Genomic DNA, 72,089 nt, shown 5'->3' with positions numbered 1-72,089 from the left:
GGTCTCAGGGAGAAATGAAATCAAAAGGTATAAAGAGTCAACATCAGGATAAAACAGGTCCAGGTTGACCTTGGTAAGAATTCTGAAAATGAGATTGAAACCAGCCTGACTTAGAAGTTTCAGGCATGCAAGTCAAGACAGAAAAACAAAACAAACAAACAAAATGATAAGCTAAGATTAAATTTTTGCAATAAATTAATCAAATAATTGGTGTCCTTAATATATATGACCTTACAAATCAGTAACACATACACAAAACAATGACAAATAACTTGATTTTAAAATGGGCAAGATTAAGTCATTTGTAAAAGATTAAATACAAATTGCCAATAAATGTGGCACAATATAAATTTCAGCAGTTTAAATATACTGTAGATTAAAATATAAATAAAAGCCTATGACTCTTTAATGAAGCAAAAACCATGTTTTTAGAAATGTAGTGACAAATGAAGCTATTCATGTAGTTTAAAGGACATCATTCCATCCTGTAGTTTTAGCATATGTTCTCTGAAAGCAATTTGGCAATGCATGTCACTAGATTTACATGTGCAATGAGAATTCTAATAGAATGTTGTGACCAAATATCTGTACCCTTCTGCAATTTGGTCTCTGAACCCACTCTAGTCACTAGGCCATAATGGAATTTAAAATCTGGCTCTGTCTGCCTGATGAACTGCATTGCTTGTATTGTCCATTTCACCATAAAATTTGTTTTACTAGTTTATTCTGCTAATTCCAAGGGAAACTGAAACATTGGCTCATGCCTTATGAGCCCCCCTTTCCTGTTTACCATGTCTCATGACTCCACTTCATTTACCTAAACAGCTAGAACACTTCTACTTATGAATTCTGAAGTTAGTAACAGAAATGATCACTGAATAATTTAAAGTGTCTTGTTTTACAGACATTTGATATTCTAGACAAGTTACCTGAGTCATGAGATACAACCAACAATTGGAGTCAACAGAATATTGATGCATGATGAAGAACGGGGATCTGTAATTGCATGACAGGCAGATTGTGAAAAATAACAAGTTCAACAAATAACAACCATACTGTTTACCAATGGAAATTTTCTGGTTAGAGATAAATAGATCCTAAAAAAGTACAGTGGTTAAAGTTTTGGGGAAGGTAAGGTGAAATCTGTAATTCTGTAGGAGTTAAAATTGGGAGCATTTAGGTTTTATTTGGTTGTGGGTAGTGAGGCAGAGAAATCAAAAGCATCTCTCTGATTTTGAGCTTAGTTTTGGAAAACTAGTTGGACCATAAAGACATTGAAATGTTAAGAAAATAACAGACCTGGTTTTGGATCCTGGTCTCATATCCTGTTAACAACATTCACTAAGATATATATATTACTTAAGCCTATTTGAAACTTAATTTTCTTGATTGCAGAATTAATATAATATTACCAACCTAATATGGTTGTGTATTAAATAACAGGGTAGCCACAGAGCACCTAGCACGAATCCTAGTAGATAGCATCAGGTACTATACACATCCATTTTTATCAATTTTCTATCTTTATTAATAAAGACAGTATAATTTAGTGAATAATAGTTTGGACTTGTGTTTAGAAAAAATGAATTCAAATCCTTACTCTAACAAGCACTATTTGATAATGGTGAGTTACTTAAACTTTCTAAACTTTGTTATCCTAATCTGTAACATGGGTACAGAAATACATTTCAATGTTGTTCTGGGGATTAAATGAGATAATATATTTAAATTGTATTGCCAAGTGCAAGGTATATTGTGCTTACACTCAATAAAAATAACTAATTTTTGAGTGCTCTGAGAAGACAGTTTAAAAGATTTCTCATAACCGACCTAAGTCTCTCGTCGATGCCTGCATTATGTGTTGTTCTTACACACTGACTAGACATATTTAGTTACTAAGGGCAGTAAATCTTAAGTATCAATGACTAGGACCATGTATATTCCACTCATGATGCATAATGTAATGGAAGTGTTATTTGACAGAAATAATAATTTATTATTATTATTAGGCTTAAACAACAGAACTTAGAGCAATTAGTGTTGGACCATGCTCCTGCCCATGAAGTATGCTGTGCCAATAGGAAGTATGCACACAGTCCATGTGACCACTGGCTTGCATACCATTTGTGCTATAAAAAAATATTCTGTTTGCTTCAAGTTCTGAGTAACACTTTTAGGTTTTTGGAAAGCTTGATTAGCTAAAACAAATCTGGCTGAAAAGGAATATGGCAAGGTTGCACAAATTCTGTCAGGATATATTTTTTAAAAGAGTGTGGAAAAAAACCTGCCAAATCTGGTCCATCTGTTCACATATGAGTTCTTCAATATTAATAGTCTGGGCAATGAGGAGATTCATTTTATTAATCTTCATGGCTACTGAGTCAGGTAGCAAAAATTATTTTTACTCTTATCACATCAGTGCTGCTATTTAAAATGACCTCAATTCGTGCTCAGAATATGATATAACTAATATTGGTAGCCTGGCAAATAATTGGTATCCTAATGTTACCACTCAGAGTTAAGGAAGCAAATCAATAAAAGAGAAATTCAGAAATAGTTTGCATGAGCCCTGGCTGTTGTGACTCAGTGGATTGAGTGGCAGCCTGCAAATCAAGAGGTTGCCTGTTCGATTCTCAGTCAGGGCACATGCCTGGGTTGCGGGCCAGGTCCTCAACCACACATTGATGTTTCTCTTCCTCTCTTTCTCCCACCCTCCCCCTCTCTAAAAATAAATAAATGAAATCTTTAAAAAAGTTAATAAAAATATGGGTGCTTGGAATCTATTACTCCAATAGCTGTAGTTTCACAGACTTAACAGAAAAAAAAAAAGAAATAGTTTACGTGAGATTAGACAGGCTCAGAAAACATATCTGACTACCTCAATCCTGGTATTGTTTCTCCGGGACTGGATTTATGTTGATTGGTTTTGTGATACTGGAAGTTACATGGTGGGAAAAGTGAGGCCACTGACAGCAGGTAGTCATGGGTTCTAACTATCTTTACTATTTTCATCTGTCTGATGTGGATAAAAGACCTATCTTTTAAAAATATTTTATTTCTTTATTTTTACAAGGAGGGGAAGGAAAGGAGAAAGAAAGAGAAAGAAATATAGATGTGTGAGAGAAACATTGATAAGTTGCCTCTCACACGTCCCCAACCAGAGACCTGGCCCACAATCCAGGCATGTGTCCTGACCAAGAATCAAACTGGCAATCTTCTGGTTTGTAGAACAATGCTCAACCCACTGAGCTGCACCAGTCAAGGCAAAATATTTACATCTTTTATGTAAAAAAAATCTATTGTACTACAAAAGACTATTGAACATAGACATATACATGTGCCTGACACACAAAATATACTCAATTTATATTTGTTGAATTGTCACATAAAATAATATATACTAAATATGCCTTCATAGCACAGTGTTCAAATATTAAATCAGTAGCATATGAATGTAGGTTCTCCACCCCCCCTTTTAGGTAGAAAATGATAGAAAATTGATATATAGGTATATAGATAAATAGGGGGAAAATGACTGAAAAAGCCAACCCTCTTTCAACAAAGTATCTCCTCCAGTTACTGTCATTAAAAATTTCAACAGAGTCGAACTGTTTCTTTTGAGTTTTGAAATAATTTGGCAATTATATATGCTTCAAGGGAAAGATAACTAGCATTTGTTGGAAGCCTACTTGAATGACACATATTGAATTTGACCTTACCTGACTTTTTTTTTCACTTAAATTTAAAAACTTTCATGTGAGTTAGTTATTAATACACTACTTTATAGATTTTTTAAAATCTGAGAGTAAGAATTGTTATTTTGCCCAGGGTGAAACAGACATGGCATTAATACTTGGAGAACCTTTAGTAGAAATTAAAACTGACTCCTAATCTATGTGTGCCTTCTTATTCTATCATGCTATCCCAATAATGAAAACAAAATCATTTTGAAATGGTGGGCTTTGATCTATTGTCAATGAACATTTCAGTAGGATTAACTCAAAAGAGAAGATAAAAAAATAAAAGACTTCTAGAAGAATGGATTGTGAAAAAGGAAGAGAATATATTGCACACACACTTCATAGATTTTCTTTTGAGCTAAATATTTGGTTGGCCAGAAAGTTCATTTACTTTTTCCCATAAGATGGCTCTAGTAGTGTTTAGTTGCATTTCATTTCATTCAAAACAACCTTGTTAGATTGTATTGTGACAGCTGTTGTATCAGTGTGTTTTTAAGGAAAAACATTAAAATTGGTGAATTTTTGTGTAGTCATTTTAATAATGAAGATGAAAGAAAACACAGCTTTTTTTGGCATATCATGTTTTATTATTTCAAGAAAGATAAAAATTCAACTGAAATGCAACAGAAAAGAAAAGGAAAGATTTGTGCAGTGTATGGAGAAGGTGCTGTAACTGATTGAATATGTCAAAAGTGGTTTGTGAAATTTTCTGATGGAGATTTCTTGCTGGATGATGCTCCATGGTTGGGTAGACCAGTTGACATTGATAGCAATCAAATCAAGACATTAATTGAGAACAATCAATGTTATACCATGTAGGAGATAGCCAACACACTCAAAATATCCAAATCAATAAAGTTACTGGTGAAAACGAAAAAGATGTCTTTTTTTTAATGAGAAAAACTAAATGACCTTTTTGCCCAACTCAGTATTTTTTTTTTTTTTCATTACTGTTTCTTTACTAGTCTTCTCAACCGGAGCTTTTTAAAGTTACAATGAGCACTGCTTAGGTTTATACCCTAAGTACGTGTCAATTTGGCTAAGTCACAGTACCTAGATGTTGTTGAAAAGATAGATAGTGTAACTTAATGGAAACAAGATGCAACCCAAGCCTTTCTTTCATTTCTTGAGTAAAGCAAATTACCTTCTATAATGTATCAAGGCTTCAACCTATCAGTTGAAGGCCATAAGAGAAAAAGACAGGTCCCCCAGGGAAGAGTGAATTCTGCCTTCATACTGCATTTAGACTCACACTCAACATCAGCTCTTCTATGGTCTCTAATCTCTCATCCTGCCTTGCAGATTTTGGGCTTGTGAGCTTCCACAATTGTGTGAACCAGTTCCTTAAAAATCTCTTTATCTCTCTCATTTTTAACAAGTTATTAAACCATTATTTTTCTCAGTTCACTCATCTATTAAATGAGATAAGCATATGGAAATCATTGGTGTTGGGGGAGAGTGGAGATGGGTGGGGGAGGTGAAAGACAGTATGGGGGGGATAAATGATAATGGAAACAATAAAATAAATATATAAATGTATAAATGAAAAGGAAGAAAGAAAAAATAAGTTTGTATACCTTTAACATATGTAGAACACAGAAAGGCACAGAGCTAAATGTAATATATACATTTGTTATTATTTCAAAGCCCTTTGGGTCATGCTTCCTGTTCCAAAGTATGTACTCAGCAATTTCCTCCAGGACAATCTTACCACAGCAGAACAAGAGTCTTTTTACACCTTAGGAACCTTTTTACACCAAAGGTTCTTGATGATAAATAAGGACACATAAATTGCATTCATTTTTGTAAAATATTTATTTTTAGAGATAAAGGATGGAGGAAAAAAAAGAGGGAAACACTGATGTGCGAAACATCAGCCTATTGCCTCTTGATTGCACCCAACGGGGGACCAAATCTGCAACTGAGGCATAATGCCCTGACCCGGAATCAAACCAGTGATCTTGCACTTCACTGGAGGATGCCTGACCAACTGAGACACACAGGTCTGGGCGGCATTCTTTTTTTTTTTTTAAATGTATCTCAATCCTCTTAAGTATTGTTTTATTTCTCCCTCTCCTTGAGATCTTCTAACATAAAATTATGGATTCTCAACCCAAACAGGCTACCAGATTCTTCAAAACTTGTAAGTTTTGGGTGTGTGTGTATTTGATTGTTTGCTTGTCTACTTTTCCTTAGTTGTGCACAGGGCCCTTAGGGAAATAAGTATATTAAAATTAGAAGCACACACTGGATTTATTTTTAGATAAAAATGTGTGATACAATTTAAATCACTTTGAATGACTAATGGGTTACTAGAACCCTTAGTGAAAAGTATATGTTTCCTTAGTTTGTTTTCTAATGAACACATGATTAATTTTCTAAGATTTTCCCTGAGTTAATTCTCTAATTAATATTTCCAAAATTTATTTAGAACCAAGAAGTGAAAAGAAGGCTTGGGTTGCATATTTCTCCCAGTGAGTTATGCTGTCTAATTTAACAAAATGGAAATGATTGATTTTTATCATGTTTAACAGTTCTTGATTACTGTCTTTCAAATCATTCATCTCTCAGTATGATCCTTTGCCTGGTGCCTTGTTGAATCTTGCTTCACAAAACTTGGATATAAACTAAAAACAGTTTTAGGCCATAGTTCCACTTCAAATGACACCAAAGTTATGCAGGTATGCTACTTTTTAAAATATATACATCTAGACTTTTATATGTTAATTTGTTAAGAAAAATATATTTCAGATATATAAATGATGGTTTGATATACATACACATAGTAAAATAATTACTAGAGCCAAACTTATTAAGCTATCATCAGCTTATATAATTCCCATCATTTTTGTGATAAGACCACCTGAAATCTACTGTTGCAGAATATTTTCAGTATTTAGCACAATATTATTAACATAGCCATCTTAGTATATATTAGATGTCTCGACTAATTCTTCCTAAATAACTGCTACTTTGTTTTCATTGACTAACATCTTCCCATTTCCCCTATTCTCCTACCTATGGATAATCACCATGTGTATTTTGGTGTTATGAGTTCAAATTTTTCAGATTTCACATATCAGTGAAATCATGTTGTATTTGTCTTTGTGCACCTGTCTTATTTTACTTAACATAATATCTTCCAGGTTCATCCATGTTCTTGCAAATGACAGTATTCCCTTATATTTAAAGCTTATAAAATCCCATTGTGTATATATATATTTACCACACTTTCGTTTTTCATTCTTCCATTAATAGACACTTAGTTGTTGGCTAAATGAAAATGATGCTGCAATAAATCTGGGAGTACATATTTATTTTTAAGATGTTTATTTAATTTCCTTTGAGTATATAATCATAAGCAGGAATGCTGGATCATATGGTAATTCTATTTTTAATTTATTGAGGAATTTCCATACTTTATGTACCAATTTACATTCCTACCAACAATGCATAAGAGATCATTCTTCTTTCAATATCTTCACCACCCTTGAGATCGTTTGTCTTTTAGATAATAGCCATTCTAACAGGTATAATATCTCATTTTGGTTTTCATTTGCATTTCCATGATGATTGGTTATATTGAGCATCTTTTCATATAGCTGTTGCCATTTGTATGTCTTCTTTTGAAAAATGTATTTTCAGGTTCTTTGCATATTTTATAATTTGGTTATTTTCTTGCTGTTGAGAATTGTTTGTGTTTCTTATATACTTTGGAAATTAACATTCTATCTGATATATAATATTCAAATATATTCTCACCTTCTGTAAGTTGCCATTTTACTTTATCGATTGTTTTCTTTGCTGTATAGAAGCTTTTTAGTTCGTGTCATGTCCATGACATTGCCATGTCCGGTACATTGCCGGAACCAATGTAATGGATTTCACCCTATATTTTCATATAGTAGTTTTATAATTTCAGGTGTTACATTTAAGTGTGTAAACCATTTTGAGTTTATTTTTGTATATGGAGTGAAGTACAGGTCCAATTTTATTTTTCACATGTATATAACTATTTTTCTCAACAACATTTATTAAAGTGACTGTCATTTTCCCACCATGTGTTTTGACAATCTTGGGGAAGAGCAATTGACCATAAATATGTGGATTAATTCTGGGTTTTCTATTTTACTTCACTGGCCAATATGTCTGTTTTTATATCAATGCCATGATATGTTGTCTACTATAGCTTTGTAGTTTATTTTGAAATCAGGTATTGTGATGCCTCCAACTTTGTACTTTTAGTGAAGATTATTTTAGTTTTTGGGGGTCTTTTGTGGTTCCATATGTATTTTAGGACAGTTTTTTAAAAATTTCTGTGAAAAATGACATTTTGTAATTTAAATTTGTTGTAGTGACATTTGTTGATAAGACTATATAGGTTCCAAGTGTATATTTCTATGATATATGATCTGTATATACTATTACAAACAATAAACAAATACAGTAAAGTTGTAAGATACAAAAAGCAATGTAAAAAATTCCATTATATTCCTATATACCAACAATGAAATTTCAGAAACAGGAAATGGAAAAAAATCCATTCCTTTTGCAATTGAAACCAAAAGAATAATATACCTAAGGAAGAACTTAACAAAGGATGTGAAGGACCTATATACTGAAAACTATAAAGTATTATTAAAATTTATTGAAAAGCCATGGTGTTTTGATAAAGATTGCATTGAATCTGTACATGTCTTTGGATAGCATGCGCATTTTAACAATATTAATTTTTTCAGTCCATGAACATGGGCTACTTTTCCATTTATTTGTATCTTCTTTCATTTCTTTCATCAATGTCTTATAATTTTTAGTGCACAGGTCTTTTACCTACTTGGTTAAATGTATTCCTTGGTATTTCATTCTTAATGTAGACATTAATCACTTCTTTCTTAGAACTATTTTGCTGCATCCCATTTTCATTATTTGTCTCAAGATATATTTTCCTTTTCCTTTCTGATTTTTTTTGACACACTGATTGCTAAAGATTGTGCTGTTTAATTTCCACATGTTTATGAATTTCTAATTTTCCTCTGATTATTGATTTCTAGTTTTATTACCACTGTGGCTGAAAAAGATTTTGTTTAGTTGTTTAGCTGTGTTCTTAAAGCTCACTGGCCTCTTTAAGATGATTAATTTTAATTTTTTCAGGCAGGTCAAAGATCTCAATTTCCTTGGGGTTGTTTTTGGTGCTTTTTTCTGTTTCTTTTGTAGTGTCATGTTTCCATAATCATTTGTAATTCTGTTGCTTTGCATTGGTGTCTGCGCATTTGAAGTAGTGGGAACCTCTTTACATTTTCATTGACTGCCTTTGGCAGGAAAAACCCTTCATGAGTCACCTTGACAAGAGGTCCTTAGAGGGGCATCTTATTGGGTCTGTGGACAGAATGATCTGGTGCCTGGGTCAGCAGGTGGTCAGGCCTGGTGTGTAGGTCTATGGCAGTGGACCTGGAGCCTGGATCCACTGGGGCAGATACAGCACTTGGGTCTAAAAAGTAGACTTGTAACTTGCGTCCCCAGTGGCAGGCCTGAGATATGAGTCCAGATGTTTGGGCCTTCATGCAGGATCCATGGGTACCAGCCTGGCACCAGCGAGAGCTGGGGCAGACCCTATGACTGAATCTGAAGGATCAGGCAGGCCTGGAGACTGCATCCACAGAGACTAATCTTGTGCTGAGGAAAGTATTGAGCTTGAGTCTTTGGGGGCTGGCTTGGTACTGGATGCCTTGGCCCATGGGGATGAGCTGGATCCTAAGTCTATAGGTACAAGCCTGGCGCTGGGGCTCACTGGAATGAGCTTGGAATTGTGGACCACAGTAAATTGTGATACTTTCTTCATTCTCCTTCTTTCACAGGGTATCTTTCTCAGCGTAGAACTGCCTAGACTTGGGGGAGGAGTGACATTCATAGTGTGATATTTTTATTCAGATCCTCTTCAATGCATGCTTTCTTATTTCTGTACTCTCATTAGTTGTAATCTCTCACCTGGAATTCCTAATTCATGCAAAAGTATTTTTGATTATGATAGTTGTTCAAATTGATTTTTCTGTGAGAAGAGAAGCCCTGGGAACTCCCATTCTACCACCTTGCTGACACTGTATTGTTGATAACAGACCTTAATGGAACTAATATATCATGAAATATATAGAAAAAATTTACTTAACAACATGCTTGGTTTTTAAATATGGAAAACTCTTGATGTTCATTCTAATTCAGAAGTATTTTGAAATCATTTCTGCTTACATGAGATAGGAATGTGAAAGTATAGGTCTTTAAAGATTAAGAAAAAAATGTGGACTCCTTTGCTTTTATTAGCAGCTATATTCTCCAGGTGTCTAGGTTACCTTCCAGACATCTCTTCTATATGCATACACACACACACACACACACACACACACACACATATACACACAACCTCAAGTTAATATATTTTCAAGTAAAATCATCACCTTCCCAAATTCACAAGGAGATTTATTAGTTTACTAAATGCAAATCTCTCAAGCTATAAACTTCTATTCCTCTTTCTTTTCTCAAACCTGACAGCTTTCAAATTATGTTAATTCTAATTTCAAAAATATTTCCTCAAACTAACCATTCTTGTACATCTTTATTGCCACTGTCTTAACAGATGACAGTAATTAGTTTCAAAACATGTCTAGTAGAGTGGCAAAGAGCAACTTGCCATCTAATATTGTGCAGATATCAGTAATCTAGCCTATATTCTTTTTCATTAAGAAAATTGTTCCTATCTACTTCCAGTTATTGAGATTTTGGACAAGATAAAAGAGGAATAATTATTAACTCCATTTACCTTATTCAAATTCTGAATTAACTGAGAGATGAACAAACTCAGAATGTAGAAATCAACTTACAGCTTTACTAATAAGCAATGTTTGGTAAGAGGAACTAAGATGTGCAGCAACAATGGACTTTGTAATACTGAACCTAAGAAGTGGACAGAGTACTATATTAGAAATTTATTAGTCATGCTCCCCATTGTAGCTAGCCTAGTAAAATTTAAATAGAGAACAGTCAGCCAGTGTTTGCCTCTTCAGGATGCTGTCTCAGAAAAGAAAAAGGGAAGAGAAAATGGTTGGAGTGAGAGGTCCTGTTTCTTTCTCTCTCAAGGTATTTAAGTCACCTTAGTCCACTTCCCTGGGCAGGGGTTAGAGCCAGCACAAGGAAGTCAGGGTTAATTAGAGGAAGAGAGAGATGCTGTCCCACTAACATTGTAACTAGAGTTGACTCAAAAGACCAACTTTATTTCCCATTTCTAACCCAAGCTGTTTAAGTTAGTCAAACTGTGAGGTTAAGGGCACAATTTTCCATAATTATACACTTACCCAAGACATTTAACTCCAACTGCAAACAGTAAAAAGTTAGAAGAGTCCACACAAGGCTGCTTTTACTTCTGACACTACCTTCAAGTATGAGGGTTTTCAAACCCCACCCTCAAGTTTTATAATTCAATAGAAAATGTCACAGAATGTACCAAAATCTATCGTACTCATTGTTATAACTATTATACTAAGAGGACACAGCAAATCAGCCAAATAAGGAAACTCACAGGGCAGAGTCTGGGAATGTTCCACATGCAAGGTTTCTGTTGTCACAGGGTGTGTTACCCTGCCAGCATCCACGTGTGACAATGAACACAGTATTGCCAACTCTGGAAGCTTACCTGACCTTCAGTGACCAGAGATTTTATTGAAGCTTTGTTATGTAGGCATGATTGATTGATTGTCCATGTTGAACTCAAAAATATGCCTGGTTATTAAATTTAGCATCTAGATTGAGTGATATTGCAAGATTCAAAGCCCCTACCTTAAATTATATCATTTAGCTTTTTAATATAGCCAGCCCTTACCCTGGGACTATAGAGGGACTACAGAGTATGGCTAATCCCACCCCGAGTCATTTCTTTAGAGTAAACTATGAGACATGATCCAAAAGAGCTAGCATTAAAAACAAAGATACTCCATAGATTAACAGCTGAAGGAGACAGCCACAAACAGTAGATTACTGGAAGCCTTGAACAGACTGCCAAAGGTCAGACAGAGACAGCATCTGACATCATCAGAGGCAGATCCAGAAAGTAAAAACAACAGTCTCCTACCATATAAGTTCCTACCACAAAATCAGGAAATCAAGACAGATCAATTTAAGAATCAGAAACAAAAGAGAAGAGTCTCCCAAATAATGGGAAGACAAAGAAATACACCCCATTTGAAGGGAAAGGAGCAATCTCCAGAAAGAGAACTAAATGAAATAGAGGCAAGTAAACTATCAGATATTGAGTTCCAAACAACAGTTCTAAGGAAGCTCAATGAGCTCAGTGAGCTCAGAGAGAATTAACAAAAACTACATGGAAACTACAAGGCACTTACTGCAAACAATATCAGCATGAAAAAGGACATAGAAATTATCAATAAGTGACAAGAGAAAAGGAAGAATACAATTTCTGAATTGAAGAACACAGTAGAAGGAATCAAAAGCAGGCTAGATGAAGCTGAGGACCAAATCAGCGAGCTGGAGGACAAAGTAGAAAAAAGCTCCCAGAAAGAGCAAGTATATGAAAAAAGACTCACAAAGAATGAAGAGGCATTTGGGGAAATGCAGGACAACCTGAAACATAATAATATCTGTATAATAGGGATACCAGAAGGAGAAGAGGATGAAGAAGAGATAGAGAACCTGTTTGAACAAGTCATGATGGAAAACTTCCCTCATTGGAGGAGAGAAAAAGTCACACAAGTCCAGGAAGCACAGAGGGTCCCACTCAAGAGGAACCCAATGAGGCCCACTCCAAGACACATCATCATGAAAATGGCAAATATCAAAGACAGAATACTAAAGCAAGCAAGGGAGAAAGAGGTAGTAACATATAAAGGAGCCCCGATTCAGCTAGCAGCTAACTTCTCAACAGAAACCCTGCAAGCCAGAAAGGACTGGCAAGAAATATTCCAAGTCATGAAAAGCAAAGAGCTGCAACCAAGACTGCTCTACCCAGCAAGGCTCTCAATTAAAATGGAAGACGAAATGAGCTTCCCAGACAAAAGAAGGCTGAAAGAATACACCTCCACCAAACCAGCACTGCAAAATATGCTAAAGGGACTGCTTTAAGATGAAGAAAAAGTTTCTATGAATACCCAGTTCCTTTCAGAGTGGCCAATACTTGATATTACCAATATTTTTAATACTCATTAATCGATTGTGACAATGATATCATTTTACTTGTTCCTTTACTATTTGTTGAAATTACACCTGTTTTAGTATACTTCTTGCCTATTTCTATTATTAAAAAAAAAACTTTAAATGACTTTTTGGTAGTCTTTATCCATTTATTGATTAAAGGTTTGTAGAACTCTCCCCTCCAAAAAAAACAAAAAAAAAACCAAAAACACACAACAAAAAATAACCTATTAACCATGTTTTAGATGTGTTGTAAATACTTGTCTGTTCTATTCCTTGTCCTCTAACTTTTTTTATATGTATATTACTATATAATTAAATGTTTAATATAGTTATATTGTTAATTTTTACTTTATAGCTTCTGGGTTTGAATATTTTACTTCAGGTCATGAAAATATTAGTTCTATTTTCTTCTAAAACTCCTTAGATTCTACATATTGATTTTTAATTCACCGGAATATTTCTTGTATAATGTGTGAAATAGGGCTCTATGTTTGTTATATTTCAAATAATAGTGGTCCCTGCACCTTATTTGTTGAATAAGCCTTATTTTATCCATTAATTTGAAATATCAACTTAAACATATATTGTTAGACAGATATATGTTTGTCTCTAGAATACTCATTATATTTCATTGATCTACTTGATTATTTCTGTGCTGGTGTCATGTTGGTTTAATTGCTGAGACTTTATAATGGTTTAAAAATTTTTAAATATTTTATAATTAACTTTGGCTTTTAAAAATATAAATAAAATCAATCTGCATTTAAGAAAGAAAGAAAGAGAGATGGAACTCCTACCTTTTGTGACAACATGGATGGAACTGGAGAATATTAAGCTTAGTGAAATAAGCCAGTTGATGAAAGACAAATACCATATGATCTCACCTGTTAAGTGGACTCTATTCAGGAAAGTAAATGAATGAACAAAATAAACCATAGGCACGGAAACATGGAGCAGACTGAAAGTGACCAGAGGTGTTGGGGAAAGAGAATAATGGTGGAAAGAAGGGGAAGAAGGGACTAGATAAAGAAGATGTGGAAAAAAAAAACAACACAAAAAAACAAAACAAAAAACAAAACAAAACAAAAACAAAGATACTCCAGAAATGCCAAGGATTAAGAGGTTACCTTCCAGGAACTGGGGACAACAGTCAGACTTCTCTTTGGTCAAGGCCAAATTCCTTACTATACACAGACCTTAATCATATCTTTCTAAATTGCTTCAGTGGTACACCATTAACTATAGCGTCAGGAGTTATTGTCCTCTATAAAAGAAAAAAAAGGAAAAAGAGTAAAGGGAGAGAAGGAAAGTAGGTATGTGAAAACTAGACCTGCTCACATCACTGGCATTCTTTCTCTTTAAAAAAACATTTCTTTTTCTGGTTTTCATTTTCTTTTTGGCATTAAAGCCCTCTAATATCCATTTAACTTACTGTCTAATTTCATGACTTTCCCCTGAGGACCCACTCTGCATTCCTGTAGGATGACATATCACTCCTCACTGATGGTCCCTACTCTCTGGATATTCTACTATCTTTTGTAATTGAGTCTATTGGTACATTGTGCCCTTCAGCCCTTCTTTGTCTGGAAAACTCACACTAACTTTCCAATTTCCAATATATTAACAGTATATAGTAAAGATACTAGTAAGGTTATATATTAGTAAGGTTAGACTAATGGACTAATGGTGAAGCAGAATGTGAAACATGTTTTGTAACTTAAAATTTCAGAGAGGGGGATGGCTTCATTATCAAAGTAGGAAAGAGAGAGAGAGAGAAATGGTGAGAAAGTGTTACAAGTAAAACAGATTTTTAAAAAAAATCTTATTATTTTTCTGACAATACAGAAGAATACTGCATGTTAGGGTTGACCTTGGGTTATGGAAAGGAGAAAGATCAACTTTGATTATATAGAAAATTTAAGGTTTAGTACTCAAATGAAGACAGAGAAAAATCTAAGTTTTAAGAATGAGCCAACTCTAATATTACATGTAGCGTTTGACCAGAGATCTTTTATTGGAGTTCATGGGTCAGGAGCCACTATTAATAAACATTCAAAATGCTGTATGTGGCCATATATCAGATTTTATGTACAATCTAAAGTTCGGTTTGTTGTCATATTATTTTTGTTATGGCATGTAATGACCAATGTAAACAAACATCCATGTAAGGTACGTATCTCCAAAATAGTTCAACAACAGTAGCAAAAACTCCTAGATAAACAAGTCGAGGGCAATTAATTGAAAAAAAATAGTGACCTAAGCTTTTGCGTAAATACCTCATTACTCTCTGTAGCTAATTGGAATGGGGGATTACCTAGGTAATTTTAGGTGGATATAACATAGCATTCTAAGTAAAAATAATTTTGTGTTAGTTTCCTAGGGCTGGCATAACAAAGTACCAGTCGTTGGGTGGCTTAAAATAAAACAAAAATTTATTCCCTCACAATTCTGGAGGCCAGAAGACTGCAAACGGTATTGCCATGGGCACACGCCCTCCAAAGCCTCCAAGGGGGCATCCATCTTCACCTCCCCCAGCTTCTGGGGGTCCCCCCAATGTTTCCTGTTTCTTAACTTGTTGAAGCATCACTCTAATCTCTGTCTCTGTCATTACGTAACTATCTACATGTGTCTGTGCCTTTGTCCTAATTTACCTCTTCTTCTCCAGTCATGCCTGATTAATACCCGCCCGAATGACTTCATCCTAATTTGATGAAATCTGTGAAGACTGTTTACAAATAAGATTACATTTATAGGTACACGGTGTTAAGACTTCATCCTCTGTTTTTTTTGGAGGAGAGGGGAGATGCAATTTAACCCATAACTAATATAGAGAAAACCACACTCGGATTCCTTAGGTTATTTCTTTTTTTGTTTTCTACACTTTTCAGTTCTAGCTTTTATTGCTGTTTATTGTGATTTGTGTGGATAAAGTAAGAACATATTAGATTTGGAAAGGGATTGGACATCACTTTCTTCTTTTGGCTTCTTGAAGGACACTAGTATCGTATCTTGGAAGATGCCAGCAGTTCTATTTCTTCTCTTCATGCCCAATGAGAGAAGCTGGTTTTCACACCCTAAGTTCCCAAACAAAGGTAGCCCAAAAATCACTAGTTATTTTTGGACTACCCCATCTGCTACCAAGCTTATAAGAGTCAGTCTCTCAGGCTCAATTTTTGCACAGTCATTTGCAAATGTTTAAGATTTCTACTCAATCACTAGTACAGTGGGTATAGTAAGTATATAAATTCACTGGATTTTTAGTTAAAGAAACTGAACCATAGTTCATAAATCAAGCTGTCCTCAAATAGAGGGAAGAACATATTAGCATAAAATGAAACGTCAGAGTAGTCTCTTTCCTGCAAAATTTCTGTTTCAAAGATCATTTAAATGTGGACTTTATCTTTTTCTGCTAAAATTATGGGGATGACAGTCAAAATTTTCTGGCTCTTTCTTTTGTTTTCTGCAGTAAAATGAATCAAATAGTTCAATAAAAATCATAATGCCAAAAAGAGAAAACAAGATAGCTGTATATTGCCAGGAAATTAAACAATGCTATACCTGGAAGGGATCATACTGAGAGAGCTAATTAAACATTTGAAATCTCAGATGTGTGAATTTTTAATATCTGCTTCAAGCTTGGTTTCTTTTCTGGTTCGCTTTAATGTAATTCACCAGTATTAAGGTCATATAATGTTAATATATTAAGCATACACGCACACATATACACTATTGTTTTATATATATATATATATACACATATATATATTTAACTATATAGACTACATTGAATTTGGAGAACAAGTGTTGGAGAGGTGTAAATTTTAAGCTTCTGCAAACAAGAGGTTATATTTTATTATACACAAATTCTGAGAAAATATAATTCATATGTAAGAGATATTTCCTGGTGGTAAACTATTCAAACAAAATTTTTTAGCATTTACCATATGCAAAACTCTATGTGAAGTGCTATCAGGGACAGAAGTGTGTCATTAGAGAGGAAAAAAATTATAATGTTTGAAAATGTGATAGAAACATCAAAGGTAAATGAAATTAGCTATGTAAATTGTGAAAAATTAGTCATCACTCCATAGCTTCAATGAAAGTATAAAAATTCTACCACTTCTAAAAACAGAAAATGAAAAGAAAAACAAAGAAATTTTTCATGTCCAAATAATCTGTCCTACTAAGCCAACTAACCCTTTTCTTGCTAATATGCATACTTTTCTTGTACTATGCTCTCATGTAGAGTTTGTGGGAAATTTTAGTTTCAAGAGTTGGTTATGGCTTGTTCTTGTTTCAGTTTGTTTTTGTAAATTTCAACAAAGTATTTGGAGTTCCCACCTTCTGAAAGCACTGGGATTAAATCTGATTTAGTATTACTGCCTGGGCTTTCTGGTAATAAGTTGATTTTTGAAAACCAAAAAAATAAAAGGACTAAATAATGTAAATATAAGTTACACACATTTTTTTTTGAAACATCACACTAAAGTTCTTTAAATGATTCAAAATTTCACTAAATTATATTTGCTTCCTCAGCTCTTTTCCTCATCTACCTGTATAAATAATCAAGCAACCCTCTATATCCCTAAACTATAATGTAAGGCCCTGATTTCATTAGGAAAATTCAATTTCTTCAAAAGTTTATACATTCTGCTGAATATATAATTCAAATAAAATATTCATTAAATATAACTTTTTAAACTCATTTGTCAGCTGGGTTTACCACAATTTAAGATATACATTTGACTCCATATACTACTCCTTTCCCTTTATAAACTGTCATAGGATGACCAAGAATGGAACATTCTCATAGCCACCACTAGTGTCTTCATCTACTAAATATTTTACTATTTCTTGAATATTTGTAAGGAGACTGACATTGATCTAGATGACAATATACAGAACTAGAAAGCAGAGGTTCTTACCTTCAAGCAGCTTACAATTATTATGAAAACATAATAGATCTTAGTGATATGAAAGAGAAATGAGGGTGGTAGTAACTTTATGGATGTGCTCTTTTAGGAGGTCAATATGCTCAAGAGAATTTGGCTATGGAAACAGCATTGAGAAAATAAGCCCTTAGCCTGAGGAAACATCAAGTATCAAAGCCCAAAGGCAGGAAGGAACAAGCTGTTAAAGGTACAACGAAAATGTCAGCATGGCTAAGGTGAGAGAGAGAGAGTAAGATAAGGTGTAGAGAGTAAGGTGTTTCTAGTTTTTGAAGGGCCTTGTAAGTTATGGTACAAAAGTGTGGATTTTATTTCAAATAAAATACATTAGAAGCCACTGGAAGACTTTAAACAAAGCATGGAGGTGATCTCAAATGTATTTTAAAAGTTTACTTTGGCTGCGTGAAGGCAAATGAATTGCAGGAAAATTCAATACTTAGGGTAGAGACAAAGTCCTATTAATAGAGAGTCAGCAAAATCAATAAAGCATGTAAGATAAAAGTTTCTCTCTGTCTCATCTAGTCGCTCCATGGTAGGTAGACATCTCACTGCCAAAGGATCATTCCAGGAACCAGATTCTTTTTAGTAGCTTCAATGGTGTCATCATTTATTTCTTTATTTCCTTTTTTTTAATCTCATAATGCCCCCCATTATCTCTAGTGACACTGTTCACAAGCATTACTTTCATATTACAGCATACAGAGTAGGAAAAGAAAGAAAATGGATGGTAGGCAATTTCTCTTTTAAATTAGCACACATTACTTCTGCTTACACTTCACTGGCTAGAATTAATTATGTGGCTACAAATACCACTGAAACTTGTGATTCTGTTACTAAAGGGAAGGGAATACAAGGATGAAAATAGAAAAAAACAATAGAAAAGTATGTATAGCCACCTGTTCCATACATATAGGATTTTATCTTGAACTAGGCAAGTGGCAATGGAGAAATTACTTTAGTATCATGAGAATGGTCCATGTCTTGGTACACATTTACAAAGGCATAGAACTTAATTTTATGTGTGAGGTCTATCCTCCTAAAAAAATACCTCTCTGCTTTTTTGTGTGTGAATCAGCCTATAGTGAATACTTGGTGTGCTCTTACTGATGTGGACTCCAGGGATCAGATCCCTCCATATTTACTGCCTGTGTGACACGTAGTAAGTCACTCAAACTGTTCATTATCTATACTTGTAAATATGACATGATAATGTCACCTACCTTAAAAAACTATTGTTGTAAATAAGAATTACATATATATTATTTATATCATATTGTATATGCACTATTGTATGTATTATTTATATTATGAATTATATGCACTTTAGTGCTAGGAGTTGCTACTTTTAGAGTTATTGGAATTTATGCACTAGCAGAATATATATCACATACTGGAATATCAGACATGCTTCTTTTTAATAATCTCTGCTCTTTTATAAAATTCAAGATCTACGCACTACTCCTTGGTAATTTGCTTTGTTGCCTTTTTTCCTCTACCCCACCATCTGAGGAGCTAAAAGAAACTACCCTTCTATTTTATTATGCAAAAATTGCATTAAGTTAATGTATTTATTTGATCCATTATCAAAAGTTAAATATTTTTTGGATATTGTCACTTCTTGTTTAAATTCCTAGGCATATTGATAACAGTCTGATCCGATATCTCATTGTGAGATTTATCCATGTTCTTTTACAGTGGGGTGATATGTGTTTCATAGAGTGACTGGAGACAGCCTCACGCCTCACTACTTATCTGCAGAAAAAGAGGAAACCATAGTTGGTAGGCAAAACAATGATCAAGAAAAAATTTGCAGTCATATTTTTAGGAAGGAATGAAATAGCTCTGTGATTCTGGGTCACAAAACCAGTTTTGCAAAATTCAATATATTCAATGAAAATATTCTTGGCCTAAAAAGATGAAAAAATGTAAAGTAAATAATCAATGACCAGTACCAAAGTATTCAGAAACATGGAGCACTAAGAAAGGGCTGTATGAAGAGGACCTCTTTGCTTGACTAGGAGAAATACCAGTGAAAAAATGTGTATGAGAAAGTTCACATGGCATCTTATGGACAATAACCCAGGTTGGAGATAGGAAACAAAGAGAACTAAAATTCACATGCATCCTCACAATTGAAATGTATGGATAGGGTTGGAGATAAACATCTGAAAATTTGTTTGGAGACAAAGAGAATGCTCAAGAGTAGTGAAATAAACACACATACACAAGAAGCTTGTGTCTGTTCAGTGGCAATCATTGAAGAATACTCTCTCAAAGGTAGAAAGATAGAAAGAAGGCATACTTATTGTCGTTACGTTTATTCTAAAAGCAATTTTATTATAGCTAGTAGAAAAATGACTTGAACTTGCACAAATTGAATTAATGGCTTATTCTCTTGTTCATCATTCTTGTACAAGAAAAGAGCTGGAGATTACATTATGGCAGAAAAGCATGATCTCAGGATATATTATACTTCCCAGGACGGCTATGTATAAGACCAAGTAGAAGGGATTTGAAAGGGAAGGCCAGATTTAATTTACATGAGTACAGGTGGCTATGAGTTGTTTTCCTCAGAACAATGCATTTAGGGCATATATTTGAAGGGAAAAATATCAAATTATAAGAATATTAGAAAAATGTCAAAGAATATATGAATGCCTTCTGGTGGGAGAAAGCCTTTTAAGCTGGACAGGAAAACAAGAAACCATGCAAAGTGCTGAAACATTTGACTTCACACAAATTAAAATGTCTGTGTGACAAACATAGCCAAACAAAATGATTTGAGAAAATGTAGTTGTGGTACATATGATAAATGGACACTTAATATTTTCTTAATATTTGAGAGCTGCCTATAAATTGATAGGAAAAAAGATAATACCAGGAGTAAACATTGTTCAGGATTTATGGCCCTGGATGGGGTGGCTCAGTGGACTGAGTACTGGCCTGTGAATCAAAGGGGCGCTACTTCAATTTCCAGTCAGGGCACATGCCTGGGTTGCAGGCCAGGTCCCTGGTAGGGGGTGGATGAGAGGCAACCACACATTAATATTTCTCTCCCTCTCTTTCTCCCTCCCTTCCCCAATCCCTAAAAATAAATAAATAAAATCTTAAAAAAAATAAATTTCAGGATGTAGCCCTTCCTGATGTGGCTAAGTGGATTGAATGCCGGCTTGCAAACCAAAGGGTTGTCAGCTCGATTTCCAGTCAGAACACATGCCTGGGTTGCCGGCCAGGTCCCCAGTTGGAAGCGCATAGAAGCAACCACACATTGATGTTTCTCTCCCTCTCTCCCTCCCTTCCCCTCTGTCTAAAAGTTAATAAATAAAATCTAAAAAAAAAAAAATTACAATGAGGCTATTCACAAAAAAACAAACAAACAAACCAACCCCAAAAAACCCTACAACTGGTCCATAACAAAATTAAAAGAAACTCCATTTAAATAATTCTGTTAAAGGAAAGTACAATACAAAAACAAATATCCTTTTATCATCAAATTTGAAGTTAAAATCAAAAAGTGATCAAAACTATTCTGGCAAAAATATACAGAATTGGGTTCTTTGATAGGTCACTCTGGTAATATTAGTTTTTATTACTTTGCTTAGAAAATAATATAAAACACATTTTAAGACATAATTTTTGGTTCAGCAATCTCACTTGGTAGAGTCTCACATACAAAAAACCTATTTAGAAGGATACTTGAACAGGATATTTTTAATTATAAAAATTGTTTAGGGTGGGCAAACTACTATAAAAACCTGAATATCAGTTTGTTGCAAAGAATATTATATTGATTTTGGTAAGAAAGGAAAAGTCAAAAGCTATAAAAACTTTAAAAAGCTAGGGGATCAGGGCAGGGGAGAGAAGGTTGGTAGGCCTGTCAGCCAAGGCACATGGTGACATTATGCTCAGCTGGAGGATGCATTATCTAAGTTATCAAAATTCGTCCTGGACTAAGTCAAGGAAGGAAATAAGAAGCAGCAAACTGAAAGGGCAATTCAGGGATTTCCACTTCAAGATACTAGGGTTCAAAATCTAGCTCCATTCTCTGATCCTTTTTCTCTTCAAAAAACGGAGATAAAATACTGAAATCACAGGGCTGTTTTAAGAATGAAAATAGATGAAATTACTCAATGTAGTTCCTGATACAATACAAGTGCTCAGTTGAGGGAAAGAAGAATGTACCTGAGATTCCACAGCTCCAGCTTACATAGGGCTGATCACCACATTGAGATCGGGGATCAGCACGGTGTTCTGGAGGAAAAGCCTGACCCATTGTTAATGCCAGACATGCAGATGAGGAAAAGTCTTATTTAGAGGTTAGTCGCTTTGAAATATTGTTGTTTTTTCAGACACTTTTGAGCACATAAATATTCATAAGTGCAAATCCAATATTGTAGTTATCAACCAAATTAAAAGATGCAGCACCCGTAGGATAAAAATATACTTAAAAATACTTTTTAAAGTACTATACATTTATTGTAAAATATAAAGCTTCAAAAGGCCATTGAAATTTATGGAGCTTAGTTCTTTTTTCAAGAGAGAACAAAGAAACTAGTCTAGTCCTAAATGTCCCTATTTTCTACAAAGAAATAAAATTTGCTTCTCTCATTGCTTCAAGAAAGGCTTTTCACAAATATTCCCTCACTAAAACCAGCACCCCCTCCCCGCAAAAAAAGCCTGGAGTTAAAATTTATGCAAAGAACACAGGAGATGCAAACACAAAAGAAATACTGATTCACACAAATATGGTTCTTTTACACTGGAAGGGAGGCAAGTCTGTGCGATGTCCATGAGTTTTTCTGCATGCTTTTTCTGCAGGAAAGAATGTATATTAGAGTTAAGTGATGGTTAGCTGTCTGGCAAATGTAGGAAAATTCTTTATGTGTTTTGGTTATTTATTGGCACTTTTTAAATTTTCTAGGTAATCATCTATAATAACCTTTCAGTTGCAGATTTAAAGTGGTTTTTATAAGTAATTTCATTTTACAGTTTAAATTTAATATTCTACACGTTTATAGACGTATGTTACATTTGAGAGAGCAATTCAAATTTCTTAAAAAAAAAAGAATCCTAAGATACTAATTAACCATATAAGAGTTGAATTTTAAGATATTTATCACAAACCTTTTTGTGTAAGTAAAGAATTATTATAGATGTCCTACAATAGAAGACTCACTTAGTAAATCTTTATACATGTTTAACATAATTCTTTTGAGCCATTAATAAAAATGTTGTAAATTGATACTTTTAATTTGAGATAATATTTATAAAGCTTAAGTGAAAATAAAATCCTTAATGTATGATGTAATTAACATGTTTTAAAAATATGCATATACAGACACTAGCAAAAACACTGAATAATCATGTAAATGAAGATAAGTACAAATATTTTTCACAGTAATTATCTTGGAGGATATTTTATATTTAAAACTATTTTGCTCATCTACATTTTCTCATTGTTTTTAAAAGCAATAAATATTGATTTTTAACAAGAAAAAGGAGCATTAGAAAAATAATAGCAGCTAAAATTTATTGATTGCTTACCATGTGCCAGTACCTGTTTTAAGCATTAACTAAATATACTTTCAACAACCTTGTTTCCTTAGTATTACTATGTTTTAAAAAACTTTATTTTATAGATGAGAGTATTTGGGCACAGAACATGGGCATAGCAGAGGTAAGTGTTTGCTTAAGCAGCCTGACTTCAGAAATAGCTGAGACTTAGTTTACTCAAATATTTACCCTGGCTGGTGTGGCTCAGTTGGTTGAGTACTGGCTTGTGAACCGGAGGGGCGCTGATTTGATTCCCACACAGGGCACATGCTTGGGTTGCGGGCCAGGTCCCCAGTGGGAGGATGTGTGAGTGGCAACCACACATTGATGTTTTTCTCCCTCTCTTTCTCCCTCCCTTCTCTTCTGTCTAAAAATAAAAAATAAATAAATAAAATCTTTTAAAAATATTCACGGCCAGGTTAGGTATGTGTGTATGTGTGTGTGATGTTGCCTCTTGCTTAGATACCTCAAGCAAGATGGGGACTCATGTCTCAAAACCCATCTCCTGAGAAGATAGGGGACTCCCATCTCAAAGCCCATCTCCCCATCTTAGTGGAGACAGAGATTTTTATAAGGAGGGAGAGAGGAGAGGACAAAGACATCAAAGAAGGGGGGTGAAAAGTTCTCCAACAAAAGTTGGTTTAGAAGTCCCCTGCCTTTTGCCTGTGTTTCCATGGTACACTTAGCACTCTTTATGTTGTTGATTTGAGTATTTTTTCCTTTAGGGTTTTTAAGTTACTTGAGTACAAGATTGCATTTTTTTTTGTATCTTCAGCATCCAAAACAATGCTTGTCAAAAGGAAGATTCTCAATAAATATTTGCTAAATGAATGAATGAATATAATTTAAACATATCCCTGTGATATGTAAAAGTACATTATATTTTACATAAAGTGGTTCATATATCTGCATGCATATGATGTTACAAATAATCAATGGCAAGTCCTTCAAATGAGAGAAAGAAGCAGGTCTTTGCTTCTCTTTATTCTTGCCCCACTCAAAACAATTGTAAAATAAAATCAGCAAACACACACAAATCATTAATTTTAAGAAAGGGACTCTTTCAAGATACAACACAAAAATACAAGCCTGTGTGAGAGGAAAATTCGGGAGGCAGAAAAAGAGATCCATATTTCTTATATTCTTACCACAGAAATGACTATATTCAAAACCTTGAAGAAAAAGGAGAAATGTAGATTAAATGAGAATGAAATGCACCAATTCAATGAACCCTTTCATAGCAAAAATACTGGTACATTTCAATCAGGTAGTGTTTCAACTGTGATGAAGTTTTGTCATTTTTGTTGTTTTGTTGATATTAGTCCAGCTTTATTATGTAAGTAATAAATGAAGAAAGATCCAGTGTAAAGGTTGAGACTGGGAGACTGAAAATTTAGATGGGATTTGGTCATGAATTTATAGTAATAATACCCCACACTCTGCCCTGAGTCTGACTTTTGCTAGGAAATTCCAATTGAGAAGTTGCAGATAAAAAGAAGGAAATATTTTAATTCATCTAAGACAAGAAGGAAAATTATTTAAGTACCTTATTGAAGTTATATAAACTAAAGTTAATAAAGATGAATAATCATATAATTATCAGATTTCAGATGATAATCAAATTTTCACTTAAAAAAAGTAGGGGGATGCACTGGTGGTGATGTTTTAATTCTTCTTTGAGTAAGCACATAGATTTTAACAGTGGAAAATTGTAACCTATCCCACCATTCTTTCGACATTGTTTCTGTAAGTGCTGACTCTGACTAATATGTGGTTTGCAGATGAACAGCATGTTTGTATCAGAATCATAGGAACTAACTTAAAAAAATACAGACTCCAACCTTTTGGCACCCCAGTTCCAGGAGATTTGCTGGCCTTCAACCATGGAGCCAGGGTGATGTAAAGTCAGGATGATATGCAGCCAGAATGACTAAACCAGGATGATGCACGCGGGATCATCACTTGCCTTATTGAAATGAACTGTGCTCGTCTGCATGTAGAGAAATTTTCACCCCCCTCCCTTGATCTCTTTGTTCTCTCCCTCCTCCCTCCTTATAAAAATCTCTGTCTCCACTAAGATGGGGAGATGGGCTTTGAGATGGGGGTCCCCTATCTTCTCAGGAGATGGGTTTCGAGACATGAGTACCCATCTTCCAGGTGGCTGGCATCTGAATAAACCACTTTCCTTCACATCAGCACCTGCCTCTCGAGTACGGGCTTTCATGGTGACAGGCAGTGAGACCTGCATTTTGGTTACAGATTTAATGAATACTGTTCCTCTTCTCTGCAGCAAGAAAGGAAATTGGCAAATGAACATCTTTAAATATGCTATTTTAATTCTTAAAACAATACTATGTGACATGCAACAGTGCCTAGGAAGATAGACTGCATTCACAGAATGTATAATAGATTCTAACATAGAGGTTAACAAATGGCAAATATATTTTGGCTATCAAGGGAAATAAGTGTAGAAAGTGTTCAATATTGGCCAGTGCATCAGTTTAGCTACAAATTACCTTAAGGTATTCTTAAAAGTTCTTTGTAGCCTTTTCTTCAAAAATTAGTTTATAATTATGCTTTTTTTTTTAAATCATGATCTGGCATGATGTCTTCGTTTAGCAGACTCTGATTGCTGCGTGTTAAATTGACCTACCAGCGTTGTTTCCAGAAGTTTCCAGGATAGTTTTTGGACCAATTTCAGCATCAATCAAGTGATGACTCTTCCCACCCACACTGTAATTCCTTCTCTCAGAGGCACAGCAGCCCATGGGAATTCATGGAATCCATTGTTGACCTTCCTGTTGAGCAGTTGAGTCTGGTTTGTAAGGGGGATGTTTTGATTACACTTTTTGTTTTAGTGCCTGCAGACTGAAGCAGAATCATTTCATATGCTCTGAGCAAAAGCAACCTGAACACTCATATTAAATAAAGATGATAAAAATAGTACTTATAAATGCCACATTTCCTAACTTTGCTTTAATCAATTCCACAGTATAATAAGATTTATTAGTGGGTTGTAAGCTTTAATAAAAGTGGAAAATTCAGAGGTAGAGTTCCTTAATAAGTCATTTTGCCAGCTTAATTTTTGCCCTCATTCAAGCTTGGAAGGACATCAAAGAACGCACCATTTGAGATACATGCCTTGGTACCCTATTTAAAGAAAAATACTTTTTGGCAAGTGCAGGATGGAGAGAGGTAGAGTTTAGTCAGGACCCCAGGGATTATCTGGAAAAGGCCAACATCAGGATTTTACATTTCCTAGCCCACTGTGGTTATTTAAAGCAGAGGTCCCTGTTGCCCCTATCTGAAAGCGAACACTTGGAGATGCAGAAATACCCACAACTTGACATCACTGCAAAAAACAAAACTCACTTTGCTAATGATGTTCAATGATGTCATTTTCCCATGGAAAAAATGCAGGTTGCTATTCCATGGTCAACTGAAACAGCAATGTTAGTTTTCCAACTCCATCAGGGATTTTTGAACACGGTACATATTAGACAGATATATATCCTCAATGTTTTGGCCACAAGCCAAGAGACTGGCACATTTGTGTTCAATGTACAGATTGGGGTTTTGAATGTTTATTATTTCAGCCCTGTCTGGGCATTCAGATTCCTTCCCTTCACATTGCATATTAAAATATTCTAAAGTGAGAAGCATTTAAAAAAGTGTTTGTGTTAGTCATAACCTAACTAAATTTTCATGCTGTAACTATCATCTAAATGGAATCAATCAAGTAGTGTGATATTTTGGGCCTACTTTGTATCCTATACACAATGTTTTCTTTCCTGATTATCACTGTTGCAGTATGAAAATGAAATATATGAGACCAAACTGTTTTTTTATGTTTAGCTAGAAAATGTACATAATTTTAAAAAATCATTTAAACCCCCCTGACTGGTGTGGCTCAGTGGCTTGAGTGTTGGTGTGCAAACCAAAGGGTGGCCAGTTCGATTCTCAGTCAGGGCACATGCCTGGGATGCTAGCCAGGTCCCCAGTGGGGGGTGTGCTAGATGCAACCACACATTGATGTTTCTCTCCCTCTCTCTCTCCCTCCCCTTCCCCTCTCTCTAAAAATAAATAAAATCTTTTAAAAAATCATTTAAATCTAAATAGAACATTAAATTTCCTCTAAAGTTACCTATGAAAATTTGCCATAAATATACCATAACCCCTATTATCTTTAGTAGTATTTTCAGGTCATAAGGTTTACAATTTAGGCTTAGATAATTACCTTATTTAAAAGGACTATTTGGGAGAGAAGAGGGAGATTTATACTTTAGGTTATATTTTTCTTTTTTGAATTTTCCACCAACATACAATTTTCTATAAAATATGCCTTGCTGGGTCTGAGTCTTGAGGGATTTAGTTTTATTGATAGAAGAAGAAAGAATAAGAGTCTGCTATGTGGATAATTTATTTGATTTTACTATGTTGCACGATTTTATAAGAAAAACTTAAAAGAAAATTAAACTCATTTTCAAAAGCACATAAATTGTTTTCTTTTCTTTTCTTTTTTTTTTTTTTACATCAAAGCAATTAAGGAAGCTGCCTATCCGGACTGATGGGTAATATTCTAAGTACAAAAAGGGCTAAATTGCTTTCTGTTTGGAAATTGTGTACTATCTCTCAAGGTTTAATAAGAAAAGGATATTTAGGATTAATATGAAGATTCAGTGCCCTGTGTTATTTATGAGTTACTAAAAATTTGCTACAAATTCTGAAGTTAGAATCAATTCAAAGAAAGTATTTTATGAATATTTCTTCTCCACTATGTATCTGGAACTAAGCAGAAATATTTCAGACTAAACAATGACAATTAAAATTCAGAGCCAAACTTATATTACTTATGCAGATACAAGCAGGATAGAAGGTATATCTATCTTAACTAGTTTTGATAAAGAACATGCACCTACCATTAAGCAAGAATGGTTTCAGAAAGTCCTTTTCATGTCTCTACATCATCCTAAAACTATCTTCAGTACATATAGTTTATTTCTGTTTATATTTCATGAGAAATAATATTAATATGTATGAAGAAAGGAACAGAATAAAGACAGAATATGGCATGCTTAAGTTATTACATGAAGATTTTTATTGCTGCAATTTAATATGTGGAGACTGAAGAGAATAGAGAGAAAGCCGATGACAGAGATAGGGGTCAATAAATGAAATCCTCACCTCTCATGTTAAAAGAGGGTTGGGGGAAGGTAGAAAAGGGTAAAGGAAGAGTAAATAGTGACAGAAGGAGACTTGACTTTGGGTAGTAAACACAAGATGCAATATACAGAAGATATATCATAGAATTGTACACTTGAGACCTGTATAGTTTTATTAACCAATGTCACCCTAATAAATTCAATAAAAAAGAATTTATGCATCATTTCATAGACAACATCATTCCAATTAAGAACTTTAATCTGAACTCAATATGATAATATTATCATGGATTGTGTGTGTGTGTGTTTGTGTGTGTGTGTGTGATGATTTAAGGAAAACAAGAGCTATCCTAGGGCTAAGGAGATTAGTAAGGAAACTATTACAGTAATATAGAATCATAATGAGTGTACCCTGACATAGAACAGTAGTAATAAGGACAAAAGGGAGAGAGAATCAAAATACACATAAAAACTTGCATGTGATCATGGAACATGGAAAGTACAGGGTTATGAATTTCTAGTTTGGTGGAGGAGAAGATCTTGGAAGTACCAGTGGAAAATATAAGGACAGATTTAGGATAATGCTTAAAAAAATAAGACACAAGAACATACTCTATGAATAAATAATTTTTAAATTTCTATTTTCTTTTTCCCACCCTGGCCAGGTGGTTCAGTTGGTTGGAGTATCATTCTGTGCACCAAAAGATTGTGAGTTCAATTTCCAGTCATGGCATACACCTAGCCTGTGGGTTCAATCTCTGGTTGGGGCACATACGGAAGGCAACCCACGGATGTTCTCTCTCATATCAATATTTTTTCTTTCTCTCTAAAACAAATAAATCAATAAACATATCCTTGGGTGAGGATTGAAAACATTTCATTTATTTTTTTTCTAAAAAATCAGTACGGTGCTAGAAACTGATAGAAAAATATATGCAGGTATTAAGGATATTCATGGAAGATAAAGTAATTAATTTTACTGAGTTTTTAAGAGTATACTATACTATGAGTATGAGATATACTATATATTTATGCAATTATATATATTTATACCATGATCTTACCAATTTAGTATTATGTGTTCTGATGAACAGAAAAATATTAAGACTCAAAATATGAAATAAATTCATAAAATTCAAGCAACTGGGAAACATCTCTGATGGAATTGTTACAGTGACTGACAAAAAATTACTACATTTGGATAATGTTTTGAATTATTACATGATATAAATTTTCTTCTTATAATTTGTTTCTTACTTTATGGTGGATATATTTGCAATGTTATTTATAGCTCTGGGCTGCTTCTCTCTCAGCCCTTATTAACAATAATCCATATGCAAAAGTAAGCTCGAGGTGGATAAAACACTGAATTATAAGTCGTTATACCATAAAAGTCCTAGAGGAGAACATAGGCAGTAAAATTTCAAATATTCCACACAGCAATATTTTCACCAATGTGCACCCTAAAGCAAGGGATATAAAGGAAAGAATAAACAAATGGGACTACATCAAATTAAAAAGCTTCTGCATGGCTAAAGAAAACATTAGCAAAATGAAAAGGGAACCAACTGTATGGGAAAATATATTTGCTAATGTTACCTTGGACAAGGGTTTGATCTCCAAAATACATGAAGCACTCATACAACTCTACACCGGGAAGACAAACCAACTAATTAAAGAATGGGCAAAGGATCTGAACAGACAATTCTCCAAGGAGGACATACAAAGGGCACAGAAACATATGAAAGGATACTCAACATCACTAGCCATCAGAGAGATGCAAATTAAAACCACAATGAGATACTATTTCACATCAGGGTTAAAATGGCCATCATTAACAAATCAACAAACAACAAGTTCTGGGAGTTTGTGGAGAAAAGGGAACGCTAGTGCTCTGTTGGTGGGAACACAGACTAGTCTAGCCACTGTGGAAAACAGCATGGAATTTCCTCAAAAATGTAAAAATGGAACTGTCTTTTAACACAGCAACTCTACTGCTGGGATTATGCCCTAGGAAATCTGAAACGCCAATTCAAAAGAACCTGTGCACCTCAATGTTCATAGTAGTGTTATTTAAAATAGCCAAGTGCTGGAAACAGCGTAAATGCCCATCAGTAAATGAGGGGATCAAACAACTTTGGTACAGTTACACAATGGAATACTACACAGGAGAAAGAAGGAGCTCCTACCCTTTGCAACAGCATGGATGGAACTGGAGAGCATTATGCTAAGTGAAATAAGCCAGGCGGTGAAAGACAAATATCATATGAGCTCAACTATAAGTGGAACATAATCAACAAAATAAGTGGGCAAAATAGAACCAGAGACATGGAAATAAAGAACAAACTGACAGTAATTAGAGGGCAGGGGAGAGGGAGATAAGAGGGAAAGAAGGGGTTGGGTCAAGTCAAGGAACGTGTATAAAGGACCAAGGACAAAGACAATGGCAGGAGGGACAGGATTGAATATGGGAGGTTAGGGGTGGGTAGGGCAGGGGAGTGTAATGGGGAAAAATTGTGGACAACTGTAACTGAACAACAATTTAAAAAAAATCCTCTGTGTAGAGTATTTTTAAAGCTGTCTGGCTACTTAGTGTATTCAGTATGTGTTGTAGGGGTAGAGAGCAGGTGGGAGAAAGAGAAAGATAATTGTCTTTTTTTAAAGTATATTTTACTGATTATGTTTTTACAGTTGTCCTAATTTTTCCTCTTTTGCACCCTTCTGTCCGGTATCCCCCTTTCCTCCAGCAATCACCCTGCCCCTTAGTTCATGTCCATGGGTCATGCATATTTGTTCTTTGGCTTCTCCATTTCTTATACTATTCTTAACATCTTCCTGTCTATTTTGTACCTACCAATTATGCTTTTTTAAATCCCTGCAACTTTTCCCCCATTCTCCCCCTTCTTCCTCACAATTGATAATCCTCCATGATCTCCACATCTATGATTCTGTTCCTGTTCTGCAATGTTTGCCTAGGTTTTTTTTCCCCCCCCAGTTTTTGACAGTAGTGAATTTGTTGCCTTTCTAATGTTCATAATTTTGAGCTGCTTCTTTTTCTAAAATAAGTTCCTTTAACATTTCATGTAATAATGGCTTGATGATGATGAACTCTTTTTATCTTTACCTCGTCTGGGAAGCACTTTATCTGCCCTTCCATTCTAAATGATAACTTTGCTGGATAGAGTAATCTAGGTTGTAGATCCTTGCTTTTCATCACTTTGAATACTTCTTGCCAGTCCCTTCTTGCTTGCGAAGTTTCTTTTGAGAAAACAGCTGATAGCTTTATGTGAACTCCTTTCACATAAAAGTAGGTAACTCTCTGCTTTTCTTTTGCTGCTTTTAAAATTCTTTATCTTTCACCTTTGGCATTTTAATTATGATGTGTCTTGGTGTGGTCCTCTTTGGGTCCAAACTGTTTGGGACACTGTGCTTCCTGGACTTTGAAAGAGCCAATTCTTCCCTTGAATTGCAGCAGTATGTATGGGACAGAGAGTTTTCTTTTCATGAAAATGGTACCTTCCTGTAGCCACAACATTAATCGTAAATATTATAATTCCTTTCTCTTTTTCTTTTTTGTGATGCACAACCCAGAACATTTTCAGTAACAAAGGACTTATTCCCTCATCTTTAGGAAGTGCTACTAGATACTCCATCTGGCAACCTTCTTTGAGGTTTTCTTTGGCTCAAGACAGATGGCTCACCCAAGGACCCCTTTTGACAGAAGTGCATTTGATCCTTAATCAGTCTGAATGTATGAAAGTCCACAGTCTTCACCTTAAATTGGAAAACTCTGAAAGCTATCAAAAGTGCCATGGGTCAGAGGAGCCTAACTGCACCTCCTGTTCAATTCCGTTTCCCCTCCCTCCCTTTCCGTAAGTGTTGTTCCCAAGGCTACTCCTTAATGAAGGTCCTACATATTAATCTCCATCTCAGCAGCTACTGGGAACTCAACCTGCAACTGCTAGTGATTGGGCTGAATTAGGTAAGCATATGAATCAGTTTGGCCAATGAGATACAGAAGACAATATGCTGGAAAAAATATTTTCTTCCACCTTCATTCTGCCTGAATGTCTGGAAGTTCTCTTTTGACCATAAGGACCAAATAAAAATATTATAGACATGAATACATCCTGTACTCTCAGTGAATCACTGGAAATGCCCACCTACTGACACCTTGTTATACAGAAAAATTAAATGCGGTATAGGTAAAGCCACTGTATTTTTAAGTTCTCTGCCACTTACATAGCCAAAATCATACTATATTACATTCTGGTGAGAATTGGATAAGGAGACTGTGTTACCCAGTGAAGAACCTCAGAACTACTAACCACGTCTCTCTCAATCACTTCCAGCTTGATTACCAGCGCATCCCACTTTTTTCTATACTCTGTGTTCAGCTGAACATTGATGAACTGTTGGGGTGTCACATTTGTGTAGGTTCCAAAAACTCTATGCTGGCAAAGATGAGTTCCTGTAATAGGGCACTGTCACAGCTTAAAGTGTTTCTTATCCACTGCAGTTTCCCATGGTTGCTCTTTGCACCTGAATCTTCATTCCCTTCTGTTTGGGATTTTGGATCTAGAGGGTGGTGCTCAACCCGAGGGCTCTGAAACATAGCTGACATTTCCTCCAACTGTTTCATTTCAGTACTGGGGGTCTAGTGTCGGAATGGATTTCTCTGTGTGAGTGTGTGTTTTTTTAAATTAAATTTATTATGGTGACATTGGTTAATAAGATTATATAGGGTTTCTAGTATACAATTCAATGAAACATCATCCTTATATTGTATTGTATGTAAACCAACCTGAAAATGGCCCCGTAGACTTCCCTTAATTTTTGTATTTGTTGATTCTTATTTTGGTGTATTAAAATATTTCTTTAATCTTGTCAGTAGTTTTCTTCTTCTATATCTGTATATTGTGACTTTTCTTGGTATCATGCGTCAAACTGGGTGTTCCATGAGCTCCCCAAATATCTATCTGGTTAAACATTATTACTCGGTCTATCTATGAGGGCATTTCCCAAAGAGATTAGCATATGAATTGGTACACTAAGTAAAGCAGATGGCCTTCCCAATTGTAGATGGGGTGTCATCCAATCTGTTGAGGCTGAATAAAATAAAGAGGCAGAATAATATTGTATTGACTCTTTGTTGAGTAGTTGAACTGGAACATTGATCTTCACCTACCATTTGCATTCTTGGTTCTCAGGACTTCAAACCTGGACTGAAAGCCATACAATTTATGCTGTAGCTTTTAGACCTTCCAACTATACCACCAGTTTTCCTGGGTCTCAAGCTTACAGATGGCACATGTTGGGATTTCTCAGCCTATAATTATGTGAAGTTATTCTTTATAATAAATCTTATTTTAGATAATAAATTATGTATGTATCATATAAAATATATATTTAGATCTCTGTGTTATTATGTATGTGTTTATATATTATATATATATACACACAGAGAGCTTTTCTTTTTATATATAGTATAACTATATATAGATAAATAGATGATAGATTATATAAATATATATTATTGATGCTGTTTCTCTGAAGAACTATGAAAGATAGTCTTTTTAACCCATCAATAATATATACATTATATGCTTTCATCAATATGTTTATATAGATGATAGCATTCTTTCTCTTTTCTTTTGATTCTGTCATACATTATCATTTAAAGTGTATTGTTCCTTTATTTAAAATTATCCAGAAGAAGTGGGGGACCCTGCCGCGCTGGGAACGCGCTCAAGGAGCACTCGTGAGAGCGCAGAGAGATCCCCAAAAATAGCCCAGCCCTGACCGAAGGGGTCACAGAGCTGCTCCAAGCAGGAGTCAGACACAGGCATTAGACTCCTGAAAGGCTCAAACAAACAACCCAAGGCCCTATAGGGTCAAAAACTGACATCATCAGAGGCAAGCCCAGAAAGAAAAGTAAAGGACAAAAATACTTAACAGACTCTCACAAAAATGGGAAGAAAAAGAAGTTCTCCCCAAATGAGTGGAAAAGGGGACTCCCCACAGAGAAAGCTCAATGAAATAGAGGCAAGGGAACTATCAGATATGGAATTTAAAACAATGGTTCTAAGGAAGCTCAATGAGCTCAGCCAGCTCAAAGAGAACTATGAGAAACTGCAGAGAAACTATCAGGATCTTACAGCAAACTATATCAGCCTGGAAAAGGACATAGAAACTATCAAGAAGACACAAGAGGATATGAAGAATACCATTTCTGAATTGAAGAACACAGTAGAAGGAATCCAAAGCAGGCTGGATGAAGCTGAGGATCGAATCAGTGAGATGGAGGATAAGGTAGAAAAAAGCTCCCAGAAAGAGCAAGAAATGGAAAAACGGCTCAAAAAGAATGAAGAAGCATTTAGGGAAATGCAGGACAACCTGAAACGCAATAATATCCGTATAATAGGGATACCAGAAGGAGAAGAAGAGGAGCAAGGAATAGAGAACCTCCTCGAAAAAGTAATGATGGAAAATTTCCCTAATTTGAGGAGAGAAAGGCTCTCATGGATCCAGGAGGCACAGAGGACCCCACTCAAGAAGGACCCAAGGAGGTCCACTCCAAGACACATCATCATTAAAATGGCAAATGTCAAAGACAAAGAGAGAATCCTGAAGGCAGAGGGGGAGAAGGAGAAAGTAACATACAAGGGGGCCCCGATACGCCTAGGAGCTGACTTCTCAACAGAAACACTACAAGCCAGAAGGGTATGGCAACAAATATTCCAAGCCATGAAAAGCAAGGGCCTACAGCCAAGGCTGCTCTACCCAGCTAGGCTCTCCATTAAAATAGAAGGAGAAATACGGAGTTTCCCAGACAAAAAAAGCTAAAAGAATACATCTCTACCAAACCAGCACTCCAAGATATGCTAAGGGGACTGGTTTAAGCAGATGAAGGAAAAGAATGAGACAGAGAGGAACACAAGTACAAAGAGGAAAGATGAGTAAGTTTCTATCAGTAATATCTCTCAATGTGAATGGACTAAATGCCCCAATCAAAAGACACAGGGTAGCTGAATGGATAAGAAAACATGACCCACACATATGCTGCCTACAAGAGACCCACCTCAGAGCAAAAGACCTACACAGATTGAAAGTAAAGGGATGGAAAATAATATTCCAAGCAAATGGACATGAGAAAAAGGCTGGCGTTGCCATACTTGTATCAGACAAAGTAGATTTCAAAGCAAAGGCCATAAAGAGAGACCCAGAGGGGCACTTTATCATACTTAAAGGAAGAATCTATCAAGAAGACATCAACATTGTAAACTTATATGCTCCCAATATAGGAGCCCCCAAGTTTATAAGGAAATTGTTGGATGACTTCAAAAAAGATATAGATAGCAACACACTGATAGTAGGGGATTTCAACACCCCACTGTCCAAAATGGACAGATCTTCCAAACAAAACATTAATAAACATATCGTGGCGCTGAATGAAACACTGAATCAAAGAGACTTAACTGACATATATAGAATCTTACATCCCAAAGAAGAAAAATACACATTCTTTTCAAATGCTCACGGCAGTTTTTCAAAGATAGACCACATGATAGGACACAAAGCAAGCCTCAGTAAATTCAGGAAAATTGAAATAATACCAAACTTTTTCTCAGACCACAAGGCCTTGAAACTCGAAATCAACCTCAAAGAGAAACTTCAAAAACGTGGAAACTCGTGGAGACTGAACAGTACACTTTTAAACAATGAATGGGTCAATAATGAGATAAGAGAAGAAATCAAAAAATTTCTGGAAACAAATGAAAATGAACAGACAACAGTCCAAAACCTATGGGACACAGCAAAGGCGGTCCTGAGAGGGAAGTTCATAGCAATACAGGCTTACCTTGAAAAGATAGAAACATTTCAAATAAAAGACCTAACACTACAACTTGAAGAACTGGAGAAACAACAACAAATAAATCCCAGAGCAAGTAGAAGGAAGGAAATAGTCAAGATTAGAGCAGAACTGAATGACATAGAGACAAAAAGAACAATTCAGAGGATCAACCAATCCAGAAGCTGGTTCTTTGAAAAGATTCATAAAGTGGACAAACCTTTGAGCAGACTCATCAAGAAAAAAAGGGAGAGGACCCAAATTAATAATATCAGAAATGAAAGAGGAGAAATAACAACTGATACCACAGAAATACAAATGATCATCAGAAACTATTATGAACAATTATATGCCAAGAAATTTGAAAATCTGGATGAAATGGACAAATTTTTAGAAAAGTATAATCTTCCAACACTGAAGGAGGAAGAAACAGAAAGCTTGAACAGACTGATAACAGTTGTGGAAATTGAAGCAGTAATCAAGAAACTCCCAGCACACAAAAGTCCAGGGCCAGACGGTTTCCCAGGAGAATTTTACAAAACATTTAAGGAAGAGTTAACCCCTGTCCTTCTCAGACTATTCCAAAAAATCCAAGAGGAGGGAAGACTGCCAGACTCCTTCTATGAGGCCAGCATCACCCTGATCCCAAAACCAGATAAAGACCCTACAAAGAAAGAAAACTATAGGCCAATTTCGCTGATGAACATAGATGCTAAAATCCTCAACAAAATATTGGCAAACCGCATCCAGCAATACATTCAAAAGATGATCCATCACGATCAAGTGGGATTCATCCCAGGGATGCAGGGATGGTTCAATATACGCAAATCAGTAAACGTGATACACCACATAAATCAAAGAAAAGACAAAAACCACATGATCATCTCGATAGATGCAGAAAAAGCATTTGACAAGGTACAGCACCCATTTATGATCAAAACACTCAGCAAAATGGGAATCAATGGGGCATTCCTCAACGTAATAAAGGCCATATATGAAAAACCTACAGCCAATATCATACTCAAAGGGGCAAAAACTGAAAGCTTTCCCACTAAGATAGGGAACACGACAAGGATGTCCGCTCTCACCGCTTCTTTTCAACATCGTATTGGAAGTCCTAGCCACAGCGGTCAGACAAGAGAAAGAGATAAAAGGCACCCAAATAGGAAAGGAGGAAGTAAAACTATCATTGTTTGCAGATGACATGATAGTGTACATAGAGAACCCTGTAGACTCTACCAAAAAACTCCTCAACCTAATAAGTGAATTTGGCAAAACAGCAGGATACAAAGTCAACATTCAGAAATCAAAGGCGTTTTTGTACACCAGCAATGCAATAGAAGAAGAAGAAATCAGGAAAAATATACCATTCGATATAGCACGAAAAAAGATAAAGTACCTAGGGATAAATTTAACCAAAGACACAAAAGACCTGTATGCAGAAAACTATACAACATTGAAAAAAGAAATTAAGGAAGACACAAATAAATGGAAGCATATACCGTGCACATGGATTGGAAGAATTAATATCCTTAAAATGTCCATACTACCAAAAGCAATTTATAGATTCAACGCAATCCCTCTTAAGATACCAATGACGTATTTCACAGAAATAGAACAGACATTTCAAAAATTTATATGGAACCATAAACGACCTTAAATAGCTGCAGCAAGTTTGAGAAAGAAACACAAAGTAGGAGGGATCACAATACCGGACATCAAACTCTACTACAAAGCCACTATACTCAAAACAATCTGGTACTGGCACAAGAACAGACCCATAGACCAGTGGAACAGAATAGAAAGCCCAGAAATAAGCCCAGGTCTATATGGGCATCTAATATTTGACAAAGGGGGCAGAAGCATAAAATGGAGCAATAACAGCCTCTTCAACAAATGGTGTTGGGAGAGCTGGATGGCTACATGCAAAAAATTGAAATTGGATCATCAGCTTACACCATAGACAAAAATAAACTCAAGATGGATAAAAGACTTAAATATAAGTCGCAACACCATCAAAGTCCCAGAGGAGAACATTGGCAGGAAACTCTCAGATATCCCACGCAGCAATTTTTTCACTGATATGTCTCCTAAAGCAAGGGACATAAAGGAAAGAATAAACAAGTGGGACCTCATCAAAATAAGAAGCTTCTGCACGGCTAAAGAAAACATCAGCAAAATGAAAAGGGAGCCAACCATTTGGGAAAATATATTTGCTAATGATACATCAGATAGAGGTTTGATCTCCAAGATATACAAAGAACTCACTCGACTTGACTCCAAGAAGACAAACGATCCAATCAAAAAATGGGCAAAGGACCTGGGCAGATGCTTTTCTAAGGAGGAGATACAGAGGGCCCAGAGGCATTTGAAAGGATGCTCTGCATCACTAGCCATTAGAGAAATGCAGATCAAAACCACCATGAGGTATCACCTCACACCGGTCAGAATGGCCATCATAAACAGATCCACAAACAACAGGTGCTGGCGAGGCTGTGGAGAAAAGGGAACTCTAGTCCACTGTTGGTGGGAATGCAGACTGGTGCAGCCACTATGGAAAGCAGTGTGGAATTTCCTCAGAAAGCTGAAAATGGAACTGCCTTTTGATCCAGCGATTCCCCTGCTGGGACTATACCCTGAGAACACCAAAACACCAATACAAAAGAACCTATGCACCCCAATGTTCATAGCAGCACAATTTACAATAGCCAAGTGTTGGAAGCAACCTAAATGCCCATCAGTAGATGATTGGATCAAAAAGTAATGGTACATATAAACAATGGAATACTACGCAGCAGAAAGAAAAAAAGAAGTACTAAACTTCGCAACAGCATGGATGGAACTGGAGAGCATCATGCTAAGCGAAATAAGCCAGGGGGCGAAAGACAAATACCATATGATCTCACCTATAAGCGAGACCTAACCAACAATGCAAAGAAGCAAGGCAAATATGACCAGCAACACTGAAAGGAAAAGAAATCAACAGAGACAAGAGGGAAGGGGGGGGCAGGGAAAGGGAAGGGAAGGGGAAAGTCAAGGAACATATAGCAAGGACTCATGGACAAAACCAAAGGGGAAGAGCTGAGGGAGGGAAGGTGAGAGGGGGCAAGGGAAAGAGGGGGGGGGAAGGCAGAGACAAATGTATTTAAAAAGTAAATAAATTAATTAAAAAAAATAGAAATAAAATTATCCAGAAGAAAATTAAATGGGAAAACATACTACCTGATATCTAGACCTACTATAAATGTAGAGAGGTCAAGGTTGCATGGTTTTGACTTATAGATAAAAAAATAACAAAGTAATATAGTAGAGAGCCCATGAATAGACCCACACATATCTGGTTAATTTATTTTCAGAAAAAGTCATGTAATTGTATGAGAAAAGAATACCCTATCATATGATGAAAAAATTGCACAAAAATGCTGAAAGAAAATAATGAACCTCAGTTCTGTCTTACATCATATACAATACAATAATTAGTTAATTATTATAAGGATTAAAAGGATTATAGCCATAAATGAAACAATTAAAATTATAAAATGCCAAGAATAAGTCATGTTAAATGTTTATCACCTTGTTTTAGACAATTAGGTAATACAGAAAGCATACTGTGTTAGGACAAAAAAAGGATAGATTGGATGGAATTCAATGGATGAAAACTAAAATGTCTGTTATTTAAAAAAATACTAAAAAATGCTATAACAGAGAAGCAATGCACTTTAATTTGCAAAACACATATCTGTAAAAGAAATTTTTTCCAGATATATAAAAAATTATTACAAGTCATTATAAGAAGACAAGCAACTCAGCAACAATGAGAAAAAAATAAAATTGAACAAAACCTTTTCCAAATAAGATACAGATATAACAAATAACAACATGAAAAGATGCCCAACATCATTAGTTTTAAGGAAATGCAAATGAATACAACAATACAGTATCACTACATCCATTTTAGAATGATTTAAAATTAAAAGGTTTGAAAATACCAAATGCTGGATAAAAATGATGTGGAACAATTCAAATCACTCATTTCTGATGGTAATGCAGAATGTCATAGCAACTTTGGTAAACAGTTTGGAAGTTTCTTATTCAGTTAAATATACCACATGCCATTTAGTCCAGAATGTCTACTTTGTTTTTCACAAAAAATTGTAAACATATGTCTTTCAAAAAACCTCTATACTAATGCTCACTGCAGCTTTATTCATTATATCCCAAACTGAAAGCAATTCAAATGAATATCAATCACACATTTGATAAAGAAAATTTTAGGTATTTGATGCTTTATGTAAAGACAACACATTGTATAGTTCTGTTTATATGATTCTATGGAAAGGGCAAAAAAAAAAAAAGAACTAGGTCCAAAAAAAAAAATTAATGGTTGGTTACCAGAGACTGTGGAGAAGGAGAAGGAAATGACTATGTAAAAATACACAAGGTAACTTTGGGGTGATTATCAAAATTTTATATTTTAATGTGATAGGAATTTACGACTGGATAGATCTGTCAAAACATATCATACTTTACATTTTAAGGCCTCATTCACCATAACATGTATTTATATTTATCATAACTTTAAAATAAATTGAATATTTTTATAGGTTATCAATTGACTTTATAAAATGGCTGTATAATTAAAAGTACCTAATACTATTCTCAAGGATAAAAGAGATAGGAATGATTTTTTTCTTCAAAAATTTTTTGTTTAAAGAGAATTATATTGGTTTATCTATCATTAGTAAAATAATAACTGCTCATACAACTGTTATACTGTTTTTAAATGTAATTTTACTAAACAACATAGAATGTGGGAAGCTAGGAACAGCATACTTACACATTTGCATTGGTAATGCATATGGCCAATACTCATGGGTATGCCTGGTTGTAGCCCTGTGTATTCCCAAAGACTCAGGGATAGTAGGGAATTCCCCAGGCCCAGCCAAGGAATAAGGTGAACATTAATTGTACAATGATTCCCGACAGTATTTTTAGAGTGCAAGTCTGAAACTTCATGTTTTAATGCTTTAATTAAGTGGTAATCATGGTTTATGGGATTCCTGTGATGAAGAGAAACAAAATATAAAAGAGCAAAACAAAATCGTTCAAATTGGCTAAAAAAGATTTAAGAAATTGTGATGCTGAATAAATATAAAAAAATTAAAATGCTAAATAAATATAAAAAACATTTTGGGAAATATAAACTCTATTTTTATTTTGGATTTGCAATTGATTTTCTCTGCATCATTTCTCTAAAACATATGAAACTATTTACCTCCTCCACAGATACTTATACTGCCATCTGGATTATTTTTCAACAACCCAATTTTTAGATATTGGAAAGAACTACTCCTACAAATAAGAAATTATATTGCAGTCATTGAAATTTAAACTTAAAGAGAAGGTGTTTTTACTTATCGAATTATACCTCTGCTCCATCTATAAAAATTAAAGTTAATACACAAGAAAATGTAAAAATTGGGAACACTGGATGAAAAGAGGTTGCAGCAAATAAAGAATACCAAATATCTTTCTTCGGAGAGTTTCAATATGCACATGTTTGGTCTCATATTTGGTAATGTTGGAAATTAAAAGGGAGCACACTTGGGAAGTTAAGGAGGCTGCAGAATATAATAAAACCATATTTTTAAAGACTACTCATTTGACTGAAAATTAGTTTGGAATTCTCATAAGTGTAGTCAGAGGAAAAAAATCACTCTGTCTATAAGTCCAAGATTAAAATGAGATCTGCTGAAGAAGAAATAATGGATTTATTCTCCACATTCATTTTGTGGTACAGAAGATACATTACTCTACATTATGCTTATATTAGACTTAAATAAATTTCATTATGAAAACAAGATTAGAAGAGAGCTTTGTAATTTAAATACATACATTACTTATATGGATTTTTATAATAAAGCACTTCCAGGATGACAATGTGTTTCTGTGACTTTTAGAGAAATAAATATCAAAGTTCACAGAAATAGTTTTTAGTATGATTTTGTAGGCTTAAATCAAGGGAATTTAGGACTAGATCCCCAAGACATCTGCAATTTATTCTGCCATTAGTAATGCTTGGCATTGATTATCTTTATTTAGAGTAGATGTGCAAGTAATGCAAGTAATGTTTGCTGAACATGCAAATGAGAATTCAAGATAAAGTTTGAGAGGAGAGAGTACTCGTATTTCACACTAACTGATAGAGTATACCTTTGTAAAATCAAAAGCCATCAGAAAAATATTAAAATAAATAGAATTCCTATTTGATTCATTTTTCTTTTAGTACATAAACAATTTAATTTGTTTAAATGTAGCTTTACTGCAATCCTTATTTTTTTTTTTTTTGGCTAACCATTACACTAATGCATCACTTCATAAGGAAAAAAAATCATACCAGTCAAACCAATATGGATATTCCTCTTCCTGTATATGACTACCTATTACTATTAAAATGCAGAATTACTTTGATGTAAATATAGTAAACTTCTTCTTCATTTTTCTTTTAGCTTTTCAGAATAAAACTAATGCCTTACACTAGGTCCAAATCCAATTTAACCCCAAAGTTGAACTATTTTCTTTTTAACAATGCTATCCTGAAATCTGAGTCAATTAATTTCCTAATTATTTTCTTGAAATAATATTCTATTAAGACTATTAGTTAATATTAATACAGATGGATAATTGAGAGGTAATTTGAAAATGGTTATGTAGAATTCTAGACTATTAGATACTCCATAATTTTTTTTAATGATTGTATGGTGAAACATAATGCCCTCCTGACTATTCATTAGAAGCTCCAGGATAATTTGCTCAATTATGATTAACCCAGTATTTCTTAAAGTCACAACTATAATTACTTAAATTTATAACACATTGGGAAAACCTGTTTTAAAGGGTATTGTATTTGTTAATAAAAAAAACTAATACAGAAGATAAATGTATATCCTTTTTTCCTATAAGTAATAAACCTGGTTTTTCTAGCAATAAGCTAAACAATATAGTTGACATTTATTTGTATAATTAGATTTCTATTTTTTAAAATCATTTGGCAAAAAAATCAAATTTGATTACTTTTTATATCAATGAAATTTACACATCAATATGGCTTAAAACAATTGATTCTCTGTTAAATGTTAGAAAAATATGGGAAATATTTAGTAGAATATTGAGGGAATGTATTTATTATATATTTACTTATTTATTTGTGTGTTTACTTTTTAAAATTAGAAATATCTAGCCATGTCTTCCTGTGTCCTAATCCAATTCTGTATACATAGCATACCAATTTCCCAGGCTGATAGGAAATAATAAAAATGAACAGACATATGACATTTTACGTATAACTTCTTGGGAAGACTGTCATCAGAATGCAGAGCATCTGTTTTAATCAAACTTTGATTTTTTTAAAGTTAGGTTCACATATTTTCTCAATTTTTAGGCATACAGTTCTATGAATTTTGAAAAACTCAAGAACCCCGCAATCAAGTAGAGAACATTGATAAACCAAAAATATCCCTCATGCTCCTTTTCAATCAAGATTTCAGATTATCTAATATCTCTACCACTAGCCCTAGCAACCACTGACATATTTTGTGTATAGGGACAGATAGCTTTTGTTTTTAAAACTAGAGTTTATTATTCAAAGAAAGTTTCTTGAGAAGTCCCAATATGAAGCAAATAAAAGGAGAGTTGCTTCGGTAAAGTGAAATTAAGAAGGCTGGATGATTAGAAAATTAACCTGGCCTTGATCTCTGGCACTGGTGTGAATAAGGCTTCAGATAACACTAACTAATTCAATAAGATGCTTAAACTAATACACTCTTTTATATTCTCCTTAATATGTATGTTTTTGAAGATGGAGAATATATTGTTAGTGTGTCAACAGGTTACCTCTTTGTGAAATATGTACCTTATTAAAATGGGACACATGGAAATCTAGAGGAATAAATTTTGAAAAATGAAGACAATTAAGCAAATGCCATTTTAATCAAGTACATGGGGTACTAAAAAGATTGATTTTGTTAATATTCAAATCCACTCATGGCAGATGATAAACTTACCACCAAAACTTCCTACAAACAGCTGAGAAAACTCATGACTTTCTCATTTTGTTCAAACCTTGTTGTGAGCAACACCTTTAGTCATATTACCATTATATTTTTAGGTGGAAATATTTCCAAACTGTCATAATGCTCATGGGAGAAATTATAATCTATTTTTGTTCTGAGGCAATTTTGTTAATTTTTCAATATTTTTTAACTGAAGAATCCTTTTCATACATAAAAGACGCACATTTTAATTGTACATTTACACTAGTTTTGACAAGCATAAGGCTAGAAAGTTTATTGTGCCTTTTTTACTGTCGATCTCTGACCCCCTACAAAATAGCAACCACTTAATTTCTATCTCCAAAGCTTTATTTTGCCTGCTCTAGAAATTCATATAAATTAAGTAATATAGATTTAGAGTAAATAGAACCTTAGTTTTACTAAAAAATCATAGAGCTGATTTTTGAGATTTATCTGTATTGTTGTATGTTCTTTTTTATTGCTGAATAGGTACATCAGTTTATCCCTCGACCTATTGATGCACATTCAAGTTGAATTCATTTTTGGTTTTGGTGAGTGAATAAAACCAAAATAATCATTTGTATATAAATCATTTGCGGATGTGCATTTTCATTTATCTTAGATAAATCTCTCACAGTAGTATCATAGTGCAAAATACAGTTAACTACACAGGGTTTGTCTAAAGCGTTTCCCAAAGCTGTTTTGTTAGAGTTCCAGTTACTCCACACTGTCAACACTGACAATGTTTTTTTAATTTCAAGGGAGTGTTTTTTGTTTCCTAAGCAATGTTGCTTTGAGTGTGTATAGTCGTGACTGGATAGCGACAAAGAGAGGGACTCTGCATATGGTTTTCACATCAAATGAGGGAGGAAGCAACTGAGATTTTTTAATTAGCTATGGGGCATAAGAAGAGTACTGGGTCATAAGGAGAAGAGCTACTTTTAAAGTTGTCAGCTGATAAGTCTTATTGAATAAAATTTTAAAAAAGAGATAGATTCTATTATATCCGACATCATTTGGTAAAATGATTACTCTTTCCCCATTGCACCTGAGCAAAATCTATTGGATGTATAGCTATGAATCTATACTGGACTGTCTCTTTTGTTCCATTTTTCTAGATACCCATTCTTGCAAAAATTACCACACTGTCTTGATTACTGTAGCTTCATAGTAAGCCTTTACTTTGGATGCAGTTAAGTATTCTTTTTCAGTATTGTTTTGGTTATTCCAGGTATGTTAAAGTTTCATATGAATTTCTACAAAAAGGTGTACTGAATTTTGGTTGGGACTAGATCAAATTTATAGATAATTTGATTAGCACGGCTATCATGAGATTTCCAATCCATAATCAAGTTATAGTTCTCCATTCACTTATGTGTTCTTAGATTATTGATTTTATGCCTTTCTTCTTTTTTAAGGTAAGCATTTAAATATATACATTTACTCTTAAGCACTATTTGGGTTGAAATTCACAAATATTGACAGATTATTTTATCATCATTCCTGTAAATCATGCAAACATATGCACACTACACACACACACACACACACACACACAATTTCCTTTGTGATTTTTATTTGATCCTTAGACTATTTGGAAGTTGGGTGCTTACTTTCTCTATATTTGGACTTTTCTAACTATCTTAATGGTGTTTATTTCCACTTTAATTCCTTGTGGTTAGAGAGCACATGAACAGTTTCAATCTGTTAACGTATTTTTCCTGTTTATTTTTTAATTTAAAAAAATTATTGTTCAAATACATTTGACTACATTTACTCGCCACCACTTTCCCCTGCCCCTCCCACTTCCACCTCCCTACCTCAATCCCTCCCCACTTTGGCTCTGTCCATGTGTCCTTCATACATGTCCCTTGATTTGACCCTTCCCCTTCCTTTAAAGCATACCCGTGCGCATTGTCTTAGTAGATGTAGTGTTCTACTAATGTCTAGCAGCTCACATTAGATAGTAACATGGTTCAAATTTTCTATATAATTACTGATTTGTTGGCTGTCTACCACCTACTAAAATGAGACATGTTAAAAATCTGCTACTTTAACAGATTTTTAAAAACATGGATCTTTTTATTTCTCCTTGTATTTCTGAAAATTTGTATTTAGCATATTTTGTTTTCTTCTTAATTTTTGAAAGTTTTATTTCTTTTTAAACATTTTTATTTTATTTTTCCATTACCATTTATCCCCCAAAGACTCCTATTCCTCCACCCTGCAATCACCACACTGTTGTCAATGTCCATGAGTCTTTCTTTCCTTTGTGCTAAATTCCTCTACTCCCAAACCTCATCCTCTTTCCAATAGCTGGCAGTTGTGTGATCTTTTGAATTTCAGTTATAGTCACCACACATTTAAGGTTGTTGGATTTTATTTATCAACTTCTTTTTTCATCCTCATAAAATGTCCCTTGATTACAGTTAATACTCCTAAGCTTGCTTATACTTAGTGTTTGTATCTTTTTTATCCTTTCACTTTCCATCATTTACCAGTCTCCTATTTTTGTCAGCTTGAATATCTCTGCTTTAAATTTTAAGTGTATAATCAGTTACATATATATCTTTTTTTTTAGGATATTTGGTTTAGAATCATTTTGTAATTCCTCTGTTCTTTGTTTCTCTTTTTCTGTCTTTATTTATGTACTTTCAGTCCTTTTTCTATACCATTCTTTGTGCACTACAGGTCCATTAAACGTACCTCTTTTGTTGTCATTGAGTTTTTAATTGTTGCCCTAGGGATTATAGTATGCATTTACTATCACAGTCTACTTACAATGAAAAATGTTCTTAAATGTGACTGTTATAATTATTTCTTAATATTTGCTGAGCTTTGTAGATATGTTGGTTTTGTATTTTGTAAAAATTTCACTTATGTATGGCTTTATTTATTGGGTGAATACCTTAGTTTATGGACATGACTTTTTCTCCTTGTATGAGAATCTCTGGGATTACAATGGAAAGCCGAATGTGTTAACAACACTCTAATTTGGTGGGCCTCAAATTCCAAACTCTCCCTTGTCTGTAATGGGCAACTGCTGATACCTGAGCTTGGATTTTTTACCTTATACTTGTTCCTTCTTTAAGATTTTGAACTCCTGCCTAATAAAAGCTTAGTTTAGTGGTCTGTGAAGGATTTTTTGGAAGTTTTTATGCATCTGTTGGAGATCTTGCTCTGTTGTTCCTGTCATTCTGATATTTTCTCTCTCAGATTTCAGCCCCCCTCATTACAGCCTCAAATTATGTCTATTGATATGTCAAGAAAAATGTCTTCTGTTTTAATAAAGTTCTATCTGGTGGCTACCTGGATGATGCAGTGTTTTGAGAGGAAAGCTATATAACTAAAAATTTCATGTATTATATATGTCTGAATTTAAGGATTGAACCTCCCCAACTATTTTCCTGCTTTTGTTCATTTTATAGTGCCTTCAATTAATTGTTGGACATACTTTATCTAAAGATTTTATTGTTTATCAGCAGGAGACTCAGTTGATATAACCTACTTTGTCATTAGTGGATGCCAGAAACCTGTTTTTAACTGTTTTAAAAATATTGTTAATTATTTTTTGATCATGAAAGTAAAAGAAGGTAATTATAAAAATATTTTTGAAAATACTTTAGGTGATAATGGAGAATATAAAAATTACACTAGACTTCTGGTAAAAGATGGAGGTGTAGGTAGACATGCTTTGCCTCCTCAGGCAACCGTAGAAATAATTACAATCAGATATCAAAACACCACCCAGAACCATCAGAAACCCAAGCTGTATGGAAGTCTGACAACCACGGATTTAAAGAGGCCACATTCACCCGGATGGGTAGGAAAGGTGGAGTCATGGAGATGGGTGAAGAAGAGGTTTGGTGTGGAGAGGCAGTGGTGGCAGTGGAACAGGCTGTCCCACATGCACATATGGTAGGTATAAATTGGGAGAGATACCTTGTGAGACAGCAATCCCAGCCCCACACCAGAACACACAGCCCAAAGTTCCTGCACTGTGAAGATAAATCCCCATTACCTCTGGCTGTAAAAAACAAGTCGGGGTTGGGGCAGTGGAAGAAACTTCTGGATTTTCTCCACTTAAAGGCCTGCACAAACTTAGAAGATAAGAAAACCCACCCACTCTGGGTTTCACCACCAGGACAGCCGCTGGAAGGGCTCTAGTTGTATATGGGAAGTGGGTGAAGTGAATGGAAACAGAGCGAGTGCCAGGCAAACCTCTGGAAGCCAGGCAGTAGCATTGTCCCCTCTCTGAGCCCTGCCCCATGCAGAGCTACAAAGTGCTGAAGCAAGTTGCTCCACCCTGGCAAATACCTATGGCTCCAACCCACACAATTTATAGGTGGTTTTTCTATGTAGGCCACACTATTAAGACAGGGAGTAAAGTGGCTCTACCTAATACACAGAAACAAATATAGGGAGGCTGTCAAATTGAGGAGACAAATAAATATGGCCCCAATGAAAGAACAGAACAAAATCCCCCAAAAAGAACTAAAATAACTAGCCAAAGTATCAGATGCAGAGTTCAAAACACCAGTGATCAGGACGCTGAGAGAACTCATTGAGTAAGGCAACAACATAAAGGAAGAAATGGAGGTTACACTAAGTGAAATAAAGACAAATGCACAGGGAACCAGAAGTGAAGGGAAGGAAGCTAGGATTCAGATCAATGATTAGGAACATAAAGAAGAAAGAAACATTCAACCAGAACAGAAAGGAAAAACAAGAATTCAAAAAAAATGCGGACAGTATAAAAAGACTCTGGGGCATCTCCAAAGATGTCAACATCTGAATCATAAGGGTGCCAGAAGGAGAAGAAGAAGAGCAAGAAATTGAAAAGTTATTTAAAAAATAATGAGAAAAACTTCTCTAGTTTGGTGAAGCAAATATACATGCAAGTCGAGGAAGCAAAAAGAGTCCCAAACAAGTTGAACCCAAAGAGGACCACACAACGCATTATAATTAAAATGCCAAAGGTGAAAGATAAAGAGGGGACCTTAAGAGCAACAAGAGAAAAGCCGAGAATTATCTACAAAATAGTTCCCATAAGGCCATCATCTGATTTTTCAAAAGAAACTTTGCAGGCAAGAGGGAGAGGTAAGGAGTATTCAAAGTGATGAAAAGCAAGGACCTACAACCTAGATTACCCTATCCAGCAAAGCTATCACTTAGAATGGAAGGGCAGACGAAGTGCTTTCCAGACAAGATAAAGCTAAAGGAGTTCATCATCACCAAGCCATCATTACCTGAAATGTTAAAGGGACTTATCTAAGAAAAAGAAAAAGATCAAAACCCTGAATATTAAAAATGCAGCAAATTCACAACTATCAACAACTGAATCAAAAAAAGAAAAAGAAAGAAAGTAAGCAAATAACCAGAGCAGGAACAGAGTCATAAATACGGAGGTCATCTGGAGGGTTATCAGCTGGGAGGGGAAAAGGGGAGAAGGAGGAGAATGCAGGAAGTGGTGCAAGGATTAAGAAGCGTAATTGGCCGGTACAAAATAGACAGGGAGATGTTAAGAACAGTATAGGAAATGGAGAAGCCAAAGAACTTACATGCACAACCCACGGGCATGAACTAAGTGGGGAGATGGCTGAGTGAAGCCATATACTAGGCAGAGGGGTGCTAAGGGGAAAAGAGTGGGACAACTCTAACAGCATAATTAATAAAATATATTTAAAAAAAGGAAACAAAAACCTTACTGCTTTCTTTTATAAATTATCAGTTATGATAATGTATAAAGCTACTATCATTAATGATACTATTATTTTATTTTAGTGTTTATTCATCAAATTTGAGTCACAAAGAAAAAAAGTATTTCTTTGGGCAATATTAAGATTGTACAGCTTTTGCACCCACCACAAATTAAAGTTCAATTTAAAGGGAAAAAATGAAAAAAATCCATTATCACACTAATTAGAAATAAACACTATTGATATTTTTATACAGTTCCAACATTTTTCTATGTACACATACTTGTTTATGGATAAAATATGAAATATTACAGGTATATTGGCATATACTTCAAGCCTTACATTGGCCTGTATTTTCCTTAGCATAAATATTATTTCATAGGTAACCTTTTAAAACATAGTTTTAATAACTTTATATTGTATCACAGTGAAATATGATTTATATAACTCTTCTAATAAGTCATTTATAAATAACGTTGTCAGGTATCTTCGTAAGCAAGTATCTTTAACCAAATTTCTTTATTTCTTCAGTTTAGAAAATTACAAATGGATTATTAAGTCAAAAGGTATAAATATTTTGAAGATTATTGATATATTTTGCTAAATTTTCTTTAAACTTTTTTTCAAAATATTTTCCCACAAGCAGCTTCTGAGGGCATCTCTTTTATAACTCTTCTAATCAGTTCTTTATATTTGGCTTTCCATCTGTCTAACTGAGAGAATTTGAATGTTTTTCATATGATATTGACCATTTATATTCTACTTTATAATCATCTATCTATATTTTTTACCCATTTTGTTAATAGGTATGAGCTTATTTTTTATCTAACAATATTAACTTTCCATTGTAATTATTTTTAATTCAGTTTTGAGTAAAATAATTGATTCTATTGTTGTAGCAGCCTTTTTGATACTAGGTTTCATTTGCTGAGCATTGGTTTGGGGTAAAACTCACATAGCATACAATTAACCACTTTAAAATTTAGCTGTGTACTCACACTGTTGTGAAACTTGTGCTCTGTCTAGTTTCAAACTATTTTTTCAGTCCCCAAAGAACAATCCATACATTTTAACTTCTTGGACATTTTTAAGACAGATCATTTCAAGTCTTTCTCCAGTAAGTCCAACATCTGGGCTTCTTCAGGATTTGTTCCTGTCATTCCTTTCTTTAATCGTCCACACTTCTCTGTTTCTTCATATGAGTTATAATTTTTGTTGATAAGTGGGCATTTTTAATCTCGTAATGAGTTGACTCAGGATATCAGAATTCTCCCAAGCATGAGTGTGTGTTTTTCTTTTCTTGCTGTTGATAAGGGCTTCCGTTGTCTATTTGGTGACTTCCCAGCTACTTTTACAAAGACTATCTTATTCATCAAGTGTGGTCATTGTGTAAGGTAACAACATAAAGGGAGAAAACTCTGTTCCTCTATTTCCATGACAACCAGTGTCTTGACAGAGATTGTTCTGAATGTCTGAATTCATATTTTTTAAGTGCCCTGTCTCCTTAAATTTCTTTGACAGATGCCACCTGGTACGTGTCTTCAGTCCAAAGATGTTGAAGAAATGATCAGTCTCTGTGCAGGTCTTCAGGGATCTACTCCACTGAGCAGATCAAAACACACATTTCACATTTTTGGAGGACACTGACCTTATTGCCCACCCTGGTACCAACAAGCTGCACATGAAAGCAGGGCACTCCTACACCACCTGCCCTGAGGTGGGGGAATGAGAGCTGCCACGGGAAACACTGAACTTCGCTGAATGTTACCTGCTTCTTCCTTCATCAAATATTCTTCTGGATGCTACATGTGTTTGAGTAGACTGCAAAGTTCCAAAATAGATGATTCTAATAGTTCTTGACAGCAAGAGTTATTTTGGTGGACAAACCAATTCCTGGAGCTTCATAACTTATCATCTCCTATGGTGCCATTTGAATACTAAGTTTTTGATTGTGGTCTAAAATAATGTTCATTTTTGCTACTAAATTTTGCAATGAAAGTCCAGGAGAGCTTACCTCATATTGCCTACTCAAAGCTCTCTGCTTCTTTAATAGCAATAATTTTGAAATCTAAGCTTTTCAAATATATTAGTTAACACACATTTCACAGACTGAACTCACTGGAAGCAGTTTTACATTGCAGAAAATATGAAGTGTGCAAAGTTTGGAAAAGTTGACCCAAGAAAATAATGTAACTGACATGTTTTGGCATCTTGCCCATCCTTTTTATAATGGTGCAACACAATTAGCTAATGGCAAGCAATGGGGTTGGAACACAAAAGACTAGAAAAAATGCCAGGAAGACCACAAGGAAACTTAATTTTCATTTCATACATTCAAAGAGAATAATGAAGGATTGAGAAAAGGGCTGTGAAAGACTGGTAAGTTCTTTAAAATGTGATAAACAATAATTTAATATGAAAATTTCATTTTGGCATTTTAAATATGATAATATTTAATATACCAGAAAGAAATAACACAAAACTGCTCTTAAGATTTAACTCAGAAAGTTATTCTTTTCATAAATACTATGACCATGTTCTTTATTCCCTAAAGGTCACTTTATACAATATTAATACATATTCTTTTTATGCAAACTCATTTTGACAGCAATGGTGCAAGCCTATGATTCATTTTCATTTAGATTCTTTATGTATTAAAATAATTTTTTTAAAGAAGTACAGCTAGCATAATTTATTAGGCAGTACAAAGACATGTATGATGCTTATAGTTCAAACTTGATTTAACATTTTAAAATAACTTATAAAGGAAAAGAAAAAATATATTCATACTGTCACATCTTGAAATTTAAAATATATGTTAGATATGAATAGATATTATACATTTCTCTCTATAATGACTTTTTCTGCAATTGGAAACAGCACATTTTGAGGAATTTTCATTTGAATATGAATGAAAAATTCTGAGCATAAAAATGTGCTAAATTGATTTCAGTTAAAGGATGTTAATGCTATTTTAGCCCAACCCCCTTTCATATCTATTATCCAGGAATTGTAGTGGTTTCAGTGCATTATCATGACTTTGATTTCTAAGCGGAAGTGTTTATGCAAGAAGATTAATGTGATCTAAAAGAATTGCTGGGCCAATGTATTGTATAAGGCAACACTGAAATCAATAGCAAAGGGAAAGAATAACATTGGCATTGAGAGGGTAAAGACGTATAAAAATATAAGTTATTTGGTTATTTCATGCTATACATAGACTGATCTCAGTTACCTTGATAATTTAAGGAAAAGTTATTTGGAAAATTATCTATTTTCTCTATTTTACTTTGGATTAATCCGAATGGCACTGACATTGAAAAAAGAGGTAAAGAATTTTATGTTTATTAATCTCCTCAATGTTTCCTGATAGCCTCTGTGAAATTGGTATTCTGCCCTGAAGTTTCAAAAGAGCAATTTATATGTCTATTTTTAAGGATTTTATACTATAGTGGTGGAGGTAGACCAAGTAACAGACACTTAAGGAACAATGGGAATGGAGTACGGTCCAGGGAATCTTTGAGAGTGTTGAGAGCAGGGAAAGTCACTTTACAGACATAAGGGGAAAATTTTCACATGGCCTAAAAAGAAGTATTATTTTTTGAAAATTCCCTGGGTCATTTACTGGGCAACTTTCTTCAGCTTTTACTTGGCTTCCCCCACGCCCCCCAATTGAAATGACACATGACACATTTCCACAGAATAATCTCATCTGGTTCTCTGACTTAAGTAATCATTTATTTAGGGTAAGATATGACACAAATCATGCTGGATTAAATAATATAACATTAATTTCTTTCTTTTATAAAATTTCATATAAATAGCAAACACCTAGGTGATATGGTAATTCTGTTCCAAAGAGTTATTCTGTCTTCTTTAGGGCTTGATATTAATTCCCAAGGTCATTTTATAATTTGAAATGGCTGTTACAGCCACAGCTGTGAACTTCAGTGAGGAGGAAGCACAACAGGAAGGAGTAGTGGGCATATCTCCGCCATCATTTAAAGTAGACTTTTAAAAAGTAAATAAATTAATTAAAAAAAAAATAAAGTAGACTTTTAGAAGCTGATGTGGGGCATTTCAGTTGATATAACATTGGTGATTATTAATCATATAGCTACTCCTACCTGCTTTGAAAGCCTGAGAAATGTAGTAAAAGTATTTTTTTATTTTTATGGAAATAATTAGAAAAAATGTTTGAAAGTCAACTCATAAATGTGAACATATTATCCATGTGCAATTGACTTCCAAATCTATACCTCCTCCTTTTTCCTAAGATTTCAGAGTTAGTGTACAACCATTTACTGGATAACCAGTTTTCTTCAAAAGTATATACTTAGTACATATTGTGTGTTAGACATTATGTTATGTACATGGATAAAATGGTAAATATAATTGCCTTCATCCCTACCCTCAAATAATTATAGATTAGCTGAGAGGGAGACCACATGTAATTATTTGATGGTATAATCAGTTGTAACTAGGGAAAATTCAGGGTGCTATGGAAGAAAAAATAGGGTACCTCACTTAGGCTTAAGAGTTAGGTAAAATATTATAGGTTGGGTGGCATCTAAGCTGCTTAATGATAATTAAGAATCACCAAACAAGCTCTAAATGGAAGGGTGTTCCATATATTTCCAGTGACATGATTTTTTAAAGCAGGGTAAACTCAAGGAGCAGAAAGAGTTTGTAGTGTCACTGAATAAGATGATGTTAAATGAGTTGGCAATAGGGAGCTCGTGACAGGCTTTTGTCAACTCAAGAAAGGATTTTGGATTTTAGGGAAAATAGCAATCCATTAAAGGTTTTAGGAGCATTTTGGCTACCAAAGAGCATAGATAACATTGTGAAAGACATTGATCTCACCATAGTAATTTAAAAAAAGAGAAAATCTAAAAATTCATTTTTTTTTAAAAGTCATATCTCTTGGTCAAAGATATGGTGAGAATGGAAAGAAGAAAGGGATATTTTATCATTAAACAAAATGAATAAAATTATTTCTTTTAACAATAATTTGACACCATTTATGAGTTAAAATTAATATCTTGCATACAAAAGAATAGACTAGAAGTAAATACAAAGGAAAAACTTCTACATGCCAAACAAAGGGAGGGATTTAGAACTTACTCCTTAGAAACAAAGATAATTTTTTAAAGAAAATTTTAGAGAAGACCTATGACTTTTGCAATGTTCATAATTTTCATGCCATCTTTTCATAAATAGAAACAAATATTAAGAAATAATTTCATATTTGACAAAGATTTATTGGAAAAGAAATCATTGTCCAGAGTGATTAAGAAACATCTGTACAAATACCCAATATCAGTATCTCTTGTGTAGGAAAAATTCTTAAATATATATTAAGGAGGCTGGCTGAGGATTGACTGCCTATATTCAAGCCTTGGCTCTACAGCTTAATCACTGTGTGATGTTGGGTAATATGCTTAAATAATGCACACTCACTTTTTTCATCTGTTAAATGGGAATAACAATATAATGGAGCTGCTATATATTACAGCTTTTTAAAATGCATACCACAAAGTTGCCATAAATGCAAGGTTGACAATTATTAATCATTAACTCATTCAGCAAAAAGTTTTTGAGGGTAGGTATAACATGTGGCAGGCACATGGACCCTCTACAACACTTTCTTTATGCTTTTATTTTGCTCCTCGTTCAGTTGTGGTTGCTTATACATCAATTGCATGTTGCATGTCTTAGAATGTTCCTTTTTGCCATCAACAATAGCGATAACACTGCAGTGAAAATATCACCTGCTTTCTGAAGGTTATACGAAACTACATTTAGCCTATTTTTACTCATAAAATTTTATTTGATATATTTGTTATAATCAGTTGTTTATTTTATTTTGCCTCTACTTTTGCTTAGAAACAGTGATTGTATCTTCTCCATATTTTTATTCAGGGTCCCAACTGTGCAGTGTTGGAAACAGGGATTTATAGGAATAGTCATTTGAATTGGCTCAATAAGCATGTGCATTAATTTGAACTATTTGACAACTACAATATGTTGTCTTAAGATGGAGGAAAAATGAAAGATCTGTTATAAATTGTTTGGATTATCTTGTAAGTATAACTGTCAAATGAAGAAGGGGAAATTATAATAATGAAGATCTCAAAGTTCATCATTGATCAGATATTCCTAATGATAAGCACTCATTAAAATCCAACAATAGGAAAGAACCATTATGCAAGAATTAAGAGTTCTACTGGGGAAGGTTAATAATTTAGGTGACAGAATATGATCCCTTGTTTTAATAAGATATTAGAATTTGCATATGGTGTTTCTTCAGCTATAAATTCTGACATCCCCCATCTAACACTTTGTCACGTAACAAAAGCATTTTATCTTTTTTTTTCCCCCAACCAGGCTACTGCTGCAATATGTGGGGGGAAAAACCTTTTGACTTGGTGGGTTATTGTGTATGTGACTCTTAAGGACAACTTGTTCATATTTCTTTCATTATGTGGACATTAGCCACTGTGTCTATGTAGCCCTGGTTGAGACATGAGTATATTGCATAGCAAAAATATTTATAATACTCTTGACTTCCCTTCTTTCATTTCACTTTAATTTTCAGTTCTCCTACAAATAGGCCAGGTGATAGATCTATCATTCAAACATTTCATCTGAGACAATATGTTTCTCATATTGGTATCCCTTGTTAGTGGCCACAATAATCTAGGAGAAATTTGCTCTTTATTTCTGACAGATTATGTAACAGAATATTTTATTTAAACATCACACAAGGGCAAGTTTTTTCACTGCAGCTACATTATCTTCTTTCCTTTCCCAACTAAAACTGGTTTTTGAAAAAGAAGCAATATAGTGGATGAGGGACAAGAGCTGTATTCTGATTAACAGCAAATGACAATTAAAAGATGTTTAGTGCTGAAACAGGTGGTAACAAATTAACTAAATGTGGAATATATTTGTGGAAGAGAGATTGAGAAACCAAGAGGCAAAATCGCCTCCATAGCTTTTACTCTGGACAGAAGGGGTGCTCAGTGTGGACCGGATTCCAGAGGCTTTTTACATCATTTTACGTTCACTGCAGCTGCTTTTGTTGTGATTGCTGCATCACCTCCTGTCATTGCCCGCTCTAAAGTGAAGAAATGGCTCTAACAAAATGATACTTTCTGTGATTTACTGTTGTTTTGTTCTTTGGTTGAAATAGCACAAATCAGAGATTCAATCCCCCCACCTTGCAAAATGTACCTCTCTTAGATCTCTAATTATCTAAGATTGTAATTTGATCCAGACGCTTTAAACTGCATTGTATATTGAAAAGCAAGTAGAGTCCGTATTCAATTTGACTTCTTCATAAATTTTTAAATATCACAATGATTAGGGTAGGTTTAAGGACCAATTCCCTGAGGAAGTTCATAATTAAAAGGCTCAGTCAGTTCCTGGCCATGAGATTATCAAGTAGTCAACACACCTTTAGAATTTTATGAAGAACGAGGAAAGAGGTTACTAATCTCTGCCTTCTATATTGCTAAGCTGATACGTACATGGAGTTTGGGTAATATAATGCATATTCATGCTGACAGCTAATTTTCAGGCTAATGCAATTCAAAACAGAAAAGATAATGAACCCTAAAAAAAAAACCCAGAGTTTGTAAATGGAAATGCTGACAGACTCTTAACTCTAATAGCTGTGCTATTGGGCATCACAAAAATAACAAAGCTAATTTTAATGAAGATTTGAAAGTAGATGAGGCATTTATCTTTGGTAATTATGGTACTTCTGTAGGACTAATATCTAAATGGAATTTAAACCATTTAAATGACCCAAGGGAAGGGACAATTGTAGGAATAATTCTTGCTCAGTATGATTTGATACAGGTTACATGTATGGGTATATTTCAAGAGCATTTTTCCCCATATGGAACCAGATACATTTCAATTATTAATATATTTTTTTTCATAATTTTCCTTTGAGGAAACTTGCTTCCAAAACAAGTCTAGTTAAATTTTCCTTACATCATACTTTTTAAAATGAATTTATTAAAAAAAAATTGTTAATAAATGAAAAGATGTGTTACAAGCCTTGGTATCCACCTACTTAAGCTTTCAGTATCTTTTATTAAACCTAGATTTAGCATATTGGTTAATATCTCTTTCAAACTTGCCTTCGGACTCTGGGCAATTATATCTATGTATGTTAATATCTATTTAGAACAGTTCATATGCTAGACAATATATGTACTTAGTTCTCTGGGGACTATATGCAACATATTCAAATCACAGAGATGAATCTCACAGAAAGGGAGAAATTGTCTATTAGAAGCAAAAGCTATACCCTTCATCTGCTCTAGGTCATTCATATTTATTAATAAACTTCTTAAATATTCTATCTGTGTGTTTTTGTCTATACATGTATGTCTAAGAGATAACATTTGGTGAACACTCTGTATTTCATGCTTTGTGCTATTGACTTTGCATGAATTACTTTTTGTTATTTTCTCAATAATCCTCAATAGGTATGATTTTCTCCAAGATCCTTTCTTTTGCTTAACACTTGGATATTTCTCTTTACCATTAATGAAACATTCAGCTAAAAAAAAGAACCTCGGCTACTTAACAAAGTCTTTGTCACTTTAATAGTAGGAACTTCAAAGATATGGGTAGATGTAGCATTAGTAATACCATCTTGTAGATTACAGATTATTTTATTATGAATTATTTACTTTGATCAGCACAAACATATAATGAGTTTCACAACTTTTTAATTTTTTATTTTAATATATATGAGGAAAATAAATGTCCAAATCATATGATGGCTAAGAAATAGAAGTCCAAATTGAACTGTATCTTATCCTTTTTAAGTATTTTTTCTTATTTTAGAAGTCTTTCAGATTTACAGAAAAATTGTGAAAATACTACAAAATTTTCATATACCTATACCAAATTTCCTTTATAATCAACATTTTATGTTCATATAGTATATTTGTGATGAAATTAAAGTAACATTCATGTACTATTATTAACTAAAGTTTATGTAAAGATTTCAATTTTTACCAAATGTTTTTTTGTTTGCTTCAGCATCCCATTAAGGATAAAACACTACATTTAATTGCCATGTATCCTTAGGCTTCTATTTTTTGATAAAATTGACAGCTGAGGAATACTGCTCAGATATCTAATAGGCTGTCTCAATTGAGATTTGCCTTTTTTATTTAATAGTTAGATTGGGGTTATGGGTCTTGGGGAGGAACACCAAGGAGATGTAATGCAATTTTCATCATATCACATCATGGGCACATATTTAAAGATGGCATATTACTGTGGATGTTGACTTTGGTCACTTGGCTTAGGTAGTGTTTCCATTGTAAATTTCCACTTTTTCCTCTGTTCCATACTGTACTCTTTGAAATAAAGTCTCAATGCACAAGTCACACTTAGAGAGAGGATGGGGAATTATGCTATACCTCCTTAAGAGTAAAATACCACTATAAATTCTTTAACATTCTTTTGTGGTGCAGAATAATACTTCTTCCCCATTTATTTGTTTATTTTGTCACTTATTTTTATCAGAATGGATTCAGGAAGGTTTCTTGTACACTTGAAGTATATAATCTAATATTACTTTACTTATTTTGTTACTTAAATTGTTTTAATTTGGCCATTTGGGAGCAATTTGAGTTGGCCGTGGTGCCCTTTTGACATATCTCTATCAGTGTAATGTTTTTTTGTTCCTGTAGTGTTTTGCTTGTTTAAGCAGATCTTTATTTTCTGGCACTACAAGATGCTCTAGGATTTTCTTGTGTATTTCCTGTTGCAGTTATAGAATTAAGCATTTCTTTGAGAAACCTTTGTTTTAGAAACAAACATCTGTGTACTATAAACTTTATGCTGTCTTCTTCTTTTTCATGTCAAATTTACACCAAATGGCATTTTGTTTACCACAAGCATAACAAATAAAATGTGAGAAATACTCTGTTCAGATTGTGTTCTCTCTGAAGGATGTGAGTCAATTCTGGCTTTTGAAACTTACTACTGCTGAGACTAGCATTCTATCTTTGCACGTAACTCCTGATTTTTAAAATATTTTTAACACTATTATTTGATATTGTATTTTGTATCTCTATTTTATACATAAATAAAAAAGTGCTTAAAGTTCTCAAATGATAAATAATGTTTCCATGGTGATATGTATAGCCAGTGGTTGAGCAAGGATTAAAAATTATAAGCTGACTTCCCAAAACATTACAGTGCTATCATAAACTACCTCTTTGCTTGTTATCGAACCCATGCCACTATGGCTATAATCAATATTCATTTAAGAAATTAAGTATGGTTATAGTCTTCCCTAGTTTCTCATCCCAGTTACAAGGCCAGTCCTTCTTAGTCATAGGCTAGTGAAAGCATTTCAGAGGAATGAGTTTTTATTCTTAACAGGCAATAAAATGAAAAGTTTTAATTCTTCTTTTGGTTGACAGCATTAAAAAGCTAGGCTAGTTCAACAAAGATAACTTGGTGGGGGTAACACATTTCATTCATTCAGTAAGTAGTTATGAAATCTTACATGTGCCAGCAATGAAATAAACAGTGGTGACAAATACCTTCCGTATTTTCTCCATATCTAAAGGGATTTATCTTTAGAGAGGATAAAAAAAACATTTAAGCAAATAAATAAAAGTAAAGAAATACAGAGGTAAATGCATACAGAATTGAGTAATACTTCTCAGACTTTAATGTGTTTACAAATAATTGGGTAATCCCATTAAAATATATTTTGATTTGGTAAATCTAGGGAGAAGGCAATGTTTCTGTATTTCTATAAATTTGTCAGGCCACTATACTCAGAAGCAATAGTCTTTGAGAATAGTAAAGCACAGAAGAATGGTTAATATTACAAGGAAAAGAGTCAGAAAACCTGCATAAGTAAAAAAAATACAGATTAGAGATAAAATGATCGTCTGGATCAAAGAATAAGGACCATTGGTCCATAATGATCAAATAAGGTCCTTAACAATCAAATAAGGACCATTATTTGGGGAAAAAAAAGACATTTGAATGTAAAATATTAATTACAAAAGAGTTTCACATTTTATTTGTTAACAAATGTTTTGTTAGTGAATATATTTTTATATGATCTATCAAATTTAATTTCCTAAATTTGTCTCTTAATTTCCAGCCAGATTTTTCTAAAAACACTACAATTCCTTAAAATTCAAATGTCATGTCTGTTTTTCCCATACCTTTACCAAAAGGTGTATCTGTGTGTAGAGCTTCAGAAATTTCAAAATGTGTACCTCTTCTGAGCTAGGTTATACCTCAGTTCTGCAAGTTTATTTGATTGTATATAGATGAGTGGAGATTTGAAAGATCAAATTACTTTTTGATGAGAGATACACTATCTTTCTGTAGCATGATAATATCCAGTCTTAATTATATTTTTAATTTCCTGAATTCTAGAAATAGTTTCCTGACTTATTTCCACAGTTCATTAATTAAATATGTACATGAATTGGACAAGGGTTTTTTTTTTTGAGGGAAATGTTCTATTTTCTTGGCAGTCATATTCCATTAACCTTTTATCTTTTAACTGTTATTTGACGTGTGTTCTATACAACAAGTTGAATATTCATTTTGAGATGAATTATTCAGTCAAAACATTTCTGTTACTATATTATGTAATAAAACAGCAAGCTATTGATTTGGCATTGCAAATGAACTAGTTTTACTCTTTTTTCATATTGCAAATCATCTTATTTTATTTGTATCTCTGCATGGATCTTGCAAACCAATAACCATTTTACTCACTTGAGCAGGTGTTCAGTTAAAATATATTAACTCAGAACATTGAAAGTAAACATATAAAATAAGTTTAAATACATGTGGTCATTTAAGTTCAATAAGATGCAAACGAAGTATCTCCAGGAGAGACTCTAGTCTTCCAGCTTTTCTTTCACCCAACATAATTATATTAACATTTCTACTCATTATAGCATGGATTAATGACCCATTCTTATTTATTGTTAAGTTGTATTCCATTGTATGGATATGCCACTGTTCATATGTCCAGTCAACTGTTGAATATTTGACTTGGTTTCAGTTTGGGGCTATTATGAAAAAGTTGATATAAGTATTCATCTTTAAGTCTTTGTATGACCATATCTTTCATTTTTCTTGGAGAAATATCTATAAGTAGAATCTCTGGATCATATCATGGATGTATGTCTACATTTTTAATAAATTGCTAAATTGTTTCCAAATTAGTTTTCCAAACTAGTTATTGTTGAAGGTTAGTGAAGTTCCCATCTCTTTCTACTTTCCTGAGAGTTGGTACTAGAAATGTATAATGAATTTTTTCAATTACAAAAATCTAGGATAACATTTAAGAAAGTAAAGATAAAATCGTAGGAATAAAGTCTTAGAATGGCATGCAACAGACCTAGAACTTAAACCCTTTAATAATGTGTAGGAGGATAAAAGACCCCCCCCCCACAAAAAAAGCTATGTGGAAACTTCTTAAAATATACATATCATACACATATATATATATATATGTATATGTATATCTCTCAAGTATAAAATCAGGCAGTTTACATCCAAGAAAAATAAAGTAGTATAAATAAAAAATAAAATAACATTACTACTTCTGCAGTAAACAATGTTTGCATATTCAACATGATATAAGCAACACTTACTAATATGAAATTTAACAAATGACCTACAGAAAACACACATCAAATTTAAATTTAAAATAATGGTTTAAGAAATATGTAATTGCATTAGCCTTCAGAATGAAAAAAATGAATATGATATTAACAGAATATGGGAGCAGTTTAATAGAAGAGATGAAGGGAAGGGTCATCTTACAAAGAGGAAAAGGTAAAAGATTCTGACTTTGGCTGTTGAAACAAGAAAAAAATGTGTTTCTATACCCTTCAACGTTACAAAGATAAGCAATAGCAAGAAAGAAATTTGAAAAATATTGTTAGGGTGATAATTTTATATATCATAAAGGATTTATATAAAATATCATAAAGGATTTAGTTGTATAATATATTTGATATATCATATACATATATCATGTATAATTATATAATATATACTTATATACATAGTTTTTTTTGCTCACCTTCCTTATTAGACTCTCATGCAAGATTAAGTGTTAATTATATCTTGGTTGTGTCATTTTATAGCAGCAGACAAAAAGAAAATGGCAGGGAAGTCTAAGGGTAAAAAGAAATGGAAAATGGTGTTATTACCGTTTTGTCCACCTTCTCACAATGAATCCAAAGAATGAGAGTGATTGCTCAGAAAGTAAAATTGGCCTTGGAAGAAGAATTCTCCAGGCCTACTGATTCTAGGAATGATACCTAGGAGCAGTCCATTGAAAGGAGAAAAGGAGACAAAGTTTATTCTCCTTTAACTGTCTCTCAAGTTTTTCCCATGGGAAGCTAGCTTCCATTATTACAGTTATATTTACCTGATCCCTTTGGTGCGTGTTCCTGAAGCCAGATCCTACATTCTTTGGTGCGGTATTTTTTGATATCGGATGTGAACAAGTCTGAGTTCGGACTCGTAACTGGTCACGTTCTTGTGGCAATATTCCACTGGCCTCCAGGAAGTAGGTTGCCTATGAGGTGGTGATGGAGGTGTAAGTAAGCGATAAACTAGTAGATGAATAAAAACCAAAGAATCTGTGGTCAACCTGAGGAGATCCAGCAGAAACACAGTGAAGAGCGGGCTAACGCTGCCACCTTGTTTTCTGCAGTGATGTCCTTTGAACACACTTAAATGGAAGTCAGAGGTTAAGAAGTCCACTGATGCAGTCCTGTGCCATCAGCCTCCTGTCCACAGAGCAGTGGGCAAAGAGAGCCTCTTGGAGCACAGAGCCAGAGTGGAGAGAGGAGGGATAGCACATTTGATGAGGCAAGTGAAAGATATCTAGGGCAGTCTTCTTCTTATTTATTGCTGCTTATTGATACTGTGTGTTTTTGATTAACAAAGGTGAACGTTTTTATTTATTAAAATTTTATGTTAAATTACAGTTTTCATTCAACATTATTTTATATTAGTTTCATCCACCACTGTATTCATTTCAGCATTATTTACAGTAGCCGAGTTATGGAAGAAAACCAATGCCCATCAGTAATCAAATGGATTGAAAAAAAAAAAGCTGTGCTATATGTATAAAATGAATTATTATTACTTGACCATAAAAAAGAATGAAATCTTACCAACAGTATGGATTGACCTAGAAAGTATCATATTTGATTCTTATACTCTGCTCATTTTATAATGAGGATGCTTATGAAAGTTTTGTTGTTAATCTTAAAACCCTCAATAACTGTACCCATTTGTTCTTCCTGCAGCCTTCTTCTCTCCAGAACAAATGACATTAGCCAGACTTTGCCTCATCTACAAAGTGCTCCTTTTCCTCCTTCAGTACTATAATCTCATTCATTCTTTAACTTGGCATCAACAAGGTTTAAGTGAATCATTTGCTTAATGCATACAAAATTAGTTTAAGGAAAAAAATGAATAATAATGTAGTATATTACCTTGAAGAAGAGAATTCTGAAGCTAAAGTAATTGAAAGGTTATTTTTTCCTACAGTTTAAACAATTTGGGGAAAATTCATGCAATTATCCTTCAAATTAAAATGCAGCTCCATAATTGGTAGTGGTTTTCTATATATATTTTTATGATACTATTTTAAATACTAAACTAAATAGCTAATTTTTAGATCCCATTAGTATTAAAATCTAACTTCAATTAATACATTTTATTACTATTGACAGCACTGATATAGTACAAATATTGTTGATTTAATAGACAGTTTAAATTCTGCACAAGTTACATGACTTTGAGCAAGCAATGGATCTTTCTGAGTCTTATCTCCTTCTCTAATGGATAACATCCACCACACTTAGCTGTAGGGTGAACATATTTTCTGTTAGTCACTATTCCAAAAACTAAAAATACAAATTTGAATGGTAAACACTTCTTTCAAATACAATATGGTAAATGTGATATCATTCAATGTAGAGAATAATATATGTAAAAAACAAAAACAAAAGACAAGGATAACATACTTAGGTGCTCAGTTCTTCTAATATATGATACATTCATACTGTACATAACACATTAAAACTTACAAGAGTGTATGGGTTATACATATTTAAAATAGGCAGCCATATAATTTATGTACAGCTACTTTTGTCTTATGTAAACTTATAATGTACTATGACTCCTGACAGATGTGTTTCCATTTTTCAGTCTCATGCTATTGAGGGAAGGGGGTAACAGGGAAAACACGGGGAAAGATAAAGTCAAGGAACATGTATAAAAGACTCATGGACAAAGCCAAAGTGGGGAAGGATTAAGGTAGGAGGTGGGGGTGAGTGGGGCAGGGGAAAGTGGTGGCAGAAAAATGTAGACAGATGTATTTGAACAATAAAAAAATTTTAAAAATTAATAAAAAGAAAAACAGGAGAGCTTAAAAAATAAGTCACAAGCTAACAAAAAACAAAAACAAAACAAAGGAAACACTTCTTAACTATATACCTTTTGTACATAGTTCATTCAAATAATCTCATGGAAGCATTTTTTGATAACAGAAAGCTACAGAAAACAAAGATGTATAACAGTATCATCGACCTACATCAGAAATCAGTTATCAAAATATGTGAGACATGGGCAAAGATTTTACATGATCTTGTCTTTTGATTTCTAGAATCAATTCTATTATATAAAGCAATACGAACTATATGATTTTAATAATATTTATTTGCTCCTGAGGTCATGGAGTCTGTCTCCTTTTAAAGAGTTAAATTTACACTAAAATATTACATAAATACTTCTTAGCCAGATTGGTATATTAGAAAAATTCAAATATTTATAAATAAAAGAGACAAGAGTACCCTTCATTTCTAGTCATTGAGACTTCTATCATTAATTTAAGAAACAAGCTTGCCTTTCAATATGAAGTTGTGAGATCTGAGCCCTAGTGTAGTGAATCTAAAAATTTTTCAAAAGTGACATCATCTATAACTGAAGAGAGTGCAGAAGAATGTGGATAACATTTTGATGCAACTGACAACTTTTGTATTAAAAATATTATTAACTACAATAATGACAATTAGAACAAAAATCAGATAGAAAACATTTAACAAAGAAAAAGTGATTCCATTTCCAACACATTTAACAAACAGAAAAAATCTGTCATACTCTTTCTATTAAATTGTTTTGTTTCCTGTAGAAAATTAAAGGTAAATCATAGATTGAGAGAAAATATTAGCAATGCATATATCTAACTAAGGATTTGTATCTAGAATATATAAAAAACCCCTATAACTCTATTAAAATAAACTCTATTAAATAAAAATGAACAAAAGATTAAAGACGTTATACTCACTGAAGTGATTGAGTATGACCACAAAATAAAGGAAGAAGTGAAGGCTATAAAAAGTGAAATAAAGAAAAATATACAGGGAAGCAACAGTGAAGGGAAGGAAGCAAGGATTCAAATCAATGATTTAGAACAAAAGTAAGGAATAAATATTCAACTGCAACAGAAAGAAGAAACAAGAATTTAAAAAACTGAAGAGAGGCTTAAAAACGTCTGGGACAACTTTAGACATACCAACATCTGAATAATAGGGCTGCCAGAAGAATAAGAGAAAGGGCAAGAAATTAAAAATTTATTTGAAAAAAAACAATGAAAGAAAATGTCCCCAATTTGGCAAAGGAAATAGAGATACAAGTTCTGGAAGCTCAGAGAATCCCAAACAAATCGGACATAAAGAGGACCACACCAAGCCACCTCATAATTAAAATGCCAAATGTTAAAGATAAACAGAGAATCTTAAAAGCAGCAAGAGAAAAACAGAGCGTTACCTTCAAAGGAGTTCCTATAAGACTATCAGCTGATTTATCAAAAGAAACTTTACAGGCCAGAAGGGGCTGGAAAAAAATATTCAAATCCATGAAAAGCAAGGGCCTACAACCTAGGTTACTCTATCCAGCAAAGCTATCATTTAGGATTGAAGGGCACATATAGTGCTTCCCAGACAAGGTAAAACTAATGGAGTTCATCCTCAAAGCCCTTATTATATGAAATATTAAAGGGGCTTATCTAAGAAAAAGAAGAAGGCCAAAATTATGAGCAGCAAAATTCCAACAAACTCACAACTATCAACCACAGAATCTAAAACAAACAAAAACAAAAAACATAAAAACTAAGTAAACAACTAGAACAGGAACAGAATCACAGAAATGGAGATAGCATGGAGGGTTATTAGTGGAGAGGTAGTAGGGGGAGAATGGGGGAAAGGTACATGGAATAAGCATAATTGGTAGGTACAAAGTAGACAAGGGGATATAAAGAATGTTATACGAAATGGAGAAGCCAAAGAACTCATATGTATGACCTGTGGATGTGAACTAAGGTGGGAGAGTGCTGGAGGGAATGGGTGTATCCCTTGGAGGCGAATAAAGGAGAGAAAAAAAAAGATAACTGTAATAGCATAATCTATATAATATACTTAATAAAATAAATATTTTTAAAAGAATATATAAACATTATCGATAATCACATGAAAATGTGATAAACATCATTTATTCATTAGAGAGATGCAAACTAAAATCACAATAATACAAATGTAGAATTGCTAGATTGGATAAAATTAAGTACCAGTTATATTATTATTGACAAGGATATAAAACAATAGACTTTCATACTTTGCTGGAAGTAGTTAGAATGGTACAAAGACATTGAAAGACTGACAATTTCTTATAAGTTCAATATAAATTATCCTATAATTCAGCAATTCTATTGCTAGATATCTAACCAATGGAAAAAAAAAGTAATTCTACAAAGTCGCTTATACTCAGTCACTTATAACAACATTATTAATAACGGACAAAAAGTGAAAAAACAAGAAAACATTGTCCTTCAGCAGGAAAGTGGATAAACAAATTAGGCATATTTATATAATGGTGTATTTATTACTAAAAAAATGGCATGTCACTAATTATTTAGGTTGATAAAGTAGAGGCTAATTTTTTCAAATTCTATGTTGTCACTGAACCAAATAATTTGTATTATGTTTTCATTGGTATTCTAATGAAAAAATACCAATGAAAACATTTCATATTTTAACCCCTATGTTATTTTTGTGCATGTTTTTTGCAATATCCTTAATTAACTTGATAGGCTGAAGTTTTATTTTCCTTTTAACATTTTGCAAGTTTTTCTTCTTTGCCTGCACTACAAATAGTTTAGTGGTCTATGAACTCCCTATTTATTAGAAATTTTAAATAACTCATCTGTGAAAGTGCCCACATTTCTGCTTGCTGTGTTAGTGTTTCCTAGATTTTTGCAGTTTCTTTCCTTTCTACTGAAGATTTTGTTAATATATGTTTGTAACAATGCTTAATTAATACAAATCTTTAAATTTAGCAATCACACACAAAATATCAATAATGCTTAATGTCTTTATTGTCCCATAAGTGCTCTATTTCACTCAGTAACAACAAGTGACATTTGTCAATTAAGTAGAACATCAGTATTTTTAAAATTTTTTGTTTCTTTTTTCTAGTTTTTTAAATTTTATTTTTCCATTATCATTTAGTCCCCTTATACTTCCATCCTACAAGCAATCACCACCTTGATGTTCATGTCTGTGAGTCCTTTTTCCTCTTTGCTCCATCCCTCCACCCTCTAACCTGCTTCCCAACCTAAGAGCTGTCAGCCTTCTCTTTATCTGTAAGTCTTTCTATTTTGCTTGTTAGTTCAGTTTGTTCATTAGATTCCACATATGAGTGAAATCATATGGTGTTTCGTTTTCTCTGAATGATTTATTTCCCTTAGCATAATGTTCTCCAAGTCCATCCATACTGTTGCAAAAGGTAAAATTTTCTTTTTTTACAGTTGAGTAGTATTCTATTGTGTAAATGCCCCATTGTTGTTGTATCCATTCACTACTGATGGACACTTGGGCTGCTTGCATATCTTGGTGATTGTAAGTCCCACTGCAGTGAACATAGGGGGAGCTTATGTTCTTTCAATGTAGTGTTTCAGGTTTCTTTGGATAAATTCCCAGAAGTGGAATAGCTGGGTCATAAGGCAGTTCCATTTTTAGTTTTTTGAGGTATCTACCTACTGCTTTACACAATGGCTGCACCAATCCATTTCTTTTTAACTTTTTTATTGAATATATAGGTTTCAAGTGTAAACTATATAATACATCAGCTGTGTATTTTACTGTGTTCACCATCCAAAGTTAAGTCTCCTTCTGTCACTATTTATACATTTTTTTACACTCTTCTACCTACCCCATTCTTCTTCCTCTCTGGTAATCACCATACTGATGTCTATGTCTATGAGGTGGGTTTTGTTGTTGTTTTTGTTTTTTGATTAATCTCTTCATCTTTTTTCCCCAGTCCAGTAACACTACTCTCCTCTGACAGCTGTCAGTCTATTCTTTGTATCTATGATTGTGTTTCTTTTTTATTTATTAGTTAATTTTGTTTGTTAGATTCCACATCTAAATGAATTCATTTGGTATTTGTCTTTCTCTGACTGGCTTATTTCCCTTAGCAAAATACATTTCAAGTTCACCCATGCTGTCACAAAAGGTCTAAGATTTCCTTCTTTTTCACAGCTGAGTAGTAATTCATTCTGTAAATATACCACTACTTTTTTTATATACTCATCTACTGATGGGCATTTGGGCTGCTTCCAAATCTTGGCAATTATAAATAATGCTGCAATGAACCCAGTGGAGCACATATTTCTTCAAATTAGTGTTTTAGACTTTTTCAGATATATACCCAGAAGTGGAATCACTGGGTCACAAGGTGGTTCCATTTTTAATTTTTTTGAGGAAACTCCATACTGTTTTCCACAGTCACTGTACCAGTCTTTTCTCCATATTCTGGCCAAGCTTTGTTGCTTGTTGTTTTATTGATGATGGCCATTCTGATAGGTGTGAGGTGTTATCTCATTGTGGTTTTGATTTGCATTTCTCTGATGATTAGTGCTGTTGAGCATCTTTTTGTATGTCTAGTGACCATCTGTGTGTCCTCTTTGGAGAACTGTCTTTCAGGTTCTTTGCTCATTTTTAATTGGATTTTTTTCTTGGTATAGAGTTGTTTATGTTCTTTATAAACTCAAAATGGATTAAAGACTCAAATGTAAGACTCAAAACCATAAAAATCCTAGAAGAAAATATAAGCAGTAAAATCTCAAATATTTCTTGTAGCAATATTTTCCTGATGTATGTCTTCTGGCAAGGGAAACAAAAGAAAAAAATAAACAAATGGGACTACACCAAACTAAAAAGCTTTAGCGCAGCAAAGGAAACCATCAATAAAATTAAAAGACAGCTTACTGAACAGGGGAACATATTTGCCATGATACATCTGATAAAAGTCCAACATACACAACAGCAATATTTTTAGATTATTTAATCTTTATCTTTAACTAACTAATTCATCAACTTATAATGTTACTTCTTTCTCACCAATTTCTCCCCAAGTTAGCATTCCTGTCCTAGGAATCCTAAGCAACATACTGCCTTTAATGTGTCCGGTCAGTTGTCATTCTGCTATCTGCTCTTCCTAGTGTATTTTTTACTGTTGCTTATTCAGTTGTTTTTGTTTTGTTTTGTTTTGTTTTTGCCTTGCACCTGCTACTTGTACAACACTTATCTGCACTCCTATTATGATCTTTCATGATCAGGTATGTCATTGGTAATAACTATGTACAGCTCTCCCTCCAGCATCTCAATTGCTTTAAAATTCTTGTTGTTATATCCTTGCTCCTCATGTGAGTCACCGAATTTTTTTTAATCTCCTGTTAGGTCACTGTAGAATACCACAACAATTGAGTAAAATCAGGACTGGCCTCCCTAATAAGCATGTTCTTTCCCTCCTTTAACAATTACACAATTCTTATTTATCTTTCAAAACTCACCTCAGGAAGTCTTTGATTTTCAACTGTTTCTTCTGTATGATAGCTATTCTGCTGTGATTTCATCTTGTAAATATGTTATCAATTTTTCCCCCAATAATCCCCATCATCATCTTAAATAGATAATGTGTTTCTTGTTTAATTGTTCATTATTTATTTCACCTGATTAGAATATAAGTTCAGCGATAAGGATAAATGTTTTGTTTTTTATTTCTTCTGTTGCTCTACTTAAAGCCTGGAAAATATAGTAATGACTGGATTTGTTTCTTGCCTCACCTTAATAGACTCGATTCTTTAAGCCATGGACTACCTTTTTCTTTGTTACACCCCTGATGATTGTCACAAAGTCTGTCTAATGGTGAATACTCAATTAACTTTTATTGCATAAATGCCAAAAGAGCACTAGAACAGACTGGTCATAAGAGTTATTTGAAACTTTATTCTAGAAGTAGGCTTTATTCTATGCAATATCTTTGTTGCATTTTCCAGTAGAATCTGTCCCTTTTAAACTTGTATGATTGCATATGTCACATTCAATTGCATTTATCTATTACATTTATCTTCCTTACTAGATTTTGAATCACTTGGGAAAAGAGTCATGTGTTACTAATCTTTGTATATAAGTACAACATCTTTCAGTGTCTTTCAGAAAATAAAAAATGATGTTCAAGAGAGAAATGATTCATAAACAGTTGCCTCTTGAGTTTTCCTATATTGTTGAAGGAAAGGTATACTTTCATTAAAAGGAAAGGTCTCCTAAGAGCTAGAGAAAAACTACGTAATTATATTATCTTAATGGTGGGGGACTGTATAACTAGTGAGTATGATTAGATTTAATATATTCTCTTAATGAGATTTAGGAATTTCATTCTACTGCATTGCAGGACATCAGTTGTTTCTTTAATATT

This window comes from Pteronotus mesoamericanus, unplaced genomic scaffold (assembly GCF_021234165.1).
Source record: "Pteronotus mesoamericanus isolate MK-2021 breed Mesoamerican mustached bat unplaced genomic scaffold, CSHL_Meso_final contig_181, whole genome shotgun sequence".
Taxonomy (NCBI): Eukaryota; Metazoa; Chordata; class Mammalia; order Chiroptera; family Mormoopidae; genus Pteronotus; species Pteronotus mesoamericanus.
Note: the sequence above shows the minus strand (reverse complement) of the source record.